We start from the raw sequence: 72089 nt of genomic DNA, 5'->3' as shown, positions 1-72089 counted from the left end.
TCAACCGAGAAAGCAGCAAACACACGACACAAACGAGAAAGCAGCAAACACACGACACACTCGCAAATCCCTACACTCTCTCCCCCTTTGGCATCAAGACGCCAAAAAGGCAGAGAGGACACCTACACACAAGAGGTGGCTCAAGCAGAGAACTCGTCCCAACCCTCTCCGTCGGTCTCCTCGGCAGCATGGATGGTCTCCTCGACATCCTCCTCAGACTCAGTCCACCTGTAGCCCTGCTTCTCCATCCACTCGGCTTCTGGAGTGATGTGCTCCTCAGACCCGCCAGACACTGCCTCACCATAGAGCTGCAAGATCTTGTTGTCCCAGCGACGACTCTCCTTGGACGCCACGTGAGTCCTGTACTGCCCCTTGGCTTGCATGCAGAAAAGAGTCTTCATCTTGTCCTTCAGCTTCTTGGCCCATGATGGCATAGAGGCACTCTGGGAAGGTCTAGAAGCATGGCCCTCAGCAACATCCTCGGCGCCAGCATCCTCCTCATCAACAGCAGTCCTAGCAGCAGTCGCCTCGGCGCGAGTAGTGGTGTTGGCCCAGTTGGGTTTGATACGCAGGCAGATGGGCTCATGGCGAACCCAGTCAGGAGCAAGAAACTCCTCATCAGGAAACATCTTCTCCCAAATCTTCGAAATCAGCAGAAACAGATAGGGCCCATAGATAGGCACCTTGCGGTTGAACACTGCAAACCGGAGCTCACACCACATGATGTGTGAGACATCAAGTGGCTGAGACTGAGACAAACGAGCATCCTCGCAGTTGAGCATCATGTCCACCATATAGGCATGAACCTTGTCTTTGTCACCGATGCGAGGGAACAAGGAGTTGCGGAAGATGCGATACATGATATCCAGGAAAGGGTTGAGCACCAAAGTTGTCTTGCCATTGGCGAGTGCCTTCTCAACCATGAAAGGGGCAAGTCTGTCCTTGCTGGCAGAATCAGCATTGGCATGGGGGCGAACACCCACTGGAGAGTCGAGTCCATCATCAGGAACCTGGAGGAGATCCATGAACTCCTTCCAGGTAGCAGACAGCTTACGGCCGTTGGTCATCCAGGTCATCCTCCGTTCCTCATGGGAGTGAAAGTAGACTGAGGCAAAGAACCGACAGATAAGCTCAGGGTCATAGTCGAGGTGGAAGGTAATCACATGCTCAATGCCAAACTGCTCCACCAAGTCTAGAGCCTCTCCAAAGTAGTCACGAAACTTGTCCTTCCTCATGTGATGCATATCAATCCACTTCACCTCCACATAGATATTCTGCTTGTTCTTGATGACATCCAGATAGATGTTGGCCTGTTGCTTGTTCCAGAACAGCTCACAGCCTCTCAAAGTGGCACGCGGGTGCACATAAGGGTGAAGCTGCCTGAGACGGACATAATCAGCTTGGGCTATCTCATCCATGCCCTTAGGGGGCTCCTTGTGCTTGCTAGCTGAGTGCTTGACACTGCGCTTGGAGGCAGACGAGCCTTCTGGTACTTCACCTGGGTTGCGCAGACGTTTGGAGCCAGTGTCACGACTGGGGTTGGACCGGCGAGAGCCACCACCTGAGACACATACGCAAAACACCAAAGACGCGACAAGATCAATGCAAAGGCCACGAAAAAGCACAAGAAACACATAGAAGGCATACGAGAAAGTTGGCATGCGATAGCTGTGAGCCACGGTAAAACTGCCACTGTTTGCGGTACTAAAATATTAGTACTGCTCCAAACGCGGTAGTACCGTGCTAGGGCACGGTAGTACCATGGTTGGGGCGGAAGTAAAATTTTAGTACCGCATAGAGCGGTAGTACCGCTCCCGAGGGGCGGTAGTACCGTGCAAGCGGTAGTACCGCGCCAGACAGGCGGTAGTACCGCGTCGCGTCAGATCCAACCGGCGGTTTGAATCTGAAAAGAACCGCGAAACAATGGCGGTGCTACGATGATCCGATCTAGCGCAAGACAACAATACAAGTATAAATCCTATGCAATACCATGCTCCATCATCCTACTCTTGCAGAGATTAAGCCTAAGAATCTCAAGAACACACAAGCCTCCCCCAAAACCTAGAAACACTAAACACAATCAACACGGAGAGGGAGTTGGGGAAAAACCTTGGTCCATAGCAAGAGCACGTGGTGGGGAACGATCCCACCGGTCGGAATCACAGGAGGGCAGCCAGTGGAGGAGATCCGGCGACGAACGCCGGCTCCGTTCTTGAGCGAGGGAGAGAAGGAGACGACGTGGAGAGAGAGGACAGCGAATGGGTATGGGGAGTTAAAACTCCCCCTGCCCGTCCTTATCCCCACGCGCTCGAACCGGCGCGGTAGTACCGCTCGGGCGAAAGTACCGCGCCGAGGCGATAGTACCGCTCAACCAGGCGGCAGTAAAAAATTACTGCCGCATGGTGACGGTAGTACCGTGCTCCCGCAAGCGGTAGTACCATGGCTGGTTGCGGTAGTACCGTAGCCGACCGCGGTAGTACCGTGAGCTCAAGTCACCGCAAGTTTCAATACGAAAAAGAAGAAGCCTTTGCACGGAAACTTTTCACACACAAGAAACACAAGAACACGCACAAACCAGAGGCAAGAAGACAACAAGAAACCACAAAGCGACAAAGCCTCTTGATGAGAGAGGGCGGTGGCCGAAGCCACCTATGTTTGAGTTGGATGGTATGGCACCGCGAAGAATTATCCTTGGGCCCATGACCAAAACTCGTCTTTGAAGCACAAGCACCATTAAAAATGGCTAATGTGAAAGAGGTGATCGATTTATGCATAATGGGGGGAGGGAGAGTTCATTGAGAGAACAACACTCCCCCATGTCCATGCCTACACCTAAACTAGACAACACATTGAGTGTGGTGGGGGTGTACGGGTTCAAGTCACATTGCTCAAATCAATGATATTTAGCTCATGCCTTAACTCGCGAAATCTTGCTTCATCCAAGGGCTTCGTGAAAATATCTGCAAGATTATCATGAGTGTTGACATATTTGAGCTCGATCTCCCCTCGCCTAATGTGATCCCGGATGAAGTGATACCGAATCTCAATGTGCTTCGTCTTGAAGTGTTGTACCGGGTTGAGAGAAATCTTGATGGCACTTTCATTATCACACCAAAGAGGCACTTTGTCACAAACGACACCGTACTCCTTTAAAGTTTGCCTCATCCATAGGAGTTGAGCACAACAACTACCGGCCGCCACATACTCCGCTTCGGTGGATGAGAGGGACACACAACTTTGCTTCTTGGAAGACCAACTTACCAAAGAGCAACCAAGAAATTGGCACCCTCCGGAAGTGGACTTCCTATCCACTTTGTCCCCCGCCCAATCGGAATCCGTGAAACCTTCAAGCTTGAAATTTGCTCCTCTTGGGTACCATAAGCCAAAGTTTGGGGTATGAGCCAAATATCGAAAGATTCTCTTGACCGCCACATAGTGACTTTCCTTTGGTGCGGCTTGAAATCGTGCACACATCCCCACACTCAACATGATATCCGGTCTAGATGCACAAAGGTAAAGCAAGGAGCCAATCATGGAGCGATATACCTTTTGATCCACCTCTTTACCATTGGGATCGATGTCAAGTTGGCACTTGGTAGGCATTGGTGTAGAAGCCGGCTTGACATCACTTAGCTTTAATCTTTTAAGCATGTCTTGAGTGTATTTGGCTTGGTTGATGAAGGTTCCTTCTCTTCGTTGTTTGATGTCAAAACCAAGGAAGAACTTCAACTCTCCCATCGAAGACATCTTGAACTTGGAGGTCATGAGAGCGGCAAATTCCTCATTGAAAGCTTTGTTAGGAGAACCAAAGATAATATCATCAACATATAGTTGGCATACAAACAACTCCCCTTTGACCTTCTTAGTAAAAAGAGTGGGATCGATTTGTCCTACTTCAAATCCACGATCTTGTAGCAACTCGGTAAGGTGGTCATACCACGCACGTGGGGCGTGTTTAAGGCCATAGAGTGCCTTATCGATTTGATACACGTGATCCGGGAAGTAGGGGTCCTCGAACCCGGGGGGTTGCTTGACATAAACCAACTCATTAATGGGACCATTAAGAAAAGCACTTTTCACATCCATTTGTTGCAACTTAAAGTTGTGATGGGAAGCATAAGCAATCAACAAACGAATGGATTCAAGACGAGCAACGGGAGCAAAGGTTTCACCGTAGTCGATGCCCTCGACTTGGGAGTAGCCTTGTGCTACCAATCTTGCCTTGTTGTGAATGATGTTCCCATGAGCATCTTGCTTGTTCTTGAAGATCCACTTTGTTCCAATGACGTTGTGGTTCCCCGAAGGTCTTGGCACCAATCTCCACACCATGTTGTACTCGAAGTTATTTAGTTCTTCATGCATGGCATTGAGCCAATCCGAGTCTTCGAGCGCCTCATAGACCTTTTGGGGTTCAACACAAGAGACAAACGCATGATGTTCACAATAGTTAGCTAATTGTCTACGAGTGCTTACCCCCTTTCTTAGACTTCCAACCACGTTTTCCATGAGATGGCCTTGGGTGGTGAGTTTGGAAGCAATCTTCGCGGCACGAAGCTCTAATTCTTCCTCGGGTGTGGAAGGAGGAAGGTTAACTTGATCATCTTGAGCGTCGTCTTGAGCTTGCTCATGATCTTGAACTTGCTCGAGGGGGAGAACTTGACCTTGGGCATCATTTAGAGGTTCACCTCCATCTTGAGGTTGATCTTGCCCTTGGTCTTGTTCATGAAGGTGAGGGCCTTCACTTTGTTCTTCGGAAGCGTGTGGGTCTTGGGGAGGTGATGGCTCCACTTGAGTGGAGCGTTGTCCTTCTCCTTCGGCCACAAGGGGTTCCTCAATGGGTAGGATATGACAAATACCCATTCTTCTTATGGCTTGGGGAGGAATTTCATCACCTACATCACAAGTACCACTTTGCTCCACTTGGGAGCCGTTATTTTCATCAAACTCTACGTTACACGTCTCCTCAATGAGTCCGTTGGACTTGTTGAGAACACGGTAAGCATGAGAGTTTGTAGCATAACCAACAAATATGCCCTCATGAGCTCTAGCTTCAAATTTAGACAAACGAACACCTTTCTTGAGAATGAAACACTTACACCCGAACACCCGAAAGTACTTGAGATTGGGCTTGTTCCCGATGAGTATCTCATACGGAGTCTTGTTCAAGCCTTTGCGGAGATAGAGCCGATTGGATGCATGACAAGCTGTGTTGATGGCTTCGGCCCAGAAGTTGTATGGAGACTTGAACTCCGCCATCATGGTCCTTGCCACATCCATCAACGTCCGGTTCTTTCTCTCCGCAACACCATTTTGTTGAGGGGTATATGGTGCAGAATATTGATGCTTGATCCCTTCATCACTAAGAAACTCATCCAAGGTGTAGTTCTTGAACTCGGTGCCGTTGTCACTTCTTATTGTCAAGATCTTTGCATCATGTTGATGTTGAGCTTCATTTGCAAAGTCGATGACGGTTTGTTGGGTCTCACTCTTCCTCTTGAAGAAGTATACCCAAGTGTATCTTGAATAATCATCCACTATCACCAAGCAGTACTTTCTACCCCCAAGACTATCAAAGGATGGGGGCCCAAAGAGGTCCATGTGGAGGAGCTCCAAGGGTCTCTTCGAGTAGATGATAGTCGTGGGAGGGTGAGCCGTCTCATGAAGCTTTCCTTCGATACAAGCACTGCAAACACGATCTTTGGCAAAACTAACATTCGTTAGTCCATGAACATGGTCCCCCTTGAGAAGACTTTGCAAAGATCGCATATTGACGTGGGCTAAACGGCGATGCCAAAGCCATCCCACATCAACTTTAGCCATTAGGCATGTCGCGGTCTTAGTGGGTTGCTCCGAGAAGTTAACCACATAGAGGCCGTTCTCGGCATGCCCAACAAGGCTACTTTAAGAGTCTTGCTCCACAAGAGGGCCACGGTATCAATATCAAAGAAGGTGGCAAAACCCATGAGTGCGAGTTGACGAACGGAAAGTAAATTGAACGCAAGGGACTCAACAAGCATGACTTTCTCGATCGTTAGATCATGAGAAATGACAACCTTGCCAAGACCCAATACCTTAGAATGTGAGGCATCACCCCATTCGACATTGGTGGGCATAGATGGGATGTTGTGCACGTCCACCACCAAGTCCTTGCTCCCGGTCATATGATTTGTTGCTCCACTATCGAGCAACCATGATCCCCCACCGGAAGCAAACACCTACAAGAGATCAATGCTTGGTTTTAGGTACCCATTGAGTAATGGGTCCTTTGATGTTAGTAACAAGGGTCTTAGGAACCCAAATAGACCATTCAATGTACTCATAAGGAGACCCAACAAATTTAGCATAAACATGTCCATCACTAGCACGGCACAACACATAAGAGGGGTTAAAGTCGCCGGCTTTGTTGGGAGAGATGGCGTTGCGCTCTTTGGCTTCACCACTCTTCCCATTGTTCTTCTTCTCCTTAGGAGCACCTTCTCCCTCCTTCACAAAGGTTTGCATGAGCGGAGGAGGTCGATTGGTCTTGCTCTTCTTCTCCTTGTTCTTCTTCTTGTTCTTGGACTTGGGTGCGAACCCAACTCCCTCCTTGCCCACAACTTCCTTTTGATTGCTCAAAAGGTCATTTAGGTTCTTATCGCCTTGTATGCATGACACAAGACCTTTCTCGAGTTGTTCCTTCAACTTGGCATTTTCCTCCACAAGATGCACATGCTCACAAGATGGGTTAGTAGCATTTGCATTATCAATTAAGACCATGTGAGGAAATGTGGCCTTTTCCTTGGTTAGCTTAACTTGGAGTTGAGCATGAGACTCCTTGAGGGTGGCATGAGCACCTTTCAAGACCTTGTGGGCCTTGTCAAGTGCATCAAACTCCTTCGTGAGTCTAACATGATCAACCCCAAGTTTAGCCTTCTCGGAAGCTAGAACACGAGACACAACAAGAGCATGATCAAGATCTTTCTTTAGGTTAGCATGACCATCATTGTGTGACTCCTCAAGAGCCAAACGATGCCCACGCTCTTCCTCAAGAGCATTAGAGAGATCCGATATCTCATCGGCATAGTCACGACTATGACTTTCCATCTTAGTGATGGTTTCTTCATGAGCCTCGATCATGTCATTGGCTTCACCAAGTTGTTCCAAGAGAGCAACGAAATGCTTCTTGGATTTTCCCTTGAGCTTACTCATGAAGGACTCAAATTCATTGAACTCCTCATTAGACCCCTTACCATTATCATAGTCATCCGTTGAAGGAGGGTTAGGAATAATGGTGGTTTTGATGTTGGGGGTTACCTTGTTGGTGGCCTTAGCCATGAGACACTTGGCGGTGATGTTCTCGTTAGGTGCATCGAAGAGAGACACCCGAGGAGTTGAGACAATGGCAACGGATGCCATGGCCATTGTTTCACCATATTCATCATCATCATCATCCTCACGGTATTCTTCTTGAACCACCAACCCGCGAGGAGGAGTCTTCTTGGTGAAGTTGTTCTTGTTGGGGAAGGACTTGGCTTTGTCTTTTCGAATGAACTTGCCACCATTGTCTTCCCGCTTCTCGTATGGACAATCCGCAATGAAATGGCTGACATTGCCACAGTTGAAACAAGTTCTAACTCGTTGCTTCCCCTTGAGGCCACTTGAGTTGTTCTTGTTGAAGTTGGGTCTTGTAGTCTTCTTACTCCAAAACTGTCTTGAGGCAAGAGCCATGTGCTCATGATAATCATACTTCGTGTCCTCGGGGTTGCTCTCCTCATCTTCCTCTTCTTCTTCTTCTTCCACACTAACCTTGGCCTTCAAGGCAAGATTGGGCTTCTTTGCCCTTTGGGAACGGAGCACCGCATTTTCGGCGGTCTTATCCAAGATGTTCATTGCAACAAACTCATCCAACACTTCACCAGAGGTCATGGAGTGGAAGTCTGGTCTTTGGCGGATGACAGAGGACATGGCCTTATTGTAGGGCATCATGGCCTTGAGGAACTTGCGCTTGATCCAGTTGTCATTCGTGTCCTTGCTCCCATGATCTCGGAGTGCGACCGCAAGTTTGGTCACTCTTCGAAAGAGCTCACGAGGTTCTTCATCTTCTTTCATTGCAAACTCATCGGCTTCATCTTGCACCACTTCATAGTTGGAGCGTTGAATGCTAGCACTTCCTCGATATATACGCTTGACACACTTCCATGCTTCTTTAGCCATGACATGAGGTCGAAGATGAGGGAGATCTTCGGGAAGGATAGCATCTTGGATGATGAAGAGAGCACTCTCATTGAATTGGTTGTCCACTTCTTATCGAGGGGTGAAATTGCTTGGATCATGAGGATAGAAACCTTCTTCAATAATTCTCCAAAGGTTAGTATTCACATGTTTTAAATGACGCTTGAAGCGATAAACCCAAGAATCATAATCTTCATTTTTCACATATTTAGGAGGAGGACCGGCATGATTCAAATGCGTAGAGGGGATCGGTCCTTTATACACCGGGGGTTCCACATGGGCATAGATGCCGGTGCCATTTCTACCACTAGTAGACGGACTCTTTTCACTATTAGCTTCCCCCATGTCGGGGTTAGCATCCGTCACCTTGTTAGTGAGACCACCCACTTTCATCGGCGAGGTAGATAGTTTGAGTCCCTCTAGGAATTCAGTAAACATGCTTTTAACCTCGGCCGTCATGGAGGTTTTCAGTGTGTCTAAAGCCACATTGAATTCCTCACGAGAGACCGAGGTTCCCCCTTCGGCCGAAGACGAGACGGGATTCACATCGGAGTGCTCCTCCGCACCGTCGTTGGTGTCAACCATACTCTTCGGAAGGCAAAGTCCTTAATAAAGAGATGAGGCTCTGATACCAATTGAAAGGATCGATATGGTTGACTAGAGGGGGGGGGGTGAATAGGCAACTAACACTTTTTAGACTTTTCTTTAACAATTTAAAACTTGCAATGAAATAGGTTGTCTAGATGTGCAACTACGTGGACAACCTATATGATGCAAAGACAATAAGCACACAAGCAAGCAATGGATATAGCACAAGTAAGCTTGCAAAAGTAAAGGGACAAGATAACCAAGAGTGGAGCCGGTGGAGACGAGGATGTGTTACCGAAGTTCCTTCCTTTTAAGGGGAAGTACGTCTCCGTTAGAGCGGTGTGGAGGCACAATGCTCCCCAAGAAGTCACTAGGGCCACCGTAATCTCCTCACGCCCTCACACAATGCGAGATGCCGTGATTCCACTATTGGAGCCCTTGAGGGCGGCAACCGGACCTTTACAAACAAGATTGGGGCAATCTCCACAACACTTGGAGGCTCCCAACAATACCGCGAAGCTTCACCACAATGGAGTATGGCTTCCAGGTGACCTCAACCGTCTAGGGTGCTCAACACCCAAGAGTAACAAGATCCGCTAGGGATAAGTGGGGGGAATCAAATATCCTGTGGTGGAAGTGTAGATCGGGCACTTGTCACCCAATCCCGAGCAAATCAACAAGTTTGATTGGCTAGGGAGAGAGATCGAGTGGAAATGGAGCTTGGAGCAACAATGGAGCTTAGAGATGGAAGAGGTGGTCAACGAGAGGTAGAACACACCCCTTATATAGTCGTGGACAAAATCCAACCGTTATCCACATGTTCAGCCCGCGACACACGGTACTACCGCTCCAGGGGCGCGGTACTACCATGGCAGCAACACAGGCCGGAACTAGCCTGATAAGGGGGCAGTACTACCGCTTGCGCGGTACTACCGCACCCACCTGCGGTACTACCGCAAGGAAGGAAAGTCACGGCCTGGGAAGGGCGCGGATGAAATAAATTACATCTGTGCCTACTTCCGCTGAACCGGAGGAGGTACAAAAATCCGACGCGGTACTACCGCCCCGCGAGGTGCGGTACTACCGTGCGGGCGCGGATGTAAAAAATTACATCCGCGCCTACTACCGCGACACTATGGTACTAGGTAGGAGGGCCACGGTACTACGACTCCTAGGGAGCGGTACTACCGTGGGCCTCCGCGGTACTACCGCGCTGGACGAGCGGTACTACCGTGGAGGGCGCGGATGTAAAAAATTACGTCCGCCCCTACTACCACACCGGAGCGGCACAAGGCCAGGGAGCCACGGTACTACCGCTCCAGATGAGCGGTACTACCGTGACACACAGCGGGACTACCGCGTGTACTTGCGGTACTACCGCAAGCACAACAGTAGTCGTCAGATTTCCGCACAACCAAGATAACAATGGGAAGCTCCAAAATGCAGGGAAAGGAGGAACAAGTGTACGTGTTGATTCCACCCAAACCTTTCTGACGCGGACCCCCTCTTAATAGTACGGCTCTCCTACGACTCAAATCCACCAGAGAGAAACGTAGAACAACGTTGACTTCAATAGTGTCCGAGGGGCACCGAATCGTCTCGTGCCTAGATATGAATAACCTGAGAAACTCAAGGCACATGATTAGTCTGCAAATGCATTGTCATCAATCACCAAAACACCTGAGAGAAAAATAGGCCCTTACACTTAGGGAGGTGGCCAGTTCGGGCGCGAGATTAACTTGGACTAACAAACAACTTGCCCCGGTGCGATCCGTGTTGGACAGGGTGTTCATGTCGCCGGAGTGGGAAATGGGCTTCCCTCTCCGTACATTGGTCGCAGAGACACACATAGGCTCTCACCATGTACCGCTCGTATACTCTTCGGGGGAGCCTGGTTTGAAGTACCAGGCTTCGAGGTGATTTTCAGGGAGAAATGGCGGGCGTGTGTTGATTCGTTGGGTCCCCAGAGGGGCCCGATGGAGTTTTGGAATGCGGCTGGGGGTCGGCTCAGGGCTAGCCTCAAGGGATGGGGAGCAAACCTAGGGAGGACTGACAAAGAGCACCGCGCCGCGATCCGTGCGGATATAGCAAGGATTGATCCGATGGCTGACGCTCGGGCCTTTTCGAAACAGGAATGGGCTCACCGCTACAATCTGGAGGGTCAGGTCGAAGCTTCACTTCACGCGGAGGAAGAATACTGGCGCATACGAAGTGGTTTGAAGTGGATTCTAAAGGGCGACACAAATACTAAGTATTTCCAAGTGTACGCCAACGGGCGCCGTCGGAAGTGCTCCATCCTCAGGTTGCAATCAGAGCAGGGGCTTCTGTTGCGACAGGAGGACATCTCACGCCACATCTACGAGTTCTACATCAATTTTATGGGCTCGTGTGAGGCCCAGGGGGCTGGCCTTCGCGCGGACGTCTGGGAGGACTCGCAACGCGTGTTGGCCTATGAGAACGATGCGCTGGGGCTCACGTTCCTGCCAGAAGAGATTGACGCAGGCCTTCTTGGTATGAAAGTGGACACGGCGCCGGGCCCAGACGGGTGGCCGGTGGCTATGTTCAAGCGATTCTGGCCTATCCTTAGGGGACATATTTTCGATATTTGAAACGGTTTCATGCGGGGGACGGTTGACATATCACACCTCAATTTTGGCATCTTAACGCTCATACCAAAGGTCCAGGGGGCAGACAACATCAGGCAATTCCGCCCGATCGCGCTCATTAACATGCCCTTTAAAATTTGTGCAAAAGCGTCCGCCAATAGACTAGGTACGGTGGCGCACCGCTCGATTAACCGTAGCCAATCTGCTTTCATTCGCTGCTGCAACATTTTAGAGGGTCCGCTCGCCCTTCAAGAGATCGTTCATGAACTTACGCGCTCTAAGGAACAGGCAGTTCTGTTAAAACTTGATTTCAAAAAAGCATACGACCGTGTGAATTGGGAGTTCTTGTGGCAAGTGCTTATAGGTAGGGGATTCTCCGTGGTTTGGGTTCACCGCACGATGCAATTGGTTTCAGGGGGCCAAACTGCAGTTTTGGTGAACGGAGAAATAGGGCATTTCTTCCAGAACAAAGGGGGACTCACGCAGGGGGACCCGATGTCCCCTCTGCTGTTTAACTTTGTTGTCGATGCGCTATCCGCGATGCTTCGGAAAGTAGTCACAGCAGGCCATATCCAGGGGTTGGTAGGCCACCTCATTCCAGGGGGAGTGACGCATCTACAATACGCAGATGACACGCTGCTTATGTTTCACCCAGACCACCACAGTATCGTGTCGGTCAAGGCGATTCTTATCTGTTTTGAGCTCATGTCGGGGCTCAAAATAAATTTCCACAAATGCGAGGTGCTCACGATGGGGGTTGAGCCAGAGGAGGGTAGGCGCATTGCTGATTTGCTCAACTGTAAGGTGGGCAAATTCCCGATGACATACCTCGAGCTCCCAGTTGACACCAAAAGGCCTACGATAGAGGATTGGGAGCCTCTATGTGCAAAGGTGAGGAGTAGGGTGTGCCCTTGGAGGGGTAAATTCCTCTCAAAAGCGGCCAGGCTAGTTCTCACGAACTCAAGCCTCTCCTCCTTGCCAATGTTTGCTATGGGCCTGTTTTTGCTTGCAGAGGGAGTGCATGCAAAGTTCGACACACCCCGCGCTAAATTCTTTTGGGAAGGAATGAGCCCGAACCGCAAATACCGTATGGTTAAATGGGATTGGGTGTGTCGACCCAAGGACCTGGGGGGGGGCCTGGGATCACCAACACGAGATTGCTTAACATCGCAATGATGTGTAAGTGGATCTGGAAAATCATCCAGGGGGCGTCCGGTCTGTGGGTCGATATCCTACGGGCCAAGTACTTCCCGAATGGGAATTTCTTTGAAGGTAGGGCAAGGGGCTCGCCATTTTGGAACGATCTCCAGTCGATCAAGGCGGCCTTCGCCTTGGGGGCCAAATTCGCGATTGGAGATGGGCGATCAACGCGTTTCTGGACAGATCTTTGGATAGGATCCCGCCCCTTATGGGAGGAATTCCGCGATCTGTACAGCATCGCTGTGAACCCACGCATGTCGGTGGCTGAGGCGCTGCGATCAGCCCCTCTGGAGATTAGGTTCAAACGCGAACTTCAGGGGAAAGAGCAGGCCAGCCTCGAGCGGCTGCAACAGCTGATTGCTCGAGTGGATCTTTCGGACCAACCGGACTCGGTGAGCTGGGCGCTCTCCAGTTCTGGGAAGTTCTCGGTCAAATCCCTTTACCGTAAGTTGTGCCAGGGGCCGACGCAACTTGTGGTGGCTGGGTTATGGAAAGCGCGACTGCCTCTCAAGATCAAATTATTCCTTTGGCAAATGTTCCGCGATAAATTACCAACCTCCCTGAACGTGGCCAAGTGCAATGGGCCGGCCGATGGGCCATGTGCGCTGTGCGGGGACCCAGAGGACGCGAACCATGTTTTCTTTCGGTGCCCCTTAGCGCAGTTTGCGTGGAGCGCAGTGAGGTCTGCGGCTAGGGTCGCTTGGGACCCCTGTTCGGCAGCAGAACTAATTCACATCTTAGACGCGTTGCAAGGCCCTACGAAACGGGTGGTGTGGAGTTGTGTCGGGGCACTTCTTTGGTCCATGTGGCTTACTAGGAATAAACTCACGATTGAGGGGATTTTGCCAACTCATCCGGCTAACATCATCTTCAAATGCAATCTCCTTTTGCAGCAGTGGAGTCCGTTGGGGAGGCACAAGGATGCTGATTTGATCAAGATAGCTCAACAACGAATTCTGCAAGTGTACGCGGCAGCTAGGGAGTCGTGACTACGGTGGTTCACGTGGTCTTTTTGCATGCTTGACGGGCCTGTGCGCTCTGTACGGGCTATGCCTTGTAATGCGTCAGTTACTTCTCTATCGGTCGTCCGATCTTTGTCGTGTGGGCTTATGTGGCTTTTGGAGGTGTTAGACTTATTGATGTCACTCTGCCGTTGGGGCTTTATTAATTTAAAGCCGGACGCATCTGGCGTCTTCGTTCTAAAAAAAGTACAATTCGTCACCTAGCGCCTTCGTGTAAGGCCATCTCCACCGCACCCGCCTAAATATGCCCTATACGTTTTATCAATCCGTTTGAATATTTTTTAGGCCTCCAACAGATGTGTCCACATTGAACCAGACCGATCGGACGTTTGAAGTCTCCAATCCGGCCTCAAATTGAGGGACGCATTAAGAGAGTTCGAACGTCGATCACATCAGAGTTCGTCACCTTGGACGCAATTAAAACCTCACCCGATGAGCGATGTTTTCACAGTGATGGAAGCTTACAGGCCTCCCACCAGCCTGCATTCATGCCCGGCAAGCAGTGTGCCACCCGAGGATCCTATATCGGTTATTAGAAGTAGGCCGATGAACTCCCAAACCATAGCTGCCTCCGGTTTCTCTCATTTCAACCCGTCCATGCCACCACCACATGGAGTAGAGCCCTCCACCTCCACATTAACCTTTCCAATGTTTGTCGTCGCCATGATTCACTCGAAGATAATGTGGTACAAGATGTTAACATCGAAGCGCCACACCGAAATCACGGTGGAGACATGCACCAGACCCGCATTGCGGCGGAACAACCACCAAACTCTGCAGAGTTGAGCTCGGAGAAGGAGGAAGGAGAGCGGATGAGCTCGGAGAAGGAGGAAGGAGAGCGGCCCCATGGTACTAGAGAAGGTCCAGGAGGAGGAGGAGCTCGCGAAAACGGAGGAGGCAATGGTCAGTGACGTCCCGGCTGGTGGTCAGACGTCCTCTCACTAGTAGAAAAAGGGTCTTTAGTCCCGGTTCATAAGGGCCTTTAGTCCCGGTTCTGCAACCGGGACTAAAGGGTCGTTACTAAAGCCTCCCCCTTTAGTCCCGGTTCTTACACGAACCGGGACTAAAGGCCCTCCACGTGGCCGCTGCCTGGAGGTCCACCTTTAGTCCCGGTTGGTGTTACCAACCGGTACTAAAGGAAATTTTATTAAAAAAATTGATTTTTTTTATTTTCAAAATTTTGAATTATTTTAACTTTTAATCTCTAATCACCTCTCATCATTCCAAATCATCTAACTTCCCGGACGGTCACCCATCCTCTCACTACTCCAGCCTAAGCACGCTTAACTTCCGGGTTCTATTTTCCCTCGTTTCCAAGTCTGCACTTGTTGTTTTCCTGACAATAGTAAGATGTCAATCCTATTAACCCTCGGGAATTTAGCTTGAGCATGAAGTCACACATTTCACTGTTTGAGTTTGAAACTATTGTTCTAAAAACAATAATTATTTAGTAACACTAATATTTCTTGAATAAGTAGTTTGACCATAGTTTGACCATAATTTGACCATAGTTTGACCACAGTTTGACCAGATTTGACCAAAATTCAAAAAAACTGAAATAATTATTTAGTAACACTAATATTTCTTGAATAAGTAGTTTGACCAGAGTTTGACCATAGTTTGACCATAGTTTGACCAGATTTGACCAAAATTCAAAAAAACTAAAATAATTATTTAGTAACACCAATATTCTTGAATAATTATTTAGTAACACTAATACTTCTTGAATAAATAGTTTGACCATAGTTTGACCAGATTTAACAAAAATTCAAAAAAAACTGAAATTTGAGCATAACTTTTTTTCCTTTTAGAATTTGAGGATTCTAAAAATTTCCAAATAGGCCATAGGTTGTCAAAATAGGATGCGGATTTTTGTGCTGAACATTTTGATATATTATACGTTTTTCTGACATCGTATGCAAAAGTTATAGCTGTTTTACGTTTTCCCTACAATTTTTGCAAAACATGTCCAAATTTAAGTTTTTAAATTTTCCAAACTAGTACATGTAGTAACATAACTACATCCGGAAGGATTTTAATTTTTGAAGTTTTTATCATTTTCTTTTGCTTTTTACAAAACTGAAAAGGCGATCCACATGGGGGGTAGAATTTGAAAATGGGACATTTAGTACCGGTTCATGCCACGAACCGGTACTAATATCTCAAACACCATTAGTACTGGTTGGTGCCACCAACCAGTACTGATGGGCATCACACCCTTTAGTCCCGGTTCGTGGCACCAACCGGGACTAAAGGTCCCATTTAAACCAGGACTAATGCATGTACGATGCCCTAGCCGCTCAAACCGGGATGAATGCTCACATTAGTCCCGGTTCGTAATGCAACCGGGATTAATGCTCTTTTCTGGGCGGACAAAAGCCCTATTTTCTCCATGTCGGATATGGAGGATCTGTTCCACCTCGCGCTACTGGAGGAGCACCACGTGGCGGAGGTGCAACATGAGATGAAGCATGAGGATGACATAGGCGTGGCGTCGCTCCTTGTGGACTAGGAAGTCGTCGACAAGAACCAGGTGGTGTACGCATCCGCACAAAGCTCCTGCATGGTCGAGCGCGAGCACTGCCAGATCCGCATCAACAACATGCAGCTTGTCGTCCTCTTCTCGCCACTCCTCCGATGTTGTGGATACATTCCGCCGCCAACAATGACGAGGCAGGCGGCTCGAGGGTGATCAATCTCACCTCTGATAGAGAGGAGTAGGGTTTAGAGTAGTTTTTGGTGATCTCTTTTGCATTCTAGAAGTTAAGAACACGTAGTGGAAGCGGCATCGGAACCATGGAGGTCGAAAAGATTGCACAGAGTGTGTGATGTATTATTGCTAGAAAGCGATGAGTCGGCCACAAATGCAGAAGCGATGGTGAGCCAAGATTCCGAAGCATGGCTGGAGGCCATGAGATCCGAGTTAAAGTCCATGGATGAGAATCAATTCTGGGACTTGGTAGATCCGCCGCCTGGCGTAACTGCCATTGGTTGCAAATGGGTCTTTAAGAAGAAAACCGATGTGGATGGAAATGTTCAGATCCACAAAGCTCGGCTTATCGCTAAGTGTCGGGGATATAGCCCGCGGTATGACCCGGCCGGATATATGACCCGGCTGGGACTTGGTGTTTTAGTAGTATCCCGCCGGAGGATTGGCGACTCACGAGTCTAGCGGTTCATTGGTCTGATGACTCACGAGCCTGGCGACTCACGGATGGCCCTGACAGCGGGTCAGATAGAAAACTAGGCCCAAGGCCCAGAAGGCCGGCTCATGCTATGGTGCGTCAGCTTAAGAGGAAAGCGTAAGGAATATTCCCTTACAAAGGAAGCAAGACTAGGACTCCACTTGTAATAGAGTAATCATAATCCTACTAGGACTAGTCATGTAACCCACCCCTTCAACTTATATAAGGAGGGGTAGGGAAGCCCAAGAGGGAGAGCAAGAAAATAATCGTTAAGGCTAGACACAACTAGAGGAGAGCCAGATTTACGGCGTCTCCCTCATGAGCATAATGAGACCTAGCCACAAACAACATGTAGGGTTATTACCTGATGATGTTTCCCCGGGCCTGAAGCTGTCTAAATCCTTGTCTTGTGTGTTGCATTTCTCGTCCCGACCAACCCCTCTCAAGCTACCACATAGATGCTCACCACTCAGTAGGATTTTTTCAACTTAGGCGAAACGGATTCGCAGCTAAGCCTCCGAATGAGAGGCTTGCTCACCACTCGGTAGGATTTTTCAAGTTATGCGAAATGGATTCGTAGCTAAGGCACCCACTGGGGGATTTAGAATGTGTAAAAAAGGAACAACAATCATTCGGGAGACTGTAAAATCATGTCTTTGATAATCAAACTAGAAGGTATTTCTTATTACATCTCAACAGTCTGAGTGCTTAAGAGTAAAAGGGGCGGAGCAGCTCCGCATTCCAAGCACGTGGCTCGTCTTTATTGTTCTCGATGTTGAAAAGACGGTATGCTCCGTTGTGGAGCACTTTGGTGACGACGAAGGGGCCTTCCCAAGCAGGAGCGAGCTTGTGTGGTTTCTGCTGGTCCACCCGAAGAACCAAGTCACGCTCCTGAAATGCCCGACCCCTCACATTTCTGGCATGGAATCGACGCATGTCTTGCTGATAAATGGTCGATCGGATCAAGGACATCTCCCTTTCCTCTTCCAGAAGATCAACTTCATCTTGCCGAGCCTGTTCTGCTTCTTCTTCTGAGAAAATTTTGACTCGGGGTGCATTGTGAAGCAAATCACTCGGAAGTACGGCTTCAGCTCCGTAGACTAAGAAGAATGGAGTTCGGCCAGTCGACCGATTAGGAGTTGTCCTAAATCCCCAAAGTACTGATGGAAGTTCATCAACCCAGGCACCTGCTGCATGCTTGAGGTCACACATCAATCGGGGTTTCTGTCCTTTGAGAATCAATCCATTTGCTCTTTCAGCTTGTCCATTCGACTGAGGATGGGCGACCGAAGCATAGTCGACCCTAGTGCCTTGGGAAGCGCAAAAGGCTCTGAACTCATCAGAATCGAAGTTTGACCCATTATCAGTGATGATGCTGTGCGGAACACCATATATAAATGTTAATTCTCTGATGAAACTAACAATTGTACTTGCTTCAAGGTTTTTGATGGGCTTGGCTTCAATCCATTTGGTGAACTTGTCGACTGCTACGAGCACATGAGTAAAGCCACTCCTGCCAGTCCTCAGAGGTCCAACAATATCTAATCCCTAGACAGCAAAAGGCCGGACGAGTGGAATAGTCTTCAGAGCTGACGCGGGTTTATGGGACATGTTGGAGTAAAACTGGCAGCCTTCACATTTGTCTACTATTTCTTTTGCCATCTCGTTGGCATGAGGCCAGTAAAATCCGGCTCGGTATGCTTTGGCCACGATGGTCCGAGAGGACACATGGTGACCACAGGTCCCCGAGTGAATATCATTGAGGATCATTCGGCCTTCTTCCGGTGTGATGCATTTCTGGCTGACTCCGATTACACTTTCTCTGAACATCTGTCCTCATATCACCGTAAAGGCTTTGGATCGTCGGACGATCTGTTGAGCCTCTTCTTCATCCTCTGGAAGTTCTTTCCTAAGAATGTATGCAATGTATGGCACTGTCCAGTCGGGACTGATGACCAAAACCTCCATGATCAAGTCGACCACGGCTGGGACTTTGACTTCAGTCGGATCTGTGGCACTCTTAGGCTATGGGGGCTCTTCAGTGAAAGGATCTTCCTGAACTGAAGGCGAGTGAATATGTTCCAAAAACACATTGCTAGGAATGATCTCTCTCTTGGATCCTATCTTTGCCAATTCATCTGCAGCTTGATTTTTTAGTCGGGGTATATGGTGAAGCTCCAACCCCTCAAACTTATTTTCCAACTTCCTTACTGCGTTGCAATAACCAGTCATAGTCGGGCTCCTGACATCCCACTCTTTCATTACTTGATTGACCACCAAATCTGAGTCACCGTAGACCATGAGGCAACGGACGCCGAGTGAAATGGCCATACGCAACCCGTACAGAAGTGCTTCATATTCAGCTTCATTGTTGGAGGAATCAAAATGAATCTGGAAAACATAGCTGAGCTTGTCCCCACGGGGGGATACCAATACTACCCCAACACCGGAACCATTCAGCATCTTGGAGCCATTGAAGAACATGGTCCAGTGCTCCGAGTGAACTTGAGTCGGCAGTGGCTGCTCAATCCACTCGGCAAGGAAATCTGCAATTGCTTGGGACTTGATAGCTTTCTTTGCCTCAAACTTGATATCCAATGGAAGGAGTTCAATCGCCCATTTTGCCACTCGACCAGTTGCATCTCTATTGTTCAGAATTTCAGATAATGGTGCATCGCTGACGACTGTAATGGAGTGATCAGAGAAATAGTGTGCAACCTTCTTCATGGTCATGTAGATTCCATAAACAAGCTTCTGATAATGCGGATATCTCTGCTTGGATGGAGTCAAAACTTTAGAAATATAATACACTGGGCGCTGAACTTTATAGGCTTTTCCTTCTTCCTCTCGCTCGACCGTGAGTACTGTACTGACAACTTGTCTAGTGGCTGCAATGTAAAGCAGTAAAGGTTCTTTGCTGATTGGTGCAGCAAGCACCGGCTGGGTGGAAAGCAGGGCTTTGAGCTATGCAAACGCTGCGTCAGCTTCGTCATTCTACTCGAACTTATCAGATTTCTTCATCAATCAGTAAAGAGGTAAGGACTTTTCACCGAGACGAGAAATGAATCGACTCAAGGCGGCCAAACAGCCAGTAAGCTTCTGAACGTCGTGCACACGCACAGGGCGTTTCATTTGGGGGATGGCACCGACTTTCTCTGGGTTCGCGTCGATCCCCCGTTCAGAAACGAGGAAACCGAGTAGTTTTCCACCTGGGACTCCGAATGTGCACTTCGACGGATTAAGCTTGATATCATACCTTCTTAGGTTGGCAAAGGTTTCTGCAAGGTCGGTCAGTAGGTCGGAACTCTTACGCGACCTGACCACAATGTCATCCATGTATGCTTCCACATTCCGACTGACTTCAGTGAGCAGGCACTTCTGAATCATCCTCATGAATGTGGCGCCAGCATTTTTGAGACCAAATGGCATGGTGACGTAGCAAAAGCACCCGAATGTGGGTGATGAAAGCCGTTTTTATTTCATCAGGACCATACAGACGGATCTGATGATACCCGGAATATGCATCTAGAAAAGACAAGCACTCACACCCCGCAGTCGAGTCAACAATCTGATCGATGTGGGGGAGAGGGAAATGATCTTTCGGGCAGGCCCGATTGATATGCTTGAAATTGATGCACATACAAAGTGAATCATCCTTCTTAGGGACCATGACCACATTGGCAAGCCACTCGGAGTGGTAGATCTCTCGGATGAACTCTGCTGCTAAGAGTCGAGCCACTTCCTCGCCAATTGCTTTTCTCTTCTGCACGGTAGACCGTCGAAGATGCTCTTTGACGGGTTTTTGCCTTCGGATCGACACGCAAACGATGCTCAGCCAGTCCCCTGGGTACACCCGGCATGTCAGAAGGTTTCCATGCAAAGATGTCCCAATTCTCATAGAGGAACTGGATGAGCGCTTCTTCCTATTTGCTGTCGAGTGTTGTTGAGATATGAGTCGGTACAACATTGGGATCAGTCGGGTGAATATGAATCGGCTTTGTTTCTCCAGACGACTGAAATGCAGAATCTGTGGTAGGCTTCTTAGCCCGGAGCAAATAACTCGAATCTGCATTCTTCTGATACTCTTGGAGTTCAACTACTGCCATTTGTGCATCGGCAATTTTAGAACCCTTCTAGAAGCATTCTTCTGCCTTCTGCCGATTACCAGTGATTGTGATCACTCCTCTAGGGCCAGTCATCTTCAGCTTGAGGTACACGTAACATGTCTGAGCCATAAAACATGCATAAGCAGGTCTACCCAGAATAGCATGATAAGCACTCTGGAAATCTACTACTTCAAATGTCAATTTTTCCTTGCGGTAATTCTTGGAATCACTGAAAACCACGTCAAGGGTGATCTGGCCGAGTGATTCGGCTTTCTTTCTAGGGATAATGCCATGGAAACTCATATTGCTTTCGCTAAGCTTGGACATCGGAATGCCCATGCCCTTCAAGGTTTCAGCATAAAGATTATTTAGGCCGCTACCACCATCCATTAGCACTTTGGTCAGTCGAGTGCCTTCAACCAGTAGGTGGACCACCAACGGTCGAATGTGATGGCTGTTTGTGACCATTTCAGGTATGTGGTCGTCGTTGTCGGAGCAACCATATTTACTTCTCTGTTGATAACTTTCAATCGACTTTTGCTCTCAACATCAGCAAAAATCACCAGGGTGGAATTGACTTTAGGATAACCATCATCTTCCTCTTCGTCCTCGTCCTTGTCTGACTCCTTTTCCTTCTCGCTGGGCTGTTTCTCTTGGAATTATTGGACCGGGAGTCGACATTTCCGAGTGGTGTGCTTAGGATAAATCAGATTACCCTCTTAATCCTTCTTTGTATGATGTGACATGGTAAATCCAACACATCATTTCCCGCTTGATCTTTTACCTTCTTAGGGGTCAGGGCCCCTTAGTTTTTCCTTCAAACTTTCCTTGAACTACTGCCACAATCTCACCAGGTGATGCAGGTTCAGCCTTACGTTTCTATTTCCGATTGGAATTGCCTCCACCGGTGTCCTGGCCGACTGGTTTGCTCTTTCCACTATGGAGTCGATCCTCTTCTTCCCCGTTAGCGTACCGGGTGGCTATTTCCATCATCCGAGTTAGGGACATATCTCCAGTCCGGCCGAAATTCAGGACCAACTCTCGATATTTAACGCCTTCCTTGAAGGCGCACACTAGTTAGTGCTCAGACACATTTTCCACTGTGTGATGCAAAGTAGTCCACCTCTGAATGTAATCCCTTTGAGTCTCACTCGGTTTCTGCATGCAATGCTGCAATTCTATTAATCCTGTTGGTCGCTTGCAAGTACCCTCAAAAGTTCTGACAAATACTTGTGCAAACTCTTCCCAACTGAATATACTGCCCGGGGCCAACTGAGTCAACCACGCTCTGGCTGAACCCTCCAACATCAGAGGAAGATGCTTCATGGCCACTTCATCATTTCTGCCACCAATCTGCACAGCCACTCGGTAATCCTCAAGCCAAGTTTCAGGCTTGGACTCTCCAGTCAACTTGCTGACTCCAGTCACCAACCTGAAGTTGGGAGGAATCACTGCAGCCCTGATGGCTCTGCTGAAACATTCCGGACCCGAAACATGAACTATGTTGCCTACCGAATGATCTCTGTCAAGGTCCTCCCTGTGCGCTCTGTTTCGGTCGACCAGACCTTGGACGAGAATAGATCTCGCATCAAAGCCTGGCTCTCTTGGGTCGACCAGTACTCTGCGCTCTCCACTGTGAAGGCGTTTGTCATCGTATTGTCAAGGCACATACGACCCACTCCTTGGGGGAGGTGTGGGCAGTCGACGACGATCGTCACAGCCGAGTCGGTGATCATACTGCCCATGGTTCATGTACTGATCCTGCTGATGCCCATGACCTTCACGCCGCAGGGGCGATCTTGGGTTGTGGGCCGACTGAACTGTATCCGCCACCACGGACCTACTACGAATCCTATTCCGCAACTGAGACACCGCTGTGTTCTATTCTCCTGCTGTCCGGAGTAAGGCCCAGATTTGCATCAAACCTCTGCCAGCCTCCGACTGAGAAGGCTGAATTGACTCTGCTATACGGGCCACAGCTGTGAGATTTTGAATTGGAGTGCGGTATACCTTAGGTTGAGGTGGAAAAAGCTGTTGTCGACTGGACTCGGGGATCCGCTCCCGAGCATGCTCCTCAAGTGCATGCTGAAGGTTCTCCAATCGAGTGCGCTCAGCCAAATTGGCCATTCGCACCTCTTCCAAGGCCCGAGCCTCGGGGGTTTCCCCAACGATGGGTGTGTGGAGTGCATCCATGTTGTGGTGACGAATTTCTTCTCTCTGTTGTGAAGAAAGAGGTCCAGGACGGTACTCCTCGTGAACGCTCGACGGATCGCCGCCACCATCACCGCCGTCGTCGCGGCGGAAGCCGGGCAGACTACATGGTCCGTCGACCATCAAAACTTCGGCCGCAGGATCGCTGCTATCGCACTCGGATGTGGTCTCGACGGAGCCAATCGAACATGCCATAGAGAGTTTCATCGGGCTCAATTGCCGCGACTTGATGGGTGGCCGAATGACGAGCCACCGCATGTTTCACCCACCGCTGAAGCCGCGACCGACCAGATCTCTTACAACGACGAACAGCGGGGAGAGAAGACACCACGGGAGTCGACTGATACTTGGTCGATGGCTGTCGGAGAAGGACGTTGCGTACGCACGCGCAAAAGTGCGTCGCCCCTCGGACGGGGAGCGCCTCGATGTCAAGGGGAGCTTCTGGAAGCCAGACGGAGTCATCGGTGACGAAAACGAGCGCGCCGAGACGGATCTCGCAACCCTTAGCCAATCCACCACCGGAAACCATGATGACGGGGATCGGAAAAATCGCAACTTCACCAACAAGTCGCTAAGACACCTGCCCCACGGTGGGCGCCAACTGTCGTGGTCCTAAGACTGACAGTAGAATGGAGGGTAGGTATGGAGAGGCAAGATCTCAGCTATGGTGAAGTTGTACACACAGGATTTACGAGTTCAAGCCCTTCGCGGTGGAATTAAAAGTCCTACGTCTCGGTGCACGAAGGCGGTCGATTGGATTATATGTGTGTGGTGTTACAGGGGGTGCGAACTCTTGTGCCAGAGGAGGGAGTGGCTTATATAGAGTGCGCCAGGACCCCAGCCGTCCTCCATTACAAGGGGTTCAATGTACATAAAGACGGGGAGTTGCCGATAACGCCAGCCATAAGTGCTATTAATGACCTTAAAGACTACGGAGTGAACGTGTGACCGTTGTAGTGCTGAGTGACGACTGGTTTTCATTAGGTCGAGTGGTTTCTTGTATGGTCGAGTGACATCAGGAAGGAGGGGTACCCGAGTGATATGATTGGTCGAGTGGATTGCACTCGACACCTTTGACTGGAGATTCTTTGTTGTCTCTTGGACTTCTTTGCTTCTAGGGTAGTGACCATGGGTAGGGCATATAGGTCAGGTCTATGACCCTACCCTGGGTCTGTATCCTCATCAGCCAGCGCCCCTCTATCTCCATCAAGCCGCCCTCGCTCCCATTCCTGGCCGCATGAGCGCCCCCCGTCTTCGAGTCTGCCACTTTTGAGGTGAAGCCGCTGCCTCTAACGCGGTTCATCTCCGCCGGCTGACTCCATTTCGCCGCGTCGGAACTGCTTTGATCCGATTCACCGCTCAGAGGTGTCGGGCCCGTGAGCTGCCATCGCTCATCTCTGCCTATCCGCTCTGCACCGTGAGCCACCGGCCAGACTCCGCCTCAAGCACAACAGTGCCGAACCGCCTCCGACTGCCTGTGCTGTCCCGCTCGCTGGTCCGCGCTTGCTCCGAAGAGCCAACTGCTCAGCTATGGCCGAGCGCCGCCTACCCTCACGGCCGGGCTAAATTGCCACTGTTGCTCTAACCCGCCGCGGTGAACTGCTTGCAAGTTGCTGTCGTGCTCACCTCCGCTGTGACTGTCGTGCTCACCTCTGCCACAGCGTTTGGAGCTACCGGCTGCCGCGCCTACGAGCCAGACTCCGACTTGGTCCTCGTGGTCGCGTCTCCGAGAGCTGTTTCCACAACCACTGCAAGCCGCGGGCGCGACAGTATGTTAATATGCCGCCAAATCACCCGGCTGCCACGCCCGGCCCATCTCCACCGTTGACCCGCTCCATTGACCCGACGAGTTGCGCCCTGAGCAGCAATGGGGCCTCCACCGCCGCACCTTCACTGTGGCCGCACCCGCGAGCCACCGCCCCGGGCAGTTTCGTTATAATAAAAAAAACTTTTGATCATGTCAGAAGATATATGAGGCGTTCCTGAGGATAGATATACCCCAATTTCTTGGAGATGATTATGACGACGATGAGCAGAAATTATTCGAAGCTATTTCTGCTACAAAAGTGTGGTCTAAAGATTATACTGCAATTGCATGCAGTGAAGATTATACAAACTACGACAAACTCTGGCAAGGCCCTTGAAAGGATCAACATAAAAATTCTTGGTTATCTACACATGCCGTATAGTGATCATCCATCGCCTAAAATCAGGTGATATTTATCCTATATATTTTGTTAAGTACATGTTGATTTCCTTTGACAAACATCTACTCTGCCCTGCTGTATTTTTTGTACGCGGGATACACTGCAAATGTGGTTTATACCACAGGTACAGAGCACACGCTGGCAACATTGTACCCAGTGTTCGTCTGTGCCACATTACCCGGTAAATGGACGCACGCAAGCCGCCGCCCTTGCGGTCCGATATATATCAGCTTGCCAGGATCACGCTTGATTGTTGCTCAATGGATGTGCGCAAGACGCCGCCCCTACGGCCTGGACTACTTCAACTCACCGGGACCGTTCATGTGATTGACTCGCCCGTCCGTGCCGGTTTACAACGCTGCGGCCGACTCATCTGTCCGTGCCCATGGCCGGCTCGCTTGTGTCCGTGGTGCCTCTGATGCTGCGGTTGTCTTTACCGTCTGTCTCTCGCGGCCTGGTCTATATCAACATACCGAACCACACATATCTGCATGAGCTGTTTATTGAGTATGAGTAAGTCACTATTTGGGTAGCCCGGTTTTCTTCCAACAAACTGGAGGCAAAATTATCATGTATTATCAGCCACCGACTGCACTGGATGGCTCAATGGGCAGACGCACAAGTCGCCACCACTACAGCCTGGTTAACTTCAAACAGCCGGTTGGAAGGAACCATTGGCCGAGTTGCTGACACGGCTCATACGGGATCATTTATAACCCGCCGCAGTCACCTCAACATTCTATGGATTCACATCGCGCTATCAACGCCAATGATATACACCTTCTGCTATGGTCAAATACGGAGAATCTCAAGACAACTCCTTGAGTCGTCTTAAGACTCGGGGGTTACGATCACATGACTCAGTAAATGATTGCCAGTTTAAAGATAGATTCAAGAACTCCGGGTCAATGGAGCGAAGATAACCCGGTCCCGGAGGCTACTGCTATATTGATGAAAATATAAAGGCCGTCAAAAAATTTTTGGTTCAAAATGAAGAATGCCGGTTTAAAATCCGGTTCAAGATAAATCTGTCTCTCACAAAGCATTGAAGCTCAGTATCCGGTTTAAAATCCGGCTCAAGGGAAATTTGTCTCCCACAAAGCTCTGAAGCTTTCAATATCCGGCTCAACACCCGGTTCAAGAAGAATTCATTACTTAAAAGTTCAAATTCTCAAAAAAATTAAAGGGACCAAAGAGAGTCTATTGCAAAGCACAACCCAAACATAGGTACCCTGCTCCAAAGACCAATTGGGGGCTGATCATATTCAAATCTAGCTTAACTCCTTTGGCACAGCTTCCTGACCGTATCCGAATCATAGCTGATCAAAAAACAATTGATCATTTGAGGGATGGATCATATTCGAATCATAGCTTAACCCCTTTTGGTCCGACTTTAATCGTATTCAAATCAGAGTCACTAAAAAGTCTCAAGGTCATTTGGGGGCTTCCTGTTCAAACATAGGTCGTATTCGAACCAAAGAGAACATAGTTGTCAGTACCCTCTTGATCGGCGCAATGCCAAACCCACTAGGGGGCTTCTTGATTGTATTCGAATCATAGTTTAACCCCTTTTGGGTCCGACTTTGACCGTATTCGAATCAGAGTCGTTAAAAAAGTCTCAAGGTCATTTGGGGGCTTCCTATGCAAACATAGGTCGTATTCGAACCAAAGAGAACATAGCTGTCGGTACCCTCTTGATTGGCGCAATGCCAAACCCACTAGGGGGCTTCCTGATCATATTCGAATCATAGCTTAACTCCTTTTGGTCCGACTTACTGATCGTATTCGAATCAGAAGCCTCGCCTTTTCTCTCTATTTGACTTAAGTTTTTTGAAAACAGTCTTCTGGGTTTGTCTTGAGACTTTTTGCTCATATCTGAAGCATATATGTGGTTTTGATTAACCCGGCTTGACTTTGGATGATAAGTCGCCAGCATATGACAATCATCAACATTTGGAAGTTTTGGCTTCTAAAGGTTGGGTTATCACCCTTACTGCACAGGTATCATAAGCTGGCAGTATGATTCAATATCACAGGTATGATATTGTTTATACATGATTATGTTTAAACCGGCCCTGGCTATGGACTTTAAGTCGACGGTATATTTTGGATTGCGCCATTGGAATCATGCGCTTATCAATCATTGGATTGTTGCCTTTATTGGATACAGCGATGTAAGCCGGCAGTATGAGCCAATTCCACAAGTATGTTTTCCTGATTATATAAATATGCGAGGTTTGATAACCCGCCCTGGCTTTTGATGATAAATCGCCAGTATGTTTATGCTTGAATGGCCTTAATTCTAGTCTTTTCCATACTTGCATAAAGACTATATTATGTTTGGGTTGTTACCCGCCCTGGCATTTGACGCTAAGTCGCCAGGGCATATGTTGTTTAAACTCTGTGCAGGATTTGTAGAATTATGACTTATATAAATGTTTAAGTCCAAGATCATCATTAAAATTGATGCTTCAAAATGATTATCCGTTCTGGATTTTCTCAAAGGCTATAAGCCGCCGGGTTATAAAAATTCTGGCTTACAATGGAGGCATATTAAATTGCCATCGGCCGAGAGCTGCCGGGTATTTAAACTCCAGATTTACTTGTCAACAGATGAGGTATTCAAAGTCGCTTTGGCGCAATGGCTATTATTTTATCAATGAATATGATTTATTCTACAATGGAAGGAATATTCCCGAGTCACTGCAGGCTTACGACCCGGCACTTGGCGGCTACATTATTTAGATTAAGATTACATCAAATATACAAGTCCCATGTCACTGCTAGCATGCACCATGGCACTTGGGGGCTAATGCAAAGTCATTTTTTGGCACACTTTATTGAAGATCCGACTCATCACATTATAATGAGTCGGCCCTTGGGGGCTACACATTGCTGCTCAAGTCTACATGATCATATTTACAAAGTCCTTGCTCATTATTTCATAATGACCCGACACTTGGGGGCTACAGGTGATATACATATAAGGGAGAAAAATCTTCAAATTCTCAGTTTTGAGCAGACCAGATTGACCCGGCGTCACCAACAATCATGACCCGGTGTCACCAATAATCATGACCCGCCGTCGGCAACAATTATGACTCGGCATCATCTATTTATAAGACGAGCATTGAAGGCCGACTCAAATGGATTATTTCTTATAATATTTCTCTACAAGAAGCCAATGTCAGCAAATTGGTTATGAAGCTGGCCTATTGACCCAGATTTTTCAGAAGAAGTGCCCGGATTTTTTGCATTGGTAATGTTTGAACACATCTGCTAAAGGAGATTTGCTATGAGATCATGAATGCGCAGCCAGGAGGAAATGACAAGGACTTAAGGATGATCAGGTGCCGGTTCAGGAAAATATTTAACCTGGAGCATAACCTATCAAGTTTGTTCTTGTGTTTATTTTACAGGATCAGTTTAACATGGATAAATCCAAATTAAAATGGGGGCTAATGTCGGGGATATACCCCGCGGTATGACCCGGCCGGATATATGACGCGGCTGGGACTTGGCGTTTTATTGGTAACCCGCCGGAGGATTGGCGACTCACGAGTCTGGCGGTTCACTGGTCTAACGACTCACGAGCTTGGCGACTCATGGATGGCCCTGGTGGCGGGTCCGATAGAAGACTAGGCCCAAGGCCCAGAAGGCCGACTCATGTTATGGTGGGCCGGCTTAAGAGGAAAGCGTAAGGAATATTCCCTTACAAAGGAAGCAAGACTAGGACTCCACTTGAAATAGAGTAATCCTAATCCTACTAGGACTAGTCATGTAACCCGCCCCTTCAACTTATATAAGGAGGGGCAGGGCACCCCAAGAGGGAGAGCAAGAAAGTAATCGTTAAGGCTAGACAGAACTAGAGGAGAGCCAGATTTACGGCGTCTCCCTCATGAGCATAATGAGACCTAGCCACAAACAACATGTAGGGTTATTACCGGATGATGTTTCCCGGGGCCCAAAGCTGTCTAAATCCTTGTCTTGTGTGTTGTGTTTCTCATCCCGACCAACCCCTCTCAAGCTACCATATAGATGTGTTGGCCTCATGACTAAGTCCTCACACTAGGACATTGGTCATGACAATTCCACGACACTAAGGGTTATGGACAAGTTCAAGGAATTGACTACGACGAGATTTACTTGCCGGTAGCGATGCTGAAGTCGGTGAGGATCATACTAGCTATAGTTGCATATTTTGATTACGAGATATGGCAGATGGATGTCAAGACGGCTTTCCTTCACAGAAATATAACCGAGGATGTGTATATGATACAACCCGTGGGTTTTGTCAATCCGACTAGCGCTAGTAAGGTATGCAAGCTCAAGAGATCCATTTATGGGTTGAGGCAAGCATCTCGGAGCTGGAATATTCGTTTTGATGAGGTCGTCATTGGTCTCGGTTTCATCAAAAGCGAAGAGGACACTTGTTTATACAAGAAGTTAAGTGGGAGCTTGATAGTGTTTTTGATCTTGTATGTGGATGACATATTGTTGATCGGGAACGATGTTTCGATGCTAAACTCAGTCAAGGAGTCATTGAATGGCAAGTTTTCGATGAAGGAGCTTGGTGAGGCAGTGTATATTTTAGGCATTAAGATCTATAGAAATAGATCGAGGAGGCTGCTTGGCTTAAGCCAGAGCACATACATAGATTAAGTGTTGAAGCGGTTCAACATGAGTGAGGCAAAGAAAGGGTTCTTGCCACTCTCACATGGTATAAGGCTAAGCGAGACTCAGAGTCCTTCGACATCTGATGAGCGATGCAGAATGAGTATGATTCCGTATGCCTCGGCAATCAGAACCATCATGTATGCCATGATATGTACACGTCCTGATGTTGCTTTTGCAATAAGCCTAACAAGCAGATACCAGGGCAACCTAGGTGAGAGTCACTGGGCAGCGGTAAAGACTATTTTGAAGTACCTAAAAAGGAGTAAAGAGATGTTCCTAGTTTATGGAGGTGAGGAAGAGCTCGTCGTAAGGGGTTACACCGATGCTAGTTTCCAAACCGACAGAGATGATTGTCGATCACAGTCCGGATTTGTGTACGTCATGAATGGAGGAGCAGTGAGCTGGATGAGTTCCAAGCAAGATACAGTGGCCGATTCTACCACAGAAGCCGAATACATTGCTGCTTGTGAAGCTGCAAAGGAAGGTGTTTGGATCCGAAACTTTCTGGATGACCTTGGTATTTTCCCAGCCTTGGTAAAACCATCGGACCTTTATTGTGATAATTCTAGTGCCATCGCACAAGCCAAGGAGTCGAGGAATCACCACAAGGTCAGACACATAGATTGGAAATATCACCTGTTATGAAAGATCGTAAAGAATGGTGATGTAGAGTTATGCAAAATTCACACGGATGCAAATGTTGCAGATCCATTGACTAAGCCGATTCCACAACCCAAGCATGAGGGGCACGTTAGAACTATGGGAATTCCATGTCTATTTGATTGACTCTAGTGCAAGTGGGAGACTGTTGAAGATATGCCCTAGAGGCAATCATGTGTATGATGATATTTCCTTGTGTTTATGAATAAAGATAATCCTTGAACATTATCAATGATGTATATCGGCAAGTACATGACTTGTTTATGGGACTATGCATTGTATGAATATTGTCCTAAAAGGTCCCTAGTCGAAAGGTCTGTGTGGACGCGCAGCCAACTAGACTAGCATATGACACGGTTGATGGTTTGGTCTCACTAGCCATGGAGCATTGGATGCTAACCGGATAATATAGAGTCGGAAGGATCTGATCGGATTTGACGTAGTCGGATCCGAGTCGAGATAAGGTCCGAGTCGGACAGACCCAACTATGAGACGCATCGATATGTCATCTGTGAGTCTCTAGTACAACATACGTTCTATGTCCTAAGACCTGAGCTGGCGCATGTACTCAGGATGGTGACAGACCTGCTTTGAGCCGACCAAACGCTACTCCGTGACTGGATAGTTACAAAGGTAGGTTTCAGGCTTGTCTAGACCCATGCCGCGAGACATCGTCGAGCAAGATGGGATTTGCCCCTCCGATCAGGAGAGATATACGCTGAGCGCCTCGTGTGATCCGACCAAGATAAGCATGGCCATGCGACAAGGATTATGCGATAATCTGGCTTATGGTCGGGATCACTGGAACGAGAAAGAGGTCGGGCTAGCACAAGGATGACAGACTCGCCTTGAGCTCGACAACATATATCATGTGGAAAAAGGAATGGAAGTGTGATGTACAGGTTTGCCAACTGGCTTCATTGTCTGCTTGGTGGCCGCCACGACTTGCTAGAAGCCGCTACCAGCCGAGCAGGTCGGAGGTGATCCTACCTGCGACCAAGCCAAGTTGAACCTAAGGGGTCGCGCGCTTAAGGGAAGGAACCTGTGAGGCCGGGTCGGACTCCACAAGTCATATGTGATCCTACTCGGACTCAGATCCCGGCCGAACAGATTTTGGGCTTAAGGTCCGTGCGAGGCCCAAGTGTTGAGCCCGCGACGGGCGCCTATATAAAGTGGAGGTGCAGCACAATCATTCAGTTGATCGCTTCGGCGCTGTCATTAGGGTTTGCATGTGTTGCGAATAGCCACCTCCACTCGCTGCCGGTTGTGTGATCGGACCTAGCAGTCCACCGCACTGTGTTCCTCCTGCATGCGCGGATACCGTTAGAGGCGGTACACTTGCGCTGCTCCAGTGAACCTGTACGAGGGATCCGACGACCGGCTGTTCAAGGGAGATCGGACGAGGAGGAGATGAACCACGTAGACGCGCTGCCCCAACTCTTCTTCCGTTGCACGACACTGTGCGTCTAGTGGTAACGATATGTGATCCATTCCCGTAGCATGTTCCTGGTTGTTCTGCGCGTAGGAAAATTTTAATTTGCAGTCGACGCACCCTACCATAGATCACAACAGGCAATGCATTTTTGATAAGAGGACAAACCAATCTTTTCAATGGCATCCTCTTTGCACTCGAAATAGTCATCATAGCCGACCATCCCCTCTCTAATACGGTTGAAAAGATGCCTACTCATACGGAAACGGCGGCGGAATTTCTGATGTTTGAACAATGGATTTGTTGTGTCAAAGTAGTCCTTCCAAAGAAGGAAATGCCCGTTCTCTTGGTTGCGATTCAATGCCAGAAGGTGGCCTGGAATGGAGCCACAGAACGCCGGACGCTGGCTATTGAGGTCGTGATGGACCAACACGGCAGCCAAGATCTCCTCCTCATCATTGGATGACGAATCGTAGGAGTCACAAAGAAAATTGTGAAAAAAGAACTCGTCGGCGGAGTCCATTTTGTACCTTGGCAAACTGTCGAACAGCTTGCGAGGCATCAACGAAGGAGATGACCAGCGAAGGGAGTCGAGGTGCACACGGACCAGCTAGCTGCCCTGCCGGCGTCCGACGAGCGTGCCGGTGAGGATTTGGCCGGGGCGGCGAGGCGGTTTCTTGGTCGTGGTCGCGACTGTGTCGGGGGAGCGAGGGTGGGAAGCTTTCGGTTCCCCGGCGGCACGATGGTGGTGGCGGGCGACATGGGAGGTGGAGGCGTTGCAGAGGGGATGTTGTGGCGCGGACAGCTGGCAGAGTCACCGGAAAAATGGGCGGCGGCGGCAGCGACGAAAGAGGCAGGCAAGGGTTTGCTGTTGGAATGGAAGAGGATGACCAATGTGCCATCGACCAGCGGGCCAGGGGGAAGGAGTAGGCAGGCGGCACGTGTCCGTCTCGTATCCGCGCCGAAGTAAATCCGGCTCAAAAATAGGCCGGAAATTGGTCGGCAGGCGGACGAAAAGTAGACGCGTGTCCGTTTGAATCGGCGCGTTGGGCCAATTTTTCTATCCGCACCAACCCAAATGGACGCCTGCGGAGAAAATGAATCACCCCGTTGAAGTTGCTCTAAGAGATTACATTGAATAGGCGACGGTCGGCCGAATGTCAGCAGACATGCACGAACACTCTGTGGACATTTTTTTAAGGCGTCCGATCGGTAATCACTGTCAAAGATGCCCTAAGGTCAATGCGTTTATTTAAAGGAAAACGATCATCATTTCTGACGTGATCAATGCATTTGTCTGTTAGTCCAAGATTCTTGTACGAGTACCTCAAAACAAAACGACTAGACGGACTTTTTTCTCTTCCCCTTCCCCTCTCCTTCTCCCGCCTCCCCCGCCCCTACCCCCCGCCATAGCCGCCGCCACCGCCCATTTTCCCGGCTGCCTTGTTGTTCAGCCTGTCCGCCCCCAAGCACAACCACCAGATTTATGCCTCTCTTGCCCTGATGTCGGCGGCCAACCACTAGATCTTCGGCGGTGCGATTTGACGCCTCCGACCGTCGGATTTGCCGCATCCGACCGCCGGCGACTGCGGCTTGTGATGGATTGGCCTGGTACCGGAGTGCATAGCCTCGACAACACCTCCACGCCGCATTGCAGGTATTGACTCGGCCTCTAGCTGTTCGGCGCCGATGATTCAGTGGCAAAGACGAGCCCGGCCGTCACCCAGGCTCGGCGCTAACCCAACGGCTCGTCGGTTTACCGTTGCTGGTTAAGTGCGACAACCCCCCGCGGAAGGTCGTGTGCCACGTTTCTACCACGCCAGAACATCTTGGATAGGTGTTCTTCAAGTGCAAAAAGAAGGGGTATGTGCTTCTTTGATTCGGTCGTTCACCGGATTGAGCGCAATTTCGATAGCTCATTGTTTGGTCAAATTTGTGTGTAGAATGGATGCAAGTTTTGATATTGGGAAGGATACATCGATCTATTGATAGAACTAAATTTGATAGATGTTCGTGCACTCATTGCTAGAATAGAGGTTACTGATGATATTGGATGCGAAGCAACGTCTACTTCTTTAGACCCGAAGAAGAGAGAAATGTGCAAGCTCGAGAAGCCGCAGCCCGCAGATCAACAATGAAGATATAGAGAAGATATTGATCCAAACTAGTGAGAGCAGTTACGGAAGTTTGATATCTTTTAAAATGTGTAATTAAGACTCTTGTTTTCTTTGGTCTTGCAATCCTAGCGAATAATTGATGAAATATGTACTACAATGTATCAAAATATCGTTCATGAAATAAAAGAAATGTGTTTTCGGTGGTAAAAAATATGTAAACATGGGACTCCGGCCGACCGTGGTGGATCAGATGTGTCCGTTCGTTGGGCGCCCGGCTAGCCCATCCAAAAAAACGGCCAGACACGCCACTCCATTGCCCTATTCAAATGCACAAAATCCGAACAAAAGTCTTGAGTTGGAGTTGGCCAGGGATTACGTTGACTGGCCGAATGTCTGCAGACACGTACGAACACTCTGTGGACACTTTTGAAGGCGTCCCATCGGTGATCATCGTTAAAGATGCCCTAAGGTCAATGCGTTTATTTAATGGAAAACGGGCATCGTTTCTGACGTGATGAGTGCATTTGTCTGTTAGTCCTGTGTAAGATTCTTGTACGGGATACCTCGAAACAAAGTATATATGATAGCTATCTCGATTTAGGGGTTGACAAGCTTGATGAGGATGCGTGATAGCTCTCTCGATTTAGAAACAAGCGGTACCATGGAGCTATCAAAGACTTCCTATTCCTTAATGATAGCGACAAGCCAACATCCAGAAAGGTTGCCTAAAAGGGGGCGGGGGCCGGAGAGTCGAAGGATATGGCGACGTTTACCGCTGCAGTCCGATATGTTCTGGTGCTCAACCACCCGACGGCCAAGCCATGGCAACAACTTTCCGTGAACCTACACCCTCAGCGTCGACGATGTGGTAATCATGATCTATCAAAACAATAATACATATTCAGTTCCTTAACTTGTTGTTAATTAGTGTGGATTTGATCCTTCGATTTTAAAACCAGACAAGCCCCCTAAGGTTTGGACTCTGGAGTGATGTTGAACTAGAAATTTAGGCCGGAAATCTCTTCATGCGTACTACATCTAATAGTGATAATGTGCTTATATTCATCATTTTAACTTAATATTCCATATGACCTGGATGTTCTTTTCCACTTGTCATGCCTGATATTCAGGGTTCGTGCTAAGTAGCAAATCTCCATCATATCCTGAGGCGGAAGTGCATGAATGGAAAGGTGGTGAATCCATACGACACACGGTGAGCTTATATACATATGAAGTAACTCATTTTGAGCTGAATAATCACTAATACTATCACACACAAGCTGACAAACATACATACTGAGCGAACCCTGAACAAAACTTCCTACAGGATGAACCAAGCGAGATGCAACATATGGTCAATGACATAAGAATGGCACTGGGTCACTGGGCGATGATGAGACATCAATGAATGTTTCAGCCTATGACACGGTGTTGGTCGCCCTTGTTAAGAACCTTGACGGAGGAGATGGACCGCAATTCCCCTCATGCATCGACTGGATTGTTCAAAATCAACTACCAGATGGTTCGTGGGGTGATCCTGCTTTCTTTATGGTCCAAGATCGGATGATCAGCACCCTAGCTTGTGTGGTGGAAGTCAAGTCTTGGAACATTGACAACGACAGCTGTGAAAGAGGTTCGTTTTGATCAAACTTCTCCTTTTACCTACACGTTTTTTTTCATTAATCAGATAAAGGAAAAATATTTACACAAGCAAAAGAGAGAGAAAAAAGACTGAGAACTAAGCCTAACTTAACCAAATCCTGTCCGTGGTATCATCAAATTACCAAAGGAGAGCCACTGATACAACTCATACTAGATACAGGGCTTCTTCTTCAAGAACATATATATCGTCTTGGTAAATCTTAGTCGACTAAGTCTTTGTTATATCTCAGTCATTGTTATACTCGTGAGATTTTACATTAAGATCTATGCAAAAATTACTTTTCCGTTCTCTTTTTCTTTTTGCATGTTATATCACTTGACTGAGACTTGGTCAAGTCTTAGTCGAATAGGACCTAGCCACACTCCTTGTATTATAGTCTGTATTTTGAAGGTGTTGTCAGGTTTTCACCCCATAGTTTACTTTTAGATTGCGACGTGTACAGGTTCTCTGACAATGTTTGAACTCTCTCTCCCCTTTATCCTTTCTTGACTGTCAAACTATTGGAGTATTTTCGTTATGCTTATTAAAAGAAAGGGGTGTGCATTGCTCGATGCAGAGACTGGGGTCATCCTCCTTTTCTGGAAACAAAAGTAAAGGAAAGGGGCGTTTGCCCGCTTAAAGAAACATATATATCAGACCCTCAACATTTCATTTTCAAAGGGAAAGACCAAATGTGTAATTTAGAGATGACCATTTCTGTTGTAGGTGTGTCATTTATCCAAGAAAATATGAGCAGGTTGGTAGAAGAGGAACAAGACTGGATGCCATCCGGCTTCGAGATTAACTTCCCAGCCCTCCTAGAGAAGGCCAGGGACCTGGATTTGGATATTCCGTATAATCACCCTGTTTTGGAAGAGATATACACCAAGAGGAATCTAAAGCTTTCTAAGTATGCATACCTACACACATAAACCTGGATTTCATTTGTATGTAACTAAGCAATCATCTGACTCAAATTATAGGATACCTCTGGATGTACTACACGCCGTACCAACGACACTACTTTTCAGCGTGGAAGGAATGGTAGACTTGCAACTGGACTGGGAAAAGCTACTCAAGTTGCGTTTTCCGGACAGCTCCTTTCATTCCTCGCCTGCTGCCACAGCTGCTGCACTCAGTCACACCGGCGACAAGGAATGTCCTGCATTCCTGGAACATCTCGTTAGAAAGTTCAAGGGGGGAGGTAAAATCACTACTTCTTGCACCACCAGCATGAATGCACACTTTTCCCTTGCATTGGCCCATACTGATATTGCCATTCAAATAAATTCCTTTTCTTCAGTGCGCTGCTGCCACTCTATGGATAATTTTGAGCAACTATGGGTGGTCGATCGGCTGATGTGTCTGGGGATATCAATGCACTTCACAACTGAAATTGAGCAATGCTTAGATTTTATTTACAGGTAACATGAACTGGGTCCTAAAATACATTCAATCAAGATTTTTGAACCTAACTAGTCCGGCCTATATAAAACTGGTTACTCCATCTGATCCAAATTAGCCTCTATACAAAGTCTTACTTACATTGTATAGAGGCTGCATCAATTATATATAAAATATAAATTTGTTTACTACTCCCTCCGTAAACAAATATAAGATAGTTTAACTCTTTTATGATTTAGATGTATATAGATGCATTTTAGTGTATTTGTTCACTCATTTCAATCCATATGTAATTCATATTGAAATATCTAAAATGTTTTACATTTATTTATGAAGGAAGTATTTACCAACATATCCATAAGAAAATAGCAGTCAAAGTAGCATACTGAAGACTGACAGCACATACAGATGCATGATATAAAAAAAATATCATTAGAAACTCCTTTCACTTACGAATTTGATGGTATACTTCATGTAACATGCATGTCATATATTATTGCTCGAAACGGTGGTCAAATATGCCTCATACATTTCAAAGCAGTGGTCCAAAAATCTTATGCCTCGGTTAAAAAAAAGCAATCTCAAAAAATGTATTAGACCATATATATTTGAGCGGGGGAGTAGTGCCCCACACTCATGACATATGTATTGATACCAACATGTTAGTACAAACCTGTAAAACTTGTAGCATTAATGTGTGTATTAATAAATCTAGTGATACTATTTTCGCCCAACAAGTCTTCTGCTCCTTGCCTTTCTGTTTAAAAAGGCTAACTAAAAAACCTCGCCAACCAAGACAAATGGCGAGTGATGGAACAAATTTCGTAATTCGCAAAACTAACCAATTAGTGTGCTCATTTTCCTCAAAATTTAGCAAATTAATCTGCATGGAGCACCCTACCAGAATGGTAAGCAGGCCACCCATGGTGTAGTGCATCGTCACCATCCTAGTTTCATTAGACTCACCATAAAGTATTGTATACTCTATGTCTTTGACGTTTCCAATATAGTATAATTTTCTATTGAATGAGTCAAACTTATAACAAAATAAAAAGGAAACAACACCCTTACCTCTGCATCGAGTCATGCATGCAACCTTTTATTCCAAGTCTCAAAGTTCAACATATCCCTTTACAAAAATAGTTCATCTACAAAATAGCCACAAATGGTTTCCTGGAGGGAAAAACAAACAAAGTAGGAAAATGAGTCGCATGCATCATAAATCCTACATGTAGGCTACTGATACCTCCTTTTAGTGACCCCGTAAAGGAGCAAAAAAGTATCCCACACCTATTTCTCCAGAGGTGACCCTGTGTTATCGAACCCACGGGAGAAAGGTCCCCTTGAAGCGAAGGTCTCTAGCAAGCTTTCGTTAAAGGATCAATTCCAACTTTTAACCGGATCAATCAAGCAAATGATGATTCAAACACTTATAATAAGAAGAGGTACGGATATGAGGTCATAATGCTTACAACCATGCATTTGTGTTGCGACTATATGATCTTAATTTATGCGCTAGAAGTCACCCATCGAAATGTGCTTGTTACGAACCGAAGTGGGGGATGTGTCCAAATAACATCTTGACCGGCATGAGCCTGCATCAAGAATCAGTTGTCCTACCGCAGGCCATATCCGTCGCGCGGGGTTGCCCCGATAATTAAGATAATAATAATCAAACAAGAGCTTTGGGCGTTTAATGACCACATCTCATGAATCCCCAAGGATTGGATCCGTGTTACTATAGTAATCCCTTCTATCACTGGTGTTCAGAATAAGACTTCACGTTCTCCCTGCACTTAGTCTTACCATTGCTCGATCTCCATGATCCTGGGTACCTACAGAGATGAAGATCGCAGACATGACAAGAGATATCTATAGAACAATTTTATTTCACACAAACGGGATGTTAATTCAAAACCCTTCCATTGATCCCCAAAACAAATATAGAGGGTTGCAAGGCCTATGCCTCAACCATACCTTACCGAACTACTCAAACATGAAGATCATATCGCAAGAAGAAGACATTGAAGAACACATCTTAAGGATTGATTGATTTCAATATGTCTTACAATGGCTGTCTTGTGTGATGCATGATTACAAGTATGAACTAGAGGGAGTTGGACTATGGTGGTGATGGCGGCTATGGAGATGGAAATGGCGGCGGCTAGGATTGATGTGAGGGGATGACGATGGTTATGTTCTGACTTCGTTCGACGCTCTCCTATTGACATTTTATGGGGTCCCCTTTATAATAGTTGTTCAGGTCGACGAGCTGCATCGGAATCCACGTCATATGACCGCTGCTCACGGTCGTATGAAACGTCGTCTTTTCTGCTGTTTCTTCTAGTGCGCCTTTTGGTGATTCCTTCTTTCTTCATTTCCATTTCTTCCATGTTCACACGTGATTTCTTCCTTTTTAGCACATTTCCTGTGGAAACACATCAAAGAGAGGATTTTTTGGAATCCTTTGGATTCATTAGTCATTAGTAGCAATATTGGAGCAAATATCTCGGTTTAAACTAAGGGTAAATGAGTGTAAAAACATCACTCATCAGCTACCAACCAAATCGGTTGAATAAATCCAGAGTGACCACCTCACATTAGTTGCACCAAAAGACTTTGGGCGCCGCTCCCCCTCCTTGTGAAGTAAGGACTAGATATGGATGTAGCTGATGTCCTTGAAGATAACGTACAAAAAATTGGAACTTTCATTCAGATAAAATTATAATCATTATGAGTGTTACCAATGGCCAGAAGTAAAACACAAATTCTCACACGGATCTGAGACTTCAACTTGGGATGTACCCGGACTAACAGTTTTCAAACATATTCATACTACTCATGGGTGGAGGTAGATTAAAAGCTATATGGACGGAGCTCCATAGTAGCTTGGCTTGTGGACAATGAAACAATAGGAGTTGAATTGACTCCTCATCACCATAGAAGCAACACCCTAGTGCAACCTTGCCAAAAAAATTGGATTATCTTTTGTCAGGATGACTTCCGATCTAAATACCACATGAAGATCTTAATTTTTGAAGAAACGTTCATTTTCTGAATATATTGCTGGTGAAAAGATAGTTCCTCATTAATGAGGTTATGTTCATGTATTTGTCTACGAATATCCCGAGCATAGTCAACTTCCAACAAAAAATACCAGCCTCATCCTAAAGGTTGGAATCATCAACCTTATGTCCACTTGTCACCAAGCAGTGGCCACCGAAAAGCCAAGTTCGACTAGACATGTACCATCACCAAGTCAATGGGGACATCTTTCTCTTGTGCAACATGGTAAAGTCGCTGGTATTGCAGAGCTAGTGGCGTATGACCCAGCCATACATCCTATCAGAAGCTAGTAATTAGGTCATTGCCTACCACAAATGTCCATTTACAAAAGAATTCATTCTTGACTCCCATGATACCTTTCGAGAAGGGTGAACCGGTTGGTTTGGCCTGAACCTCAGCGAGAGTTTTAGATTACACCTCGTTTGGATGTTGATATTGGGGCCTAAAAATTGATATTGGCATTGGGCAACCCGAATGCCATTGTTCAGATGGTCACAGAATTGACTCGCTGAATTGGCCCGCGATATTCGCTAGCCCACTCTCCCAGCCCGCCTGACTGTTCCTAAATTCAGAGCACAAGAGCTCGACTTCGTGAGATATTCGGGATTGCTCGTTCGACTTACCGCTTCGCCCGCTCTCAAGCGAAAAGATATAGGCCAGACATGTGCTACAGAAGACGAACGGAAGCACGACGCGGGAGGTCCCGGCGGTGCTGGTCAGCCCCTCTCCACCCCCTCCTTCTCCCATCTCTCCGGCGGATCCTCTCCTCCCCTATGTGCCTACCTCTCTCTCCGCGCGCCTGCCTCCCTCCTTGCGAGCCCGTCCTCCCTCCCCGAGCGTCCGTCCCACTGGCCGTTGTTGGCCTGACCCACCACCGCGCGCATGCCCCCATGGCAGATGGCTCCCGTCCCTCCCCGTGCGTCCGTCCCACTAGCCCCCTCCCTTTCCTAGGCAGAAAACCCAATCCCCTGATCCCTTCAAACCCCCACACTATGTGCTAATGTTCTGAAAAACAACAGTCTTCTGCAGGTCAATCGATTTGAGCTTTGTTCCCCAGCAGGCAGATCCAAAGTACTTGACGTGGTTTGTGTGTGATATTGGTCTGTTATAAACGTGTGATGTTGATACAAATTTTGCTTCCAGTCCTTCTGATGCTTGACTGAACATACATTATCTTGATTGATTGATATATGTTGTACAAATTGATGCATAATTACTTAATTATTGTGTAGTTGTCTGGATGGCATACCTTATCTCACAAAGAGTAGCTCGGGATAGTTGTACTGTATTTGGCTGTGGAAGAAAAAGTTGTTGTTGTATAAGTAGTGATGCCCTTTTTTGTGCAAGTAACGCTTTTTTTGCAAGTGTTGTGGTTGTATTCTTTAAATTTAAACATTAAAAAATATATTCACATGATGCATAGAATTTAACTAAAAAATTACATAGAAGTACAATGTGCATCCTATGACAATAACCAATTCCAATGTACACATTGGCCATCCAAACATGCTTTCCAATTGGCCCTCTCATGCAAATCCCAGATGTCAATTCTGTGAACATCCAAACACCAGAATTCGTGTGCAATGTCAATATCAAAGTCGGGAGGATTTGATATTGGGGCCAATTCAATTCCAAGGCCTTGAATATCAACATCCAAACAGAGCATTATAGGTATTTATTCCTAAGCAATTCCTATCAAACTCTATTCTTAGTAGGTATTCTCTCTATTCACCATTATAAGATGTTTTAGATATTTTAATATGAGCTACATACGGACTAAAACGAGTGAACAAACACACTAAAATGTGTTTACTTACATCCAAGGTTTTTGGTAGACATTTGGTCCCTCAAGGTTTACCTACACACTAAAACTACATTCCTCTTCTCAAAACGAGTGAACAAGATATGTTTTGGTCCCTCAAGTTCCCCAAAAGCATATATTTCGTCCCCCAAGGTTTTTTGGCAGACATTTGGTCCTTCAAGTCTCAAAACCAGATAAGTTTCGTCCAAAACCAGATTTTGACCATGTTGACCCGGTTTGACCAATGAACAGTAAATTAAAAAAATTGCAAAAGAATAAAAAAACAGAAATTTTGTGGCAACCAAGAAGGTTGGGTGTGCTAGGTGCGTGAACTATTTGTGTGGTGTTTCGGCATTAGAGGAGCCCATGGCAAAAAAAATAAAATTATGGCTCAAAACAGCAAAAAATTGCGTTTTCTTGCTAGAGGTCCTCAGGAGTTATTTGACCACAAAAATTTATACGCACCTAAAGCACCCAAGCATCTTGGTTGTCACTCAATTTCAGTTTTTTTTTTGAAGTTACTGTTCATCGGTCAAATCCTGTCAACGTGCTCAAAATCTGGTTTTGTACCAAACTTATACGGTTTTGAGACTTGAAGGACCAAATGTCTATCGAAAAATCTTGAGGGACCAAGCATATGGTTTTGGGGAACTTGAGGGACCAAAAATATACTTTTCCCTTAGAAAAAAGATAAACCATCGTATAATAGTGAACGGAGGGATTATCTTATATAGACATTTTCTTAAGAGACTTATTTTTAATCTCTATATGCTCCACCCTAGACCTCCTTGCTCCTTAGGACGACTTATCACATCCCACCTAATCAGGCGTTAATTATGCTTATGTTCAACTTAAAAAATAGAAATTCAAATAATTTGAAAGGCATGGATGCTAGTTTGAGGAGCTATATGTATACACTTTGAACAGCCGCTGGACCCAGAAGGGACTAGCTCATACCGTGCACTGCTCAATCACGGATATTGATGACACGGCCATGGGTTTCCGTCTGCTCCGTCTGCATGGCTACGACGTCACTCCATGTAAATACTCCATCTAAATGGTGCTTTAGCACGCAACTATGTTATGTTGGATCTACTTTGACTAATGTGCATCTACAATAATGCAGCCGTGTTTAAGCACTTCGAGAAGGACGACAAGTTCTTCTGCCTCTCCATGGAGATGGAGACCAACCACGCATCTGTCACCCCAATGTACAACACATACCGTGCTTCTCAGCTCATGTTCCCCGGTGATGACGACGTTTTGGCACGGGCTGGGTGCTATTGTCGAGCATTTCTCAAACAGAGACATGCCTCCAACAAGTTGAATGACAAGTGGATCATCACCAAGGACCTGCCAGGCGAGGTATGTGCCAACAAACTCAAGTTATTTGTGAACAATTCAGCTAGATCATTGACAACAAAAATTGCCCAAGCCATTGCCATGGATATTAGAAGCAGTGGCCCTGCCTTTTTGTCAATGTTTTTTGCCATGGTTGCAAATAAATGAAAAAATCTCCAGAAATAAAAATCCAAACTTTGTTTCTTTCAAGGAAGATTTGAGCATTCTCAGTCACATAATTAGAAAGAAGTATAATTACACTGCCTAGAGCTGGTATTGGTTGACCCTTTTTTTAATTAGTTAAGTTTCTTATTATTTATCACCCCCCCCCCCCGACCCCATATTTTCTACCATACTTATTATGAAAATACCATAGAATTTTTTTTCTGCTGTTCAGAGCTTCAGAAAACAACAGAGTAATATGCAATTCTATGGTGCTTTGTACTACTTGTAAAAACAGGTCGACTACACATTGAACTTCCCCTGGAAAGCAAGTTTGCCCCGAATTGAAACAAGGATGTATCTTGATCAGTATGGAGGCAGCACCGATGTTTGGATCGCCAAGGTCCTCTACAGGTAATTACCATCCTATATATGTACTCTCTCTGTCTCAAAATGCTTGTCTCTAGATACGGATGTATCTACCCATTTTGGGACGGAGGTAATAGTATCCAGCTAACTTGTGATACTAGAGCGATTGTTAATAGAAATTTCTGGTGGCCAAATATTGGTCACACCCTTGGTTCTGACACTTCAATTTTTCAGAATGGATCTTGTGAGCAATGACCTGTACCTTCAAATGGCAAAAGCTGATTTCAGACAATACCAAAGGCTCTCCCGACTTGAGTGGAATGGCCTCAGAAAGTTAGTCACGGGCACTTTTGCCACCTCTATCCTCAAGTTCAACTAATTAGCTAGCACATATGTTCATATATGACAACTATTCTTATTCCAAGAGTGCTTGCCTGTATATGTATGCGCAGGTGGTATTTCAGGAACCGCCTGCAGAGGTATGGTGGGACTCCAAAGAGCGCGCTGACGACCTACTTCTTAGCCGCAGCAAACATCTTCGAACCAAGCCGAGCATCAGAGCGTCCAGCATGGGCTCGCACGGCGGTGCTTGCCGAGGCGGTGACCTCTCACTTCAAACACACAGGATATGCAGCTTGGCAGTTTTCCTTCTCCGGAATTTTGTTTCACGGGATATATGTTTATATTTGGCGGTACGAGTTGGGGATGCCACAATCGCGAGGTGTTCTACGTGGATGGCCTCAAGTTTTTTTTTTCTTTTTTTTCCTCTTTATAAGCTAATTTATTCGTATTATTAATAATTAATAATACATCACTCGATTAAGAGGCCCCCGAGGATCTTCCTCTTTTTTTTTCAAAAAAGACAAAATGTAACATGTGCCTACCTGTGTGCACGCATTGCAGTTGCAGGGGACCAAAGGATTCAACGGAGAACCTTGAAGAGCTTATCGACCTTGTTTCCTTTGACGACGCTTCCGGCAGCCTTTGTGAAGCTGTAAAATTCGTCAAACCCTACGCTTAGATATATATACTGCTGGTATTATGATGCTGAGTCTTCACCGGATATGATGCAGCCGAGCTTCTTTTTTTTCTTTGGTAACTACAGTGGAAGCAGTGGCTCATGGCATGGACTGCAAATGGGAACCATAGATCCATTGACGGGGATACAGCACTGCTGCTGGTTCGCACAATCGAGATCTGCTCGGGAAGGCATGTTTCCGCCGAGGAGAAACTGAACCTTTGGGAGTACTCCCAGCTCGAGCAGCTCCCCTCTTCCATCTGCCGCAAGCTTGCCGCAAAAGTTCATGCTCAGGTACGTATGTGTACATTTTTTTTCGAAAAAGGAGATTCCTCGGCCTCTGCATCAGAACGATGCATACGGCCATCTTATTATCAAAATAAAGAAGTGCCAAATGGTTCCAAAGGTCTTCACAAGTCATAGAAAAGCACAAAAAGCTCACACAGAGCCAAAAAAGGCTAGAAACATCAACTAGCCAAATCAAGATGCCACAACCGGCTGGCTGAACTAGATAGGGATACTAAATGCCTATCCTATTACATGACCGCCATCCAAACCGGTTGAAGATATCCCGAGCTACCATCTCCCAGCGGAAAGACCCAGTAACCAAATGCCCCCTGGTCTCCGTCTGGGTGAGTAGCGACCACGAACGGATCAGTGCCGTAGTCCGGAATAAGACCTGCAAAAAATGTATACATGATATTCTGTTAAAGACCAAATCGTTTCTGCAATTCCAGATAGTCCACAGCAAAGCACAAACTCCAACCCGAATATGTCTCGCTAAGTTAGGCTCAATCCCATTAAGCCATGTCCCAAATAACGCATTAACAGAATTCGGGGGTTTGATATTAAAAGCAATGTGGACCGTCTGCCAAAGTACCTTGGCCAGCGGGCAATCAAAAAAGAGGTGTTTAATAGTCTCATCCCGATCGCAGAAACTACACCTAGTAGGTCCTGTCCAATTACGCTTTATTAAGTTATCCTTAGTTAAAATTACTTGTTTATGGACGAACCACATAAACACTTTTATTTTCAAAGGAACTTTGACATCCCAAACATGTTTGGACGTAGGAATGGAGTTCGAATTAATAACATCAATATACATTGATTTAACCGTGAATGCTCCAGACTTAGTCAACTTCCAGCGTAATTCATCGGGTTGTTGAGAAAGCTGGACTTTCATCAGTCTCCTAACTAGACGGAGCCATTCTTCCCAACGATTGCCCGCTAGCACTCGTCTGAACTGGATATTAAGGGGGGTAGATTGAAAGACCGATGCAACAACCACCTCACGGCGTTGAACAATGCGGTACAAAGAAGGGTATTGGATGGCTAAGGGTGTGTCACCGAGCCAAGTATCCTCCCAGAAACGTGTACTCGTGCCGTTTCCAATAACAAACTTTGTCCTATTAAACAATGCCTGCTTGACCTTCATGAGACCCTTCCAGAAGGGCGAGTCGGTCGGCCGTACTGTGACCTGTGACAAAGTTTTTGACTGAAGGTACTTGTCACGAAGGATTCGAGCCCACATAGCATCATTCTCCGAAGAGAGCTTCCACAGCCACTTGCTAAGAAGGCATTTATTCTTAATTTCGAGATTCTCAATACCTAGACCCCCTTGGTCTTTCGGTCTACAGATGACATCCCACTTAGCAAGCCGATATTTTCTTTTAAGCTCATCACCCTGCCAAAAGAACCGCGATCTATAGAAGTCCAGTCTCTTCCTAACACCAACTGGTACCTCAAAGAACGATAGAAGAAACATCGGCATACTCGTGAGCACCGAATTAATTAGGATTAATCGGCCTCCATATGACATGAGCTTGCCCTTCCAGCAGCTCATTTTCTTCTCAAATCGGTCCTCGATGCACTTTCATTCTCTGTTTGTCAGCCTACGATGGTGGATAGGAATCTCCAAGTATGAGAATAGTAGCTCTCTCAACTCACATCCAAACAATTGCCTATAAGCATCCTGTTCATCTTTGGCCCTACCAAAACAGAACAGCTCGCTCTTATGAAAGTTGATCTTTAGCCCGGTCAATTGTTCGAATAGGCATAACACCAGCTTCATATTTCTCACCTTAGCCAAATCATGCTCCATAAAGATGATTGTATCATCAGCGTACTGTAGGATAGAGACACCTCCAACAATAAGATGAGGCACCAATCCACCTACTTGACCATTTTCCTTAGCCCTTCCTATCAAAACTGCCAACATATCCACCACAATGTTAAACAAGATAGGGGACATCAGATCTCCTTGTCTTAGGCCTTTATGTGTCTGAAAGTAGTGGCCTATGTCATCATTAACTCTAATTCCCACACTACCTTTTTGCATAAATGATTCAACCTGTCGGCACCAGGCTTCATCAAAACCTTTCATACGCAAAGACTGTTGAAGAAATGACCATTTGACCTTATCATACACTTTCTCAAAATCCACCTTAAAAATCACTCCATCTAATTTTTTAGACTGGATTTCATGGAGCGTTTCATGCAGGACTACCACCCCTTCAAGGATATTTCTGTCCGGCATGAAAGCGGTTTGGGACTGTTGCATTACAGAATGTGCAATCTGTGTGAGTCTGTTAGTCCCGACCTTGGTGAAAATTTTGAAACTAACATTAAGGAGACAGATCGGCCTGAATTGCTCAATTTTCACAGCATCTGTCTTCTTAGGAAGTAGTGTGATAGTCCCAAAATTCAAGTGGAATAATTGAAGCTGTCCAGAGAACAGATCGTGGAACATAGGTAGTAAATCCCCCTTAATAATGTGTCAGCACTTCTTATAGAACTCAGCCGGGAAACCATCCGGTCCGGGAGCCTTATTATTCTTCATCTGTGCAATAGCATCAAAAACCTCCTTCTCCGAGAACGGGGCAACCAGAATCTCATTATCAGCAGCCGATAGCTGAGGTACATCCTTAGTTCTGGACTCATCAAGGGACACAGTATTATCCTCTGGAGGTCCAAATAACTGCTTATAATAGTCGGTAATGTATGTTTTTAGGTTATCCTGACCTAAAATAGTACCCTCGTCCTGCTCAAGCTGAAAGATTCGCTTCTTTCTGTGTTTGCCATTAGCTATCAAATGGAAGAACTGAGTATTCGCGTCCCCCTGGACCACTTTGCGTACTTTAGCACGCAAAGCCCACTTCAGTTCTTCTTCGCGGAGTAGTTCTTTTAACCTCTCCTCCGCCTCATTTTTAACCTGAAGCTCTGCTGGTGACAAAATATTGGATTCGGCCTGAATGTCCAGGTCCTGTATAAGAGTCAGGAGTCTATCATTTTCAATCTTATACACACCGCTAAGGTGCTTAGCCCAACCCCGTAAGAAGCTTCTCAAGTTCCTAATCTTATTCTGCCACCGCTCAATAGCAGTTTTTCCTCGTACATCTTTAACCCATTCCCTGGCAATCAAATCTAAGAACCCCTCACGTTCAAACCATGACGTCTCGAAGGAGAAGGTGTTCTTGTTACCCACGTGGTTCGGCTCCCCTGAGTCCACGAACAATGGGGTATGATCAGATATTCCCCTCGAAAGAGCTTGCACCGTAACCAGCGGGAATTTTTGTTCCCACTCCACGCTCGCAAGAACTCGATCAAGTTTTTCGTAGGTTGGGTTTGGCAGAGCGTTAGCCCATGTAAACTTTCGACCAGAGAGCTCTATCTCTCTCAGATCCAAGCTTTCGATAATGGTGTTGAACATGAAGGACCATCTGCCATCAAAGTTATCATTGTTCTTCTCCTCTCTCCTCCTAATGATATTGAAATCACCTCCAACTAAGATTGGCAGCTGCTCTGACCCACAGATTCAAACAAGGTCCGCGAGAAACTCCGCTTTAAACTCTGGCTGCGCGGCACCATATACCGCCACCAAAGCCCAGTTAAAGCCATCAATCCTAGACCTAACTCGAAACTTTACCGCGAAGTCGCCCATCACTACACTACAGACTTGAAGCGAATCGCATCTCACACCTAGTAAGATACCACCCGATCTTCCTCGCGGAGAGAGGCAATGCCAATCGAAATCAATACCACCGACCAGAGAGGAGAGAAACTGCGGTGCAAAGTTATCTCTACCCGTCTCTGATAGAGCAACAAAATCTAGCTTCTGCTCTAAAGCTGTCTCAGCCAGGAATCTTCTTTTAGCCAAGTCCTTCAGACCTCTGCTATTCCAAAAAATTCCTCTCATAGTTCATCATGGAATTTTTTGGTGGTTCGAATCCTAGCACTCCTACGAACTGCGGAATCGGGATAGATCTTCCGTTTCCACTTACGCTTAGGTTTACTAAGTTCAGTCACCCGGTCCTCATGACTGGGTTCACAAATATTACTAGCATCATTCTCTAGGGGTACATCATCTTCCTCAGCGTCATGATTGGGGGGTGCTAGATCCGCACACAGACTATCAAGCACTCTAACCCCTAACGCATCGATCTCATCATCATTCATTGGTTTAACTGCTGCAAGATTGCGAATAGTCTCTAAAGCATGTTCCGCCTCCAAATCTAAAATATCATTCACCAAATTGGTAGTCTCACTATCCGTAGCACCTAGTGAAACTCCTAATTGGTTTGCATTATTTATAATGTCCTCATTAGAAAAATGCAATAGGGAATTAGATAAGTTGACGGACATACCAGAAAATAAAGCAGCCTCCTGAAGCTTGGCCGCCCTCATAGCGCACCGCTGCTGCATATCGTCCACCTCAGGTATGTCGAGGATGCGAGCACTCATCCGTCTCCCCTCGGAGATAGGGTCTGGGATCCCACCAAACGCGATAACCTCCTCCCTAGTATAACCTGGCACCGAAACCCTGAAAGGTGGTGCCAAAGTTACCAGAGAAGGCGTCCGCGGGCTCTCGATCTCCTTAGACGGGTGCCCCACACCAGGTAGTGGGGAAGAGTGGATGACAGGGGCCTCCTGCCCACGCCCTCCTCCCGCCACAGCCGCCAGCTCAGACGGCGTAGCCATCGGCGAGGTGGTCCTCCTGACCATCGGCGTAGAGGGAGGAGACAGGGCCTCCTGCCCCGGCGTCCCCCCAAACGCAGCTGAGAACAGAACTTGTGTGGGACCTGTCAAACTATAACCAAAGAAATGTTCAATGCTGAGAACAGAATGGAGGAAGTGTGGGTACAGTGGACTTGGACCGGCAAGTGGATTTGGAGATGCAAGAGCTATTTTGGCGTGTTCATCAGGGTGGCCATGGCATCAACTAAGAAACCAGGCAGACTTTTCTCCACGTTGTGAAAAGCTTCTACTACTCGGCTCATTGCTCACCTGGAACAGTTGATGGCCACATCGCAAAGGTCATATTCCAAGATGTCATCTAGGATGAACCACCTTCTTTCCTGTTTATGTTCTTGTTGGTGAAGAAATAAATTTGTGCTTGCGGAAACAAACCTCACTATTAGTCTGCCACTCTATCCAGACAATGTCTATGTAGAGATCTGGATGATTCATGCTCCCTCCGTATCAAAATATAAGACGTTCTTTTGACACTGCCATAGTGCCAAAGAAAGTCTTATATTTTGATATAAAGGGAGTACGTCTCAGTAGATTCAGTCTCTGAACATGTATTGATGAGAGAAAAATCAATCAATAAAGTGTGAATGTTCTCAACACGGGCAAAACAAAGTGATCGGTGGTTTTTTATTTCCTCAGTGAACTTCTCTTACATGCGAGAGTGAATCGACTACTCAGTGTCGCTTACGTTCAAAATAGCAGTACATCACATTTTTCTACACACTGTACTGAGAAGAGGAACTGACAAGCGTACTGAGTGCAAAGTTCAGAATTTCAGAGCTCAACTTTCTTGGCCTGGCGCTCTTCACCTCCACCGGCACCGGCGTCGCCGATGGTCTTCTTGGCAGCGGCGCCGTCGTCGCCCCCGGCGATGCCAACTACGCGCGGGCCCTTGATCTGTTCGGGCGCCAGCTTCCGGAAGCGCACGGTGAGGACACCGGCGTCAAGGCTCGCCGCGATGGAATCGAGGTCCGCGTTGTCGGGGAGGCGCATCTGGCGCCAGAACCTGCCGTAGGAGCGCTCCTCGCGGTGCCAGTGGTCCCCCTTCCGTTCTTCCACCTCCCGCCGCCGCTCGCCGCTGATCCGCAGCACCCGGTTCTCCTCGATCTCCACCTTCAGGTCCTCCTTCCTCATCCCTGGCACGTCGACGACGATCTCGTGGGAGTCGGAGGTCTCGCGCCAGTCCACGCGGGCCATGGACACCATGGCCACGTCGTCGCGGTCGAAGCCGAAGGGGACGTGCTCCAGGATCCGGAACGGGTCGGCGAGCAGGGCCACGTCCTGGATCGGCGATGCCACCGCGTCATCGCGCGCGCCGCGACTGCCGCCGCCGCTCCCGAACCATGGGAGGATCGCGCCGTCCGCCGGCGCCACGGCGAGCGACATTGCCGCCACGGCAATGCAGCAAAGGGCCAAGAAGCATCGAGTCGACATTGCTACCGAACTCGAGGACGCACTTCCCTGGGATGCTACGCTGATCGCGTGTGCGCAAGCGCTCTGTGTCGGCGTGTATTCTTCGATCTCGTGGGTCGTGATCTGTTGCCTTGTGGAACGTGACAATGCGAGCGGCTAACTTGGTGACGACGGACGGCGAAGGTGTCTTCCATTTATAAGGGCTGGGAGAGGTGGGAAGCGGTGGAAGGTGGAGAGGTGGCGAGCGAGCGAGAAGGTTCGTCAGACAAGGGGCGGTCGAGAGGTTTCGAGCGTGTTCAGAGGTTGGCGATGGCGGGAGAGAGTTCCCGAAGTGTCCGCTCCCAGTGGGCCAATCGACGTTCCTGCTAGTGCATAGGAAGTCTGGGCTTATACATAGTTTTTCTTTAAGAGTCTGGGCTTAAATGTAAGAGCAGACCAGTCCTATTCTGCCCAGGTCGATGAAAATCTTCGGGAGCAACTAACGTAGAAATACTCCTTCGGGAACCCCGCAAGGGTCACCTGAGCTGGACTGCCATCACGTGTCGTGCTCTGAACGCTTCCTTCATAAAATTTTATTATTATTTTCCTCACGTGTTTTTGGTTTTCTATATAATTTTTTTTCGGTTTTTTGGCTTTTCGATTTTCACTGGTCTTTTTTAGCTTTTCGATAAAAAATACGAAAACGGAGAAATTTATGTGAAAACACGTGTTCTATTTTTTTTCTTCCAGGAGAGGCACAGCCGTACCACTCCGAAACGGAAAAACGCGTTCTTTTTTTACTTGCGCGAGAGGCACGAATTTGTTTCCGCGAGAGGTGCGTCTTCGAAATGAAAAATGTGTTTTCTTTTTCTTTTCTCCTTCCGCGAGAGGCATGGATTTGCCTTCCGGGCCGTGCCCCTCGAAAATGAAAAAAAAGGTGTTTTTTTCGCAAGAGCCATGGTCATGCTCTCGGAAACAGAAAAAAATATCTTTTCTTTTTTTTCTTCCACCAGAGGCATGGTTTTACTTCTCGTGGAGACACGGATTTGCTTTTACGAGAGACACGGTTGTGCTTCTCGAAAAACAAAAAATATGTGTTTTCCTTTTTTTTACTTCCGCAGGAGACACGGGTTTACTTCTCGTGGAGGCACGAATTTGCTTCGGCGAGAGGCATAGTCGTTCGTCTTTCGGAAAAAAAACATGCTTCCGGTTTGGTTTTTTGGTTCGGCTTTTTTGTCTGCTTTTTCGTGAAAAAAAGTTCATTAAAATCATATCAATATGGGGTCTTATTTTGAAGATCTCGATGCAAAAAATCTAATGGTGAAAACGATTCGAGATTTTAACGCGCGGTTTAAGAGATAAAATGTTTTGAATAAACGGATCTATGAAAAAAAAACTATCATGTTGCAACAAGTGGTGCAAGTGTGCCACTTATTGCAACATGAGAAGGTGGGAGTTACCTTTGCAAAGAGTGCTCATTAATTAATGATTTTGGATTTCTTCCCCTACCAGATTTGGGAAAGTTCTAAAATTCCCCTAGCATGGAAGGAGTCGGGGCTTATAGGTTTTTCTTTAGAGAGTCTGGGCTTAAAAGTAAGAGCAGATCAGTCCACTGTCAAAAAACAAGAGCAGGCCAGTCCTATTTGACTCGTAGGTTGCTGAATAGCCACCTAGCGTGTACCCGCTCGCTCGTCTGGTCTTCTGTTTGGACGGCCCATTCCAGGTTTCTTCCCCTACCTATTTGGGGAATAATTTCTCAAAAAGAAAAAACCTTCTTGGAAAGGTATCCCTTAAAAACTGTTTGGGGAAGGTTCTAGAACCTTTGCTGAACCACTTTATTTTTTTCCTTTTTTGTTTTTATTTTGTTTTTGTTTTCATTTTTGTTTCTTTTCTCTTCATTGTTTATTTCTTCCCTTTTTTTCTTATTTTTCCTTTTTATTTTTATTTATTTATTACCATAGAACAGCAGGGCAAAAACCCTACTGTGTGTCATTTTTCATTAATATAAAAAAGTGACAAAATAAATGGTCTTTACAATGGTTGTTGGGGAGACAACCAGAGAAATAATGAATTACAAATTTTAATGGAAAAGGGAAAGAAATAATAACTAAAATATAGATCTAAATGTTGTCAATTCAAGATGACATGCCATCCTTCAGAGATGGTTTAGCTCTCATCATGGTGATCTTGAAAGATCTGATAAAATCATATTTGCATTCATTTATTGAGCAAGGTATCCCCTCAAATATCATCCCATTTCTTTGATTCTAAATGCTCCAGCAGCCCAATATCATAATTTCCATGAAATGTCTAATTTTGTATCTGTGTTTAGCATCCATGACCATATTGTGGATGTCCAGGTCAGAATTCCATTCAAAACCAATAGTCCACCAAAAACCTTGACTTAAAGGGCCAGTGAAAAGGAGGTGAGTCATGTCTTCCATATCTTCAGCATTGCATAAGACACATGTAGTGGAGTCAAGTTGCATGCTCTTTCGAGTCAATAGATCACATGTGTTTATTCTGTCATATAGCATTAGCCAGTACAAAAATTTATGTTTTGGTAGGCACCATGATTTCCATATCCATATGAAAGTGTCAGCAGCATCTTCACCCTTCATTAGATAATCATAAATCTTCTTGGTCATGTTGTTGTTACCGCCCCAGTTGAAATTCCAAAATATCATGATCATTGTTGTGCCTGATGTTATTTAATTCATCAGAAAGCAGATGAAATTGCTGGTGGGCTTAAATAGACAGAGGTAGCTGAAATAGACTATATAAATTTTCCAATTCTTTGGCAGCCTTGACAGATATATTTTCCTTATAAGTGAAGGAGTGTAGTTCAGGAAACTTTAGCTTCATAATGTCACCCTTCCATTTGTCCTCCCAAAGCATGTTGGTTTTACCAGATTTAATATCACAAGTTGTCATATCTCTGAAATAATCATACATTTTCATGCAATCTTTCCACCAAAAAGAACCTTTGCTTTGTTTGAATGTGGGGCTTCATTATTTTGTTAATGGGCCTCCCAAATTAATTTAACCCGAGGAACGTCAATCTTGTTGTAAAACTTGAAAAGGTGCTTGATAAGAAGGGCTTTGTTTTGCTCTCTCAAATTTAGAACTCCAAGACCCCCTTGTTGCTTTGGCTTGCATATCATCTGCGAGCTTGCCAAACATTTGCCTCCTTTATTAATCTCATTTTCATACCATAGGAATTTTTTGCTTGATTTATCAACATGATCTAAAATGGTGATATGAACTTTGAGGGAGCACATAGCAAATATTGGCATTGAGGCAACAACAGAATTTATATAGGTAAGTCTACCAGAGTGGTTCATGAATCTAGCAACCCCAGATAATCTCTTATCAATTATAGATATGACAGGAATGAGATCCTGTATTGAAGGTTTGGTGGTGCCCATGGGGAGACCTAGATAAGTAAAAGGGAGGCTTTCAACCTTACATCCAAATGATGTGGCATATCTGGTGATAGCATGGTGATCAATATTTATGGGAATCATGGAGGATTTGCTGAAGTTAACAAAAAGACCCGTGGACAAACTAAAGAGGTTCAGAAGGTATTTAAGGTGGCTGAGCTGGTCTTCATTAGCAGGCATAATCATCAAAGTATCATCAGCATATTGTATGATTGGATAATCCTGTCCATATGCATGATTGATAGGTAGAGATAGTTCTCCATTTGACCAGGCAGCATTAATAACTGATTGAAGAAGATCTGCAGCAATAACATATAATAATGGGGAGTGAGAATCCCCTTGTCTGACTCCTCTTTTGCAGATGATTTTTTTCCAGCCACTCCATTGAGTAAGATAGAAGTGGCTGGAGATTGGAGAATGTTGGTCACCCAGTTAATCCATCTAGGTCCAAAACCTTTGGCTCTTAGCATAGCAATAATGGTTTTGTATTCCACCTTATCAAAAGCCTTTTCAAAATCTAATTTGAGTATGATGATGGGCTTTTTTGACTGATGGCATAAGTGGAGATACTCAAAAGCATAACCCAAACAATCATGTATGTTTCTGCCTTTGATAAAACCATATTGATTCAGATGGATAACTGAACTAATAATTTTTTGAGCTCTATTAGCCATAAGCTTAGTGATAATTTTTAGAGGAAGACTCACCAGGGAAATAGGTCTAAAATCATTCATATTGAGAGGATTTGCAATCTTTGGAATAAGAGTAATGAAAGCAGTGTTGATACTCTGAATATCACTATTCCCTTTAAAAAATCCCAAATCATAGTATAGATGTCTTGTTTGATAATATTCCAGCATTTTTTTTAGAAAATATCCATTAAAGACATCTGGTCCTGGGGCTCTTTCAGTTGGAATATCTTTAATCACTTGATCAATCTCATCCATAGAGTAAGGGGCCTCAAGTTCAGATAGGTCTTTAGGCTGAATAAGTTCCTCAAGGTTAAAAAGCATAGGTGGGTCAATTGATTTACCCAATCTATCTTTGTAAGATTTCCAAATGATTGCAGCCTTATGATCATGATTTTGGATAGGATTTCCATCCTCATCATTTATAGTAGTAATGAAGTTTTTCCTAAATTTTTGGGTAGCCATGGCATGAAAGAAATCAGTACTTTCATCATCCAGCTTCACACACCTCATTTTAAATCTGGATTTCCAATAAATTCTTTTCACTTCCAATAACTTGGTGATGTGCTTCCTCAGAATATTTCTGAGCTTCCATAGTGCTAAGGTTTCTTTGGTCTTCAATGCCATCCAACATAGATAATACATAGTTACAAGCAGAAATGTTAGTGTTGAGCTTAGACAAGTTTTTACTCCATTTCTTGAGTCCCATTCCAAGACATTTGAATCTAGCAGCAATATCTTGAGCAGAGTTGGCCAGCTATTGGTTCTTGTTCCAACATTGGATAACGATTTCATAAAAACCATCAAATTCAAACCAGTAGTTTTCAAACCTGAAGATGGAGGATTTAGGAATGTCACTGCCAATCTGAATGTGTATTGGGACATGGTCAGAAGTTACTCTGGTAAGAGGATGGGCTGGTGTGTTTCGGAATGCCAGGGTCCAGTTTACAGAAGTGAATATCCAATCCAGTTTTTTCAATAATGGGGAGTCTTGCATATTACTCCAGGTGAAATTTCTTCCTTTGAGGGGGATCTCCACAAGGTCAAGTTGTTGGAGAAGGCTGTTAAACATAAGCATATTATTTGTATCCCCTCCAAGCCTATTTCTATCATGAGGGCTCCTTATTAAATTAAAATCACCAACTAACATCCAGTGGTCCATCTGTGAAGCATCCTATTATTTAACCAGTCAAAGAAATCCACTCTATCTTCATTCTGATAGGGCCCATATATGTTGCTGATATAAAAAATGTGTCTAGATAGATTACATAACAACTTGACGGTAATTTGATAGGAAGATTGACTGATGATAGAACCACTGAAAAGGCTGCCATTCCATATAGTAATAAGTCCACCTGATAAGCCTACTGATGGACTATATGCAAATTGGTTGAATCTTCTAGGTGAAAAATTTCTGAGGTAAGCCTGGTCAAATGAATCTCCTTTTGTTTCTTGAATGCAAATAACACCACAATTACTTTCCTCAAGTTTGGCTCTCAAATCATCCCATCTGGTTTGAGAATTTATTCCTCTAACATTCCAATTTAATATATTCCAATTCCTATTCATTGAAATGTATTGGAAAATATAGCCCATAGGGTAATGATTTAATCATACCCCCATAATTATGATAAAGTTCAATTATAGGCGAGCAAAATTGTAACCAGTAGTTTTGATAAGTTCAATTATAGGCGAGCAAGGGATTAATTGCTCACAACATAATTGACCATTCTGCCAACTTAAACTGTGATATAAGCAAAACATGATGATCGATCGACTAATCTGATAGAATAATTATCCATAACAGAGCTGACCATTCAGACAACTAATCATGTAGCATAAATAAAACTTGATGTTCCACCAACATAAGCAAATATTGGAGTTTAACTCCTTACAAACCAGGTTCATAAATAAAGCAAAAGCAATAGTCCAGGACCAATGAAAATAAAAGCATGGCATAAAGCCAGATAGGGTCTTTTTACAGCAAGACCAACTGAGATAATGTCTAAGATTATTCATAATCCATCGAGACCTTCAGTTTCTCCCGAGAGACCTCCTCAGGAGGTATCAGACACTGCTTGGTGGCGATTGCTTGGATGGTGTCAAGTGGCAGTTCAGGCGGAGGACGGGCAGTAGGGTCAATAATCTCATGCTCAAACTCTGCATTCAGGTTCTTCTTGCACTTGCTCATGTTTTTATTTGTTTGCAGCATCTTCATTCTTAAACCCCACACTCAGGCCAGCAAGGCGACGACTGCGGCGAAGATCGTTAACATCCAACGGGGCGTTGTTCTTCTTCCTTTTGTTGACAGCTGGAGAAGTAACAGCAACTAGCGGTGCATTGGCCAGCTCATGAGGTGGCCCATCAACAGGAGAACTATGATTGTTGGCCATGAAGTCCAGCATAGCGGGGGATGGGACTTGCTCATGGTTTAGCATGCTAGAAGATTCAGACAGTCCAGGAAGTTCAGAGATCATAACTGAAGAATTAACTGGCTCATGAGGGAGAACAATAGTAATAGTCAGCAGGCACTTCTTGACAGGTCCATGTTCATCATCCACACATATTATCTGACATCTGGTACTAACCACGTCAGATCCTAAGAGTTGATCAAGAATGACAGGAGCAGTAGCCATAATTTTTGACATCATGTCATGCATAGCAATGAAAGCATCAGTGGCTTCAACAACAAGCTGGGGAGGCTGATTCTGCTGAGCAATTTCAGGGCTCAGTGGGGAAGTGTGAACCATAGGAATGTCATCATTGTCATCAACAGGAGCATGATGGGCAGCTGGTGCAGCCTGATGGTTTTCATGGTCAATGAAATCAGTGTCATGCCAAATTCCTCCAAATGGAGCAAGTGTCATTGGATGCATAACACCATCAGGAGGAATCAGATCCTCATCCCCTCCCATAGCTCCAAGAAGATCAGATTGCAGAATGTAAACATCACTAGTCCAGGATTTCCGATGACCAAAGTCATCTAAACTCTCATGGATAACATGACTAACAAGAATATCCAGCAGATCGGGTACTCTAAGTTTGACCAGTATATGTGCTCTATTAGACATGTCTCTGTTCCAAACTAAGAACTTGGCAAACCACTGACAGCTTCTCGAACTTTATCAGGTCTCCAAGCCTCAAGTGGGTAGTTAACCATCATAATCCAGGCATCATGTGAGAAGGTGCAGTCTCTGTGATTAATACCTCTGTCGTGACGAATAACTCGGAGAATCGAGTCTCCAACAAAGTAAGGGTTGTTGCCGATGGCAGTGTCGATGTCGCAGGCGTGCTGAAATCTGACGTAGGAAGCTCCCATCCCGCACCTAGAGATCTCAACAATACGAAAACCATGCTCATGGTTAAGAAAATGACGTATGAGCATGGCATTCGTATCGAACTGGTTAGGATCAGGTGGTGGAGCGAGGGAGATGATGGCCCAGTCCCCGGATTGGACCAGAGGCTCGCCACCAAGGAAGTGGTAGGTGCGGCATCGTCGGTTGTCGTCAGCTTCCATGATGGCAGTGCCAGGAGGGAGGAGAGGAAGCGGGTCGCATGGGTAGGTGGCCATGGAGCTAGAAGAAGTTGATGAGGCGATGGAGAACAATGGCGGGGCAGACCAGGGATGAGTTGGCGAATAGGGAGTTTGGCAGGTTGGGTGGTCGAATAGAGGAGGGGGTGGGTTTTTGGGGAGACGAGTCATCATGCGGGTTATTGGTTACGGGTAATGGGTTGGTAGGTAGGTGGGATTTGACCCGATATACGGGAATATTGCGTTTGGAGTTATAACAAATACGAGATATGTGGCCATATCGATAACAACTTCGGCATCGGAATTGATTTTTGCAATCAGTACGGAGGTGGTCAGGAGATAAGCATTTTGCACATAAGGATAAATGCTGAGAATTTTGATGATAAGTAGTGGCAATGGGAGGGGATTGGGCTGTCTGGTTGGGCAGGCCGTGGTTGTATTGAGGTTGATGGGCCGTGGCCTGCAGTGGGGGGTCACTGTTGTGGGTTTGGTTTAGGGGTTGTTGGGCCAAGGTGGGAGGAATAGGAACGGAATTTTGAAATGTAACCATCGCGCCCGAAGTTGGCTCGTGATTCGAGATGGACGCATGATTGTTGGTGATGGCCGAGGTACTGCACGTCGTCGGTGGAGAGGGTGGACGGTGGCCAACGGGAAAGGAGTTTGCACCGGTGAGCATGCGTCGTGGGGATCTGGCAACTGTGGTCCATTCATGATGTAGCTCGTAAAAGCCACGAGTTGTATTCTCTGATCCAAGCAAGACCACCAAAACCCCATAGATGGAAAAAACAAGAGAAACTAGGGCACCTAAATGATCTAAGTTGGTAGATCATAAATCCAACCGCCTTAGATATCATAGAAAATTTATAAACTTGACCACGAAGATGATTGACATGAAGGTCAGATGGAGATCCACTGACGCATGCCTCAAGCGCAAGGCTAACATGCTCAACACTGAGGGGAAAGGTGGAGTGACTAAAGGAGACAACAAGATGAAAATCATCTCTTGGATCGAGGCAATGAATAGGAGTGGAGAATCTTGCTCTAACCTTGTTAGCGAAACCCACACCCGGAGAAAGATCCAGGAGGGGTGGAGCCATCTTGGCCGGAGTGGATCACGTGGAAGGAGATCCATGGATCGCCGGTGGATTCGCCCTAGGAGTCGCGAGGAAGGGGGTGGGAGGTGGGAGAGCCATTCTAGATTATTTTTTATTTTAAGAACAACTCCAAATTCATGATTTATTTAACTCATGAACACTTTTGAAATCACAAACAATTTCCAAATTCATGATTTTTTTAAAAATTTGAATATTTTTTATTCATGAACAAATTTCAAAGCATGTTTTTTATTTGAGAACACTATTTTGCTTTTTTTGAAATTGGAACTTTTTAAAATCCAAAATTATTAAAAAGGCAAAAAGAAATAAAAAATAGGGGCATCCCAGTCGGCCCAAAAGGGCACCCGACGGAGCGGGTGGTGCGCGCTCTACATCTTCCTGGCACGCACTACTTGGAATAAGAGGTCATATAAGAATTTCTCAAAAAAAGAGGTCCTATAAGAGCAGGCTAGAACGAAACAGTGGCTAGGCTCATGGAACAAGTTCTTAGTTGCGCTTACAATAGGCCGAGTTGAACTTAAAGCAAACACATTACCTGATTTGTGAACTGCGTAACGTAAGCCAACAAATCTCTAAAATGAAAAGAAATAGAAAGCAAATCCAAAACAGAAATACACATTCTATGAAAGTCATCCGTATTCGTTGCTGCCAACACCATTCTTTGAACCTTGAATTTCTTTGGTAAAGAAGTTGCAACATGCTATTGCTTCATAGGCCGAGCTAACCTCAAAGGATTTGAAGAGTTGCATAAGTCCTCATCTTTATAGGTGAGCACATAATGCCATTGTGAACACTGTGGCACGAAGACACCTCTTGTAACATATATGTTGAACTATCGCTTCTTTCTTCGATAGTCAGGGAAGGTGTGGCCAAGAGCATGAAAGGATGAAACCCAAAAACCATATCCGCCTTCAACCTTAACCATTGACAGAAGCCACTCGAGCTAGACTATTATGTTCTTGAATAGCTTCTCATTTGCCATCAGCTGATCACCAATGTTGCGTAACAATCACTCAAACTCTAGTGAATTCCCAACATGTTATCCTAGTTAAAAGAATCATTATTGGTTGGGTTGGGCCATCTTTCCAAGTTGTAAAGATTCAGTTAGATGCTTACTCTTCGCCTTGTCCCACTAGAGTTGTTGCGATGGTGTAGTCTCAGACTGCCAAGGATATCAAAGGATCTATGTATAACCTTCGTTCAATGTCTACCCTATGTGGAGAAGAGCGTCATGGCTGGTCGCAGGAACACTTGGTTGTTGTCTTATTACTCTTTGGTCTCCCAGCTGTATTCATGGCAACCTTCTGGTTCCCCGGCGACCTACAATGCTACAACAAACTCACTTAAAAATTTCTCCGATTAAGTCTTTCGCTTGACTTGGCTCAAAAATAATTTAGTGTTTTAGCACACCATAAACTGAAAACAAATGAACAATACAACTTATAAATAAGTAAAAACAATGCTCGCCATGCACATTTTGCTAGGAAGGCCGACTTGTACATAAAGCGTAAGCAAGCACTTGCTTGTGAGCAAGCTACCGCATTCACGCCTTCATTTGACCGCCACTCGGGAATGTAAGCTTACAAAAAGCCTTAGAAGTATGTTTGCATGTCATGTTTTTTGCCTCTAATCCCACACCATATTCTTTGAAGATTGAGGAACAAGAGGAGATCCAATAAAAGAAACCTTTCTTAGAGAGAAAATCTAAGCCGGTAATGTTCGGTTTGGATAAGTAAAGTGTAACAGCCCGAGACCGACACTCCAGATGCCTTCCAGTTATTTTGTTTGTCGCCGTGTGTTTTATTTGTCTAATGCATTCAACATCACATCATTTGCATTGCATCGGCATTGTTGTCATCATTTTTCAAAACTTGCATCCATTCGTAGTTGTTGGTTCTTCCCGTCCTCTTCGTTGACCGTTTCCAGACCAACCACACTCGCACGCACCTGTGGCATCTCCGGTAAATGATTTTCTAAGTGGGAATAAAACATCCTCGGAATGGGTTGAAAGTTGGTGTGCGGTCTTGTTATATTGTAGATAGACCACCTGCCAAATTTTGCCGCATTCGGAGGTGGTTTGATAGCCCAACCATTAAACCTATAGAGGCACTATAGTCGGATAAGCGTCAGACGTTTTTGGTTCCGAAACTGTTGCCGGGATGCACCAATTCCCTCTTATCTCAGTACAAGCCCTCTCTACACACACATTGTAGCCCACCTAGCCTACCCCTCCAACCGGAGTCGTCGGATCGCGATCGGAGGGCTCCGAAACCCCCAAAACCCCTAACCCTATATCCCTGCCTATAACAGGAAGGCCTAGCCCTCCTGTTTTGGAAACCCTAGCCTCCTCCTCGAAATCTGCACCACCACGAGCCTCCTCCACTCCACAACCGCCACCTCCCACCTCTCCGGTCGCAGCCATACGAGCCCATCGCAGGCCCGAGAAACCCCGCCGCCGGTACACCACGCCGCTGCTCGCTCCTCCCCTACAGTCCCGTGCTCGAGCTCCGCGCCCCTGCCTCGACCTCGCCCCCATCATGTTGCCTGCCAGTGACCACCACACCTCGCTGGAGTCCTGCAAATCCCGCACCGCTATCTACATCAAGCGGGACAACGCACACAGCCAACGCCGCTAGCCTCGCTCGTGTCCTTGCCTAGGCCGCCGCTCCAACCGCGAGCGAAGGCCCATCCGTAGCCCATCCCCACCGACCGGACTCGATGGGCCGCAAGGTGAGCTCCACCTCCATTTGCTGTTGGGCCTGGCCCAATAGCGTTAGTGATGTTTAGCGCTCAATTCTCTTGTTATTATCAATCGCCCATGCTTGTTCAGCCTCTCTTCCATATTCGGCCCATGCATATTTTTTCCATGCACTGCGAATTTTGCCATTTATCCAAAAACTGCAGATTTTATAGAAAATTCCTTGTGTTCCTGCATTTAATAACTAACTAACCATGCATCGGATTAAAAACGTTGTATATGAAACTTGGGTAGAATTCCATGTAGTTCACAATATCCAACTTTCATCCATGTCTAAGATGTTTAAAATTGTTGTTTGCATTAATTTGCATAAATGTCATGCTAAAATGGTTTATTTCATAACTAAGCACTCCAAATTAAATGAACTTTATAAGTAAATGGGGTAGAAAAATGTGTAGGATGACATGGTGGCATTACTTTGCATGTTCAACAACTTTAAAATTGTGTATAAGGCAGAACAATAGCAAATTCAAAAATTACATATGGGGATTTTTTGGAATTGTTGTTTGTTGTTTCCGGCCTCATTTAAACTTGCCTAAACAGGTAGTTTACTTATGCTTCACCTCTTGCCATGTTTACCAACATTTAATCTTGTCATGTACATAAACAAGAGCGAACTAAATAATTGAATGTGGTGTTTTCTAGTATGCAACTCGTTGCATATTGAGCTCAACTTAATTTGTAGTATTTGATTGTTGCACATTGCCATGCCATGCCTCATTAAAATGGACATGCATCATACTTGATTGTGCATCATGCCATGTGTTTGTTTGTTTACCGTGTGGTTTGCTTCTTTCTGCTTGTGCTTCTTCTCGATAGTTCCGGTTACGTTACGATGGTGATGATTCGTTCGACTACGCCGTTTATCTTCTTCATGGATCCGGTCTTCTTCCTAGCGGGATTCCAGGCAAGATGGTCACCTTGGATATCACTACTATCTTTGCTGTGCTACTTGTCTCAATGCTATCATTGTGTCGCGCTACCTACCACTTGTTTGTCAAGCCTTCCAATATGCCATGATCGGCCTCTCTAACCTCCACCATTCTAGCAAACCATTGTTTGGCTATGTTACCGCTTTGCTCAACCCATCTTGTAGTGTTGCTAGTTGCAGGTGCAGTGCAGTTTGCTCCATGTTGGGACATATCTTGGGATATCACAATATCTCTCATTTAATTAATACATCTATATACTTGGTAATGGGTGGAAGGCTCGACCTTTTGCCTGGTGTTTTGTTCCAGTCATGTCGCCTTAGTTTCCGTCATACCGGTGTTATGTTCCTTGATTTGCGTTCCTTATACGGTCGGGGTGTATGGCCCCCCTTTATAGTTTGCTTTGAATAAAACTGTTCTAGTAAGGCCCAACTTTGGTTTTACCATTTGCCTAATAACAACTAAAACTTGCATAGAGACCGGCTAGCACCCGAGGATAATTAATCAACAAACTGGGACAGTGCTCCACATGAGTGTTGGTCCAAACCGGGTAGACTGTGGGGCCACCACGGGGAAACTCAAGGTTTGGTTTTACTCATAGGATGTCCCATCCGACCGTGGCCTGAGACGAGATATGCACGGCTCCTAAAGTGGTGTCGGCACATCGGGAGGTCTTGCTGATTTTGTTTTACCATTCCCGAAATGTCTTATGCACCGGGATTCTGAGGCTAATCGGGTCATCCCGAGATGGAGGTTTTTCCTATGCAGATCATGAGAGTTTATGATGGACTAAGCTAGGACACCCCTGCAGGGTTAAATCTTTTCAAATTCCGTGTGCTTGAAAATTTATAATATCCAGTTGTAGAGAACTTGACACTAAACTTCAAATATAATACACCAACCGCGTGCGTAACCGTGATCGTCTCTTTTCGAGGGAGTTCGGGAAGAGAACATGGTGGGGTTATGTTTGACTCGTAGGTAGTTCAGGATCACTTCTTGATCATTACTAGTTTGTGATCGTTATGCATAGTTTACTCTTCTTACTCTTGTACTCGTAAGTTAGCCACCATACAATGCTTAGTGCTTGCTGCAACCTCACCATTTAACCATTCCATACCCATTAAGATTTCTTAGTCATGATACCCTTGGTAATGAGATTGCTGAGTCTTCGTGGCTCATAGATTACTGCAACAACAGGTGCAGGTGCAGGTAAATCGATGCTTTGACGTGAGAGTGATGCTAACTTGCTTTTGGAGTTCTTCTTCTGCTTCTTCTTCCTCATCGATCAGAGGATGGGATCCCGGTCAAGAACCTGGGATTAGCATGACCGATATCATTCTTCTTTTTCATTTTTCTCCATCCGTAGTCGAATTGTGCTCTTTTGTATGATGATTGCTATGTATTGATGTATTCATGTTGTAGCTTGTGGCGAGTGTAAGTCTGTATCTGGTATCCTCATCTATTCAGTACATGGTATGTTGTAATGATATCCACCTTGCTATGCGCTCAAAATGCAGTTGTGCCACAATCATGAATTCATCACGTGATTGGGATAGAATCGCATCTTGGGCACGGTAGGTGTCAAAACTGGCGGATCTCGGGTAGGGGGTCCCGAGCTGTGGATCTTGGATCAATGGGGAACAGGAAACACAAGGACAATATTTACCCAGGTTCGGGCCCTCTAGAAGAGGTAAAACCCTACGTCCTTCTTGATTATATTGATGTGTTTATGATGGTTACAAAGTCGATCTACCACGAGATCAGATGAACTAAACTCTAGATAAGTAGGATGATGGTTCTTCTAGCCTCTATGAAATAAACCCTCCGTTTTGTATAGAAACCAGGGGTACCTAGGGTTACACATGGTCGGTTTCCATTAGGGGATAAACATGCCAATTCTTCTATCTTGACTTGGAGAACACACCAAGGCTTCGGAGGTTTCCTTCCCGAACACAGAGTCACCTTATAGCTCGACCTTTCAACAATAATCACAAAAGCGGCATATTTGTCCGGCTCATAAGAGGTAGACCGGCAGCCCGAGGACCCCTTAGTTCAAGACTCCCCCGGCCGCTATATAAAGTCTTGTCGAGAGTCAATTCATGGGACCCAAACACCCTATATTACATGGTCTCTATCATTGAGATGCCGCCATCATCGACACACAACCCTAAGATAGAAGAAACTTAGTCGTACTCTTCAAACAATGATGCATGGTTAACATTGCCTCCGTGCACTAGGAAAGGCACTAAAGGCAAAGGAAATTGGTCAAAAAAACGTAAACATTGTTGTAATCCTATCCATGGTGACTAAGGTTTGTGGTGGCTGGTCAACCATTTCGCATGAGCTCTATTGCTTGTTTTCGTTCCTCTTTGTTATGTTGTACTGAATCTATTGTATTAATATAGCCAGTTTGTCACTGAATCCCCCATTAAAGTGTGCTTCCGAAGAAAAGCTAATGGAAATTTACTTCACAAACACAAATTTAAGTCTCTCTCAAGAAAATCTAAACACAATGTTTCTTGTCAAAAGGTAGCTAGATGATAAGATAAAGTGGACTCACGCAATAGATATGATAGACATGTTATCCTGAATAGTTGGGTTGCGTCTTTAGAACTAAATCAACAACTAGCTACAAGGAAAAATGAAATGAATCATGGAGTTGATACGTCTCCATCGTATCTACTTTTCCAAACACTTTTGCCCTTGTTTTGGACTCTAACCTGCATGCTTTGAATGGAACTAACCCAGACTGACGCTGTTTTCAGCAGAACTACCATGGTGTTATTTTTGTGCAGAAATAAAAGTTCTCGGAATGACCTGAAAATCCACAGAGCAACTTTTTGGAATTAATAAAATATATTGGCGAAAGAATCAATGTCAGGGGGCCCACACCTTGTCCACGAGGGTGGGGGGCGCCCCCTAGGGCGCGCCCCCTGCCTCGTGGGCCCCCTGAAACTCCACCGACGTCAACTCCAACTCCATATATTCATGTTCAGGGAGAAAAAAATCAGAGAGACGGATTCATCGTGTTTTACGATACGGAGCCGCCGCCAAGCCCTAAACTCTCTTGGGAGGGCTGGTATGGAGTCTGTTCGGGGCTCCGGAGAGGGGGATTCATCGCTGCCATCATCATCAACCATCCTCCATGACCAATTTCGTGATGCTCACCGCCGTGCATGAGTAATTCCACCGTAGGCTTGCTGGACGGTGATGGGTTGGATGAGATTTACCATGTAATTGAGTTAGTTTTGTTAGGGTTTGATCCCTAGTATCCACTATGTTCTGAGATTGATGTTGCTATGACTTTGCTATGCTTAATGCTTGTCACTAGGGCCCGAGTGCCATGATTTTAGATCTGAACCTATTAAGTTTTCATGGATATATGTGAGTTCTTGATCCTATCTTGCAAGTCTATAGTCACCTATTATGTGTTATGATCCGTTAACCCCGAAGTGAAAATAATCGGGATACTTACCGGTGATGACCGTAGTTCGAGGAGTTCATGTATTCACTAAGTGTTAATGCTTTGGTCCGATACTCTATTAAAAGGAGGCCTTAATATCTCTTAGTTTCCAATAGGACCCCGCTGCCACGGGAGGGTAGGAGAAAATATGTCATGCAAGTTCTTTTCCATAAGCACGTATGACTATATTCGGAATAATGCCTACATTACATTGATGAACTGGAGCTAGTTCTGCATCACCCTATGTTATAACTATTACACGAGGAATCGCATCCGACATAATTATCCATCAGTGATCCAATGCCTACGAGCTTATCACATATTGCTCTTTGCTTAGTTACTTTACCGTTGCCACTGTTACAATTACTACAAAACCGCTACTGTTACTTTTGCTACTGTTACCGTTACTTCCATACTACTTTTCTACTAAATACTTTGCTGCAGATACTAAGTTATCCAGGTGTGGTTGAATTGACAACTCAACTGCTAATACTTGAGAATATTCTTTGGCTCCCCTTGTGTCGAATCAATAAATTTGGGTTGAATACTCTACCCTCAAAAACTGTTACGATCCCCTATACTTGTGGGCTATCAGGGGGTGATTATTCAAAGTTGCTCCGATCGGCATAGAGAAGGTAGCCTCTTTGAAGCAACCATATATAAAGTTGACAATAAAACACATTATACAATGGTATCCTTTAGTGTCTTTTCTAAGAATTAATGCTTATATTTGTGTACTATAAGATAATCAATGTTTGCATCCGATAAAATTCTATGGTGATTAAATCAAATTAGAAACCTGGACTTTAACGTAGTGATGCTTACAAGACAGGCATGGCGAATCCTCTAAAACCCGGACTCTTTGTGCGGCCAGGTTTTGCAAGCAAAATACTCCCCCCATGGGAACATCTTGGAAGCACAATAGTCGCAGGCATGAGTTATATTTTCCGCAATATTCTTAAGGGTGACACTTTTATGAAGGAGGTCATGATATGGAGAGTTGACTCGGGTGAAAATATAAGAACTTGAGATATGTTGGTTAGCTTTAATCATGATGTTCATACGTGAGAGGAGCTTATATGCCTATGTCGTTCAAACCCTAAGAGTAGATTCTAGGCCTATCGCATTCAGCTCAATTATCACTGTTGATTGTCTGGATAGCTCACTAGGTCTGTCACCTGGTCTTATCGAACATAGTTTTGTCTTTTTTTCACCGGAAAACTTTCAATCTATCATCATTGATAACCCACAAGTATAGGGGATCACAACAGTTTTCGAGGGTAGAGTATTTAACCCAAATTTACTGATTCGACACAAGGGGAGCCAAAGAATATTCTCAAGTATTAGCAGTTGAGTTGTCAATTCAACCATACCTGGATAACTTAGTATCTGCAGCAAAGTATTTAGTAGCAAAGTAGTATGGAAGTAACGGTAACGGTGGCAAAAGTAACAATGGCAGTTTTATAGCAATCGTAACAGTGGCAACAGAGTAGTAACTAAGCAAAGATCAATATGTTTAAAGCTCGTAGGTAATGGATCAGTGATGGATAATTATGTCAGATGCAATTCATCATGCAACAGTTATAACATAGGGTGACACAAAACTAGCTCCAGTTCATCAATGTAATGTAGGCATGTATTCTGAATATAGTCATACATGCTTATGGAAAAGAACTTGCATGACATCTTTTGTGCTACCCTCCCGTGGCAGCGGGGTCTTATTGGAAACTAAGGGATATTAAGGCCTCCTTTTAATAGAGTACCAGACCAAAGCATTAGCACTTAGTGAATACATGAACTCCTCAAACTACGGTCATCACCGGTAAGTATCCCGATTATTTTCACTTCGGGGTTAACGGATCATAACACATAGTAGGTAACTATTGAATTGCAAGATAGGATCAAGAACTCACATATATTCATGAAAACATAATAGGTTCAGATATGAAATCATGGCACTCGGGCCCTAGTGACAAGCATTAAGCATGGCAAAGTCATAGCAACATCAATCTTAGAACATAATGGATACTGGGGATCAAACCCTAACAAAACTAACTCGATTACATGGTAAATCTCAACCAACCCATCACCATCCAGCAAGCCAACGATGGGATTACTCACGCACGGCTGTGAGCATCATGAAATTGGTGATGGAGGATGGTTGATGATGACGATGGCGACGGATTCCCCTCTCCGGAGCCCCGAACGGACTCCATATCAGCCCTCCCGAGGAAGATTAGGGCTTGGCGGCAGCTCTATATCGTAAAACGCGATGAATCCTTCTCTCTGATTTTTCTCTCCCCGAAAGTGAATATATGGAGTTGGAGTTGAGGTTGGTGGAGGTCTAGGGGGCCCACGAGGCAGGGGGTGCGCCCTGCACCCTTGTGGACAGGGTGTGGTCCCCCTGACGTTGATTCTTTCGCCATTATTTTTTATTAATTCCAAAATGTGTCTCCGTGGATTTTCAGGTCATTCCGAGAACTTGTATTTCAGCACAAAAATAACACCATGGCAGTTCTGCTGAAAACAGCATCAGTCCGGGTTAGTTCCATTCAAATCATGCAAGTTAGAGTCCAAAACAGGGGCAAAAGTGTTTGGAAAAGTAGATACGTTGGAGACGTGTCAACTCCCCCAAGCTTAAACCTTTGCTTGTCCTCAAGCAATTCAGTTGACAAACTGAAAGTGATAAAGAAAAACTTTTACAAACTCTGTTTGATCTTGTTGTTGCAAATATGTAAAGCCAGCATTCAAGTTTTAAGCAAAGATTATGAACTAACCATATTCACAATAACACTTAGGTCTCATGTTTACTCATATCAATGTCATAATCAACCAGCAAGCAATAATAATAAATCTCGGATGACAACACTTTCTCAAAACAGTCATAATATGATATAACTAGATGGTATCTCACTAGCCCTTTCTGAGACCACAAAACATAAATGCAGAGCACCCCTGAAGATCAAGGACTGACTAGACATTGTAATTCATGGCAAAAGAGATCCAGTCACAGTCATACTCAATGTAAATTAATAGCAATGCATGCAAATGACAGCGGTGCTCTCCAACTGGTACTTTTTAATAAGAGGATGATGAGTCAACATAAAAGTAAATAGATAGGCCCTTCGTAGAGGGAAGCAAGGATTTGCAGAGGTGCCAGAGCTTGAGTTTTGAAACAGACATAAATAATATTTTGAGCGGCATACTTTCATTGTCAACATAACAACCAAGAGATCTCGATATCTTCCATGCTACATACATTATAGGCGGTTCCCAAATAGAATGGTAAAGTTTATACTCCCCCACCACCAACGAGCATCAATCCATGGCTGGCCTGAAACAACGGGTGCCGTCCAACTAACAATAATCCTGGGGGAGTTTTGTTTGCATTTATTTTGATTTGATTTGAGCATGGGACTGGGCATTCCGGTTACCGACCATTTTCTCGTAAATGATGAGCGGAGTCCACTCATTGTGAGAATAACCCACCTTGCATGGAAGATATAGATAGCCCTAGTTGATACATGAGATATTGGAGCATACAAAACAGAATTTCATTTGAAGGTTTAGAGTTTGGCACATACAAATTTACTTGGAATGGCAGGTAAATACCGCATATAGGAAGGAATGGTGGACTAATATGGAATAAATTTGGGGTTTATGGAAGTGGATGCACAAACAGTATTCCCACTTAGTACAAAGTGAAGGCTAGAAAGAGACTGGGAAGTGACCAACTAGAGAGCGACAACAGTCATGAACATGCATTAAGATTAACCAGCAATGAGTGCAAGCATGAGTAGGATATAAATCACCATGAACATAAATATCGTGGAGGCTATGTTGATTTTGTTTCAACTACATGTGTGAACATGTGCCAAGTCAAGCCACTCAAATCATTCAAAGGAGGATACCACCCTATCATACCACATCACAACCATTTTAATAGCATGTTGGCATGCAAGACAAACCATTATAAACTCGTAGCCAATTAAGCATGGCATGTGCAACTATAATCTTTGATTGTCATTGCAAACATGTTTCGTTCATAATAGGCTGAATTAGGAATGATGAACTAATCATATTTACAAAAACAAGATAGGTCGAGTTCATACCAGCTTCTCTCATCTCAATCATTTCATCATATATCGTCATTATTGCCTTTCACTTGCATGACCGAACTGTGTGGATAATAATAATAGTGCATGTGCATTGGACTAAGTTGGAATCTACAAACATTTAATTCAAAGGAGAAGACAAGGTAATATGGGCTCTTGGTTGGATCAACAATAATGCATATGAGAGCCACTCAACATTTTCATCCTGGTCTTCTCCTCTCGACCCCCAAAGAAAAGAAAAGAACTAAAACTATTTACATGGGAAAGCTCCCAACAAGCAAAAGAAGAACGGGAAATATTTTTTGTGTTTTCTTTTAATAATACTACTACAAGCATGGAAAGTAAACTAGCTAAAGGCTACAACTGTTTTTTTAGTTTTCCTTAAGGTTTTTCAAACACACAAGAAGAAAGCAAGAAAAGAAAATAAACTAGCATGGATAGTACAATGAAAAGTATGAGCACCGACAACTAGAATGAGTGTGAACATGAATGTAATGTCGGTGAGAAATACGTACTCGCCCAAGCTTAGACTTTTGGCCTAAGTTGGTCTATGGCCACGGCTGGCCTGGCAGATATCCAAAATCGTAGTTGGGGTTGTAC

At 45.6% G+C, this 72089-nt stretch overlaps 1 protein-coding gene and 1 pseudogene across 1 annotated transcript; one reads left to right on the top strand and one right to left on the bottom strand.

Annotated features, from left to right (window-relative positions):
- Positions 1-34981: 34981 nt before the first annotated feature.
- On the top strand, positions 34982-50361 carry LOC119367875 (annotated as a pseudogene).
- A 308-nt stretch (positions 50362-50669) lies between these two features.
- On the bottom strand, positions 50670-51613 carry LOC119367874 (23.2 kDa heat shock protein-like). Its single transcript, XM_037633262.1, has one exon. It carries the CDS (start codon positions 51485-51487, stop codon positions 50828-50830), a length of 660 nt encoding a protein of 219 aa, XP_037489159.1. The 5' UTR covers positions 51488-51613; the 3' UTR covers positions 50670-50827.
- Between the last annotated feature and the right edge of the window lie 20476 nt (positions 51614-72089).

This window comes from Triticum dicoccoides, chromosome 2B (genome assembly GCF_002162155.2).
Source record: "Triticum dicoccoides isolate Atlit2015 ecotype Zavitan chromosome 2B, WEW_v2.0, whole genome shotgun sequence".
NCBI lineage: Eukaryota > Viridiplantae > Streptophyta > Magnoliopsida > Poales > Poaceae > Triticum > Triticum dicoccoides.
Note: the sequence above shows the minus strand (reverse complement) of the source record. Positions and strands in the feature narration are given on the sequence as shown.

Bases quoted from the DNA above. Each gene is read 5' to 3' on its own strand.
- LOC119367874 (XM_037633262.1), bottom strand. From the start codon at position 51,487: ATGTCGACTCGATGCTTCTTGGCCCTTTGCTGCATTGCCGTGGCGGCA.